At 41.2% G+C, this 72,089-nt stretch overlaps 1 long non-coding RNA gene across 1 annotated transcript; it reads left to right on the top strand.

Annotated features, from left to right (window-relative positions):
- The first annotated feature begins 11,895 nt into the window (after positions 1-11,895).
- Positions 11,896-69,681, top strand: LOC143984403 (uncharacterized). Its single transcript, XR_013274835.1, has 3 exons — positions 11,896-12,121; positions 32,393-32,500; positions 69,583-69,681. It is a non-coding gene; the product is annotated as an uncharacterized LOC143984403 (long non-coding RNA).
- Positions 69,682-72,089: the final 2,408 nt, after the last annotated feature.

The raw sequence follows: 72,089 nt of genomic DNA, 5'->3' as shown, positions 1-72,089 counted from the left end.
TGATCAGTAAATAAATGATCACTGCAATCAGTGACACTGTGACTGGGGGGGGGGGCGATCGGGGGGTGATCGGGGGGTGGTTTGTGTGCCTGTGTGTTAGTTAGTGTCAGTGTAGTGTTTGGTGCACTTACTTTTAGTCTTCTCCTCGTAGTCCGGTCAAAAAGACCGCCCCGAGGCGAATGACATCACTTCCTCCCTGCCTGTGTATACAATACACAGTGGGAGGAAGCTTCTCATTCGCCAGGAGCGATCGAGAGGGGATGGCCAGAAACCAACGGCCATCCCCTCATCCCGGATCGCTCCTGAAGCGAAACGGACCGCCGCATCCAGCGGGAGGGGGTCTGATCGGACCCCCCACCCGCTGGAAGGCAAGCACGTACATGTACGTGCTTGTGCCTGTACATGCCATTGTGATGACGTACAATGGCATGCGGCGGTTGTTAAGTGGTTAATATCCATACCAGGCCTGAAGATCCTGGTGTGTATTTTGAAGGGACCCCCACGCAATTTTTTTTTATTTTGATGCGGGGTTCCCCTTAATATTCATACCATACCCAAAGGGCCTGGTAATGGACTGGGGGGAACTCACACCATTTTTTTTTCAATGAGTTTTATCTATATTGCCAGGATTCGACAATATATTACAGCCGCAAGCAGTTTTAAAAGATTTTTTTTTCCTTTAGAAATGTCATTTTGCTGTGGTACTTTTCTAAACATGGGAAAGATGCGATTCTTTACAGGCATACTAAGGACACCCCCCAGACACGATATTTAAATGAATATTTCATTTTAATTGTTTCATGCATTATTAAAATAACTGCTCCTGAAAAAAATGGCAGTTTTTAAAACTTTTTTTGCATTGATACATGTCAACTGGGGCAGGACCCAGGTCCCCATACACTTTTTATGGCAATAACTTGCATATAAGCCTTTGAAATGAGCACTTTTGATTTTGATATTAACCTCCTCAGGCCCACGCTTTAGCCAAAAGATGGTTACAGCCCGGGCCTAAATTGCTGGGAGGGTGCCCATGTCTGCCCAAGCATGCGCTGCCTGCTCCCCCCCCCCCCCATGCGGGGAGCGCTCTGCACGCTCTGTAATCAGCAAGTTCATGAGACTCAGTTAATCACAGATCAAAATAAGGGGCTGTTCCTGGCCCCTTACCACATGATCAGCTGTCAGCCAATGATGGGCTTTTTTTCCTCACGCTGACAGCGCGAGGAGAAAAAAAAGCCGATTACCGGCTTTTGTCAGAGGGACATCGGTCCCACACACGGGCCCCCACAAGTACCACCTGCCAGTGCCCCCCAGTGCCACCTATCAGTGCATATCAGTGCTGCCTATCCGTGCCCACCAGTGCCACCTATCAATGTCCACCAGTGCCACCTATCACTGCCCATCAGTGCTGCCAAAATAGTTGTTTTTTTTTTCAAAATTTTCAAGGCTTTGTTCATTTTTTTTGTAAACATTTTAAAACCCAGCAGTGATTACATACCACCAAAACAAAGCTCTATTTGTGTGAAAAAAAAATGATAAAAATGTCATATGGGTACAGTGTTGCATTCAAAGAGTGACAGTGCTGAAAGCTGAAAATTGGTCTGGGCAGGAAGGGGATTTAAGTGGTTAAAAAATACATTATCCTGTTATAACTTTTTTTTCCTGTATCTTTAAGTGACTATTACTTGTCACTCTCCACAAAACTGATCATGCGAAGAGTGTTACACTCTGTGTTTTTTTTTTTGTTTTTCTGTGCACCACCTTTTCCTGAGGGACTGTGACAAAACTGAAAAAATCTAAATAGGTGCCTTTTAATGTTAAAGTAATTTTGAGCATTTGTTGTAATGTTTCTTCTAAGTTGTATATCTGTTGCTGTGTTTTGAATTCATGGCCCGAGGCATCATGAACAGCTGTTCCATTCTGTATGATAGTGTTTGTTTTTCCATTGTGTGTTCGCTATGAGATGCAGCACAGGTAGTGTACATTTATATATATATATATATATATATATATATATATATATATATATATATATATATATATATACATGATGTACTTGCATTATATTGCTCAGAAGTAAAATTTGTTGGCAGAAAATTAAAGAGTATCGTTTGATAAGAAATGTTAAAAATATATTTAATTGTGCTGAAGTATGCTGCTTCAGATAACTATCCCAACACTTTTAGAATCACAAATATAACTGTGGACTCTTACACCATCTTGACTAATCCTAAAAGCCTTGTACACACTAATTTTTTTCTTCAACTGAGCGGCCTCAGGTCGGAGCCCCTGTACTAACTATGAAATGTTAGTATATTGATCTCCCCTGCTGTGCTATTGAGTGCTAGAACACTCCAGTCGGTGCTTTCAGCCATTGACTGAGAGCACTGACCGTGAGGCGGTCGGCAGAATGTTTTCGGTCATGCCAGTTCAACAGAAGCCGACCCAATGGCTAGCTTCTGTCTGACCGACTGCAGTACGCACAGGCCAAATGTTAGCTGTGTGTATTTGGCTTAAGATTGATTGGCCTGGGTTTGTCTACATGGGTTGAGAGCTGTCTTGCAACATATTATCATTCCATCTGTTATTAATGGATTTTATTATTACTATTATTATAATACAGGATTTATATAGCGCCAACAGTTTTCAAAGCGCTTTACAACATGAAGGCAGATAGTGCACTTACAACACAAATCAATACAGAAGGGATCAGAGGGTCCTGCATGTTAGAGCTTACAATCTAGAAGGGAGGGTCAAGTGGAAACAAAAGGTAATAACTGTGGGGGATGAGCTGATGGAGAAAATGAAAAAACACTTGATAGGTGTGGGTTGGGTAGACTTCTTTGAAGAGAAGTGTTTTCAGGGATTGTCTAAAAGCTAATAGAGTAGGAGATAAGCAGACAGATTGGGGTAGGGCATTCCATAAGATTGGCGAGGCTTTGGAAAAGTCCTGGAGGCGAGCATGGGAGGAGGTGATGAGGGAGCTAGAGAGAAGAAGGTCTTGAGAGGAACAAAAAGAAGTTGGTATTTAGAGACTAGGCTAGTGATGTAGCTGGGGGCTAAATTGTGGATGGCTTTGTACGTAGTTGTTAGTATTTTGAATTGAATTCTTTGACTTAGTGGAAGCCAGTGGAGGAATTGACAGAGAGGAGTAGTAGAGACAGAGCAATTGGTAAGGTGGATGAGCAGGGGTGTCGGGAGGGGGTGGCTGAGGGGCTGAAGCTCCGTATGTGTCCACCTATAGCCTCAAGTGTCAGCTCTGCAGGGTAGGCGAGAGCGCCGGGACCAATCTGATCCCGAGCGCCACCGAGCGTGGCCGAGCGCGGCTGAGTTCGGCTGAGTGCCAGAGCAGGTCCCGCCTTCTGGAGCCTGCACGTCTATGATGGACGTCCCACTGGTCCAATGCCGGGACCGCGGGACATGTGAGGTCCATCATAGGCGCTGTTGGCTCCAGAAGGCGGGAATTACAAAGAGGCTGCTGCATCACATCCCCGCTTGGCACTCTCCTCTCCTCCTCGGCTCCTCCTCTGAGGACTGGCTGCTGTGACACCACGGCTCAGACAGGTCAGTGATGTTAATGTCAGTGTAGGTAGGTAGGTCAGTGTGTGTTAATGTCAGTGTAGGTAGGTCAGTGTATGTAAATGTCAGTGTAGGTAGGTCAGTGTATGTAAATGTTAATGTCAGTGTAGGTAGGTAGGTCAGTGTGTGTTAATGTCAGTGTAGGTAGGTCAGTGTATGTAAATGTCAGTGTAGGTAGGTCAGTGTATGTAAATGTCAGTGTAGGTAGGTCAGTGTATGTAAATGTCAGTGTGTGTTAAAGTGGTTGTAAACCCTTACTACACACTTTGACCTATAGGTAAGCCTAGATTAAGGCTTACCTGTAGGTCCAAGAAATATCTCCTAAACCTACACGGTTTAGGAGATATGTGCCGAAAGACCGACACCGCTGTTTACGGCGCATGCGCCGTAGACAGCGGTACGCAGGCGCACTGAGCGCACCGCCGTCAATGGCGATATGCCGCACGTGGCAGCTCCCGTGCACATGCGCAGGAGTGACGGCTTCGCCGAATGACAGCGGCGGAGCAGCGAGACCCACCTAGAAGATGGATGCGCCAGACTACGGGGGACAGCGGTGACATCGCTGGCTCCTGTGTCAGGTAAGTGACACATAATGGACTACTATGCGATGCATAGTAGTCCATTATGCTTTACCTTTGCAGGGAATGAAAGAGGAAGTAAACTCATCAGGGTTTACTTCCTCTTTAATGTCAGTGTGTGTTAATGTCAGTGTATGTAAATGTCAGTGTAGGTAGGTCAGTGTGTGTTAATGTCAGTGTAGGTAGGTCAGTGTGTGTTAATGTCACTGTTGGTAGGTCAGTGTAGGTAAATGTCAGTGTATGTAAATGTCAGTGTAGGTAGGTCGGTCAGTGTAGGTAGGTCACTATCCTCAGTGTAGGTAGGTCACTGTATGTAAGTCACTACCGTCAGTGTCACGGCCCAGCCAAAAAAAACCTGTGTGGGGTACAACAACCCCCCCCCCCTCCATTTCCGGCTTGGACTTTGGGCTGAAGCCCCTGGTCCTTTTGCCACCTAGCAATTCCCCTGTGGATGAGTCTGGCAGCTGCAGTCATGATGGATTGAAGAGGTGATAGACTATGTAGAGCCAATGAGAAGGGAATTGCAGTAGTCGAGGTGACAGATGACAGCAGGTGAATTAAGAGCTTTGTTGTGTCATTGGTTAGAAAGGGGCGTATATTGGAGATGTTGCGGAGGTTGAAGTGGCAGGATTTGGACAGTGATTGGATGTGGTGCTTAAAGCGGGATTCCACCCTAAAGTGGAACCTCCGCTGATCGGATCCCTCCCCCCCTCCGGTGTCACAATTGACACTTTTCAGGGGGGAGGGGGGGTGGAGATACCTGTAAAAGACAGGTATTTTCACCCACTCCTGGGCATAGACTCCCGTGGGAGTCTACGCTATTTCCTGCCCTGCCGCGCTGTCTGCTGGGACACACACGGGTCCCAGTGACAGCGCGGAGATTTCCTATTGCGCGGCGCGGCTCGCGCATGCGCAGTAGGGAACTGGGAAGTGAAGCCGATTCACATCACTTCCTGATTCCCTCACCTAGAATGGTGACTGCAGCAGCCGAGAGCCGAGCGATCGATCGGCCTCGGCTGCCGGCATCGCTGGAACCCGGGACAGGTGAGTGTCCATTTATTAAAAGTCAGCAGCTGTAGTATTTATAGCTGCTGGCTTTTAATATTTTTTTTTTGGTGGAATCCCTCTTTAAAGGAGAGTTCAGTGCCAAGGACTACACCTAGAACCTTGGCATGTGGGAATGGGCTTATAGTTGTGCCAGATTTTGATAGAGAGATTAGTGATATGTGAGGAAACAGAGGGAGTGAGCTGAGGGGTAGAGAAATAGTATTGGATGTCATCAGCACAGAGATGGAAGCCATGGGAGGCTAACTGAAGGGGATCAAGAAGGATATTATCAGCGAGGTGGACTCTCAGTTGGTTGAAGAACATGACATCACTGCCCTACCTCTCTACCTTGTCCAATTAGAGAATTATTTTAATTCATTGAGAAAATACAAAGCAAACGCTGAATGGTGCCCATGCTGAGTGGAAGCTAGTGGAATCACTGTAGTAGCAGTGTATGCTACAGTAATTTCCAGCTTCTCGAGGGATCCCACAAGTGTGGTATATACATAGTTACATTGGTCCAAGCTGAGCCAATCAAAATGTAAAAATATCCATACCTGGAATTTTTCTCTAATCTGGTATGAAAATATGAACTAAACTTATTGGTAAAGTGCAGGCCCAGCTTCTACAGTTGTCTCCAGATCAGTTTCCTTGTGCCTGGGGAGAACCTTAGATCAATGCCAACCTAGTGCTTAGCCCCACTCCTGTCAGTTAGCTGTCAAATGCCAGATCCTCTATTGCCCAATATCCTATTGAAACATGGGGAGGTGTGGGGAGTTAGTGCTGTAGGAGAGTACGGCTTGATCTAAACCTGGGGAAAAATCAGGACCCTGTAGACAACCTTTAGGATCCAGGGTCCTCTTAGAATTAGAGCACAAAATGACTAGTTTAAAATTTTTACCTGCCCTTTACCAGTAATGTCAGTTGAGATATACTTTGGTGGACATGATAGTGACTTACCAGGTTCACTTTAAACGGTTTCTGAATCATTTTTGAATCTGCTGATAGCACCGCCTAAATTGATAGGAATTCCCCTAAGGCTTAGCACTAACAGCAATAATTGTGCATCTGTGAGGAATTATCTGGGGCAGTGTCTGCTTAGATGGGGAAAAGTCTAGATCAACAGATACCCTCTCATATCAGATCAGCTGTCTATGCACTCACCGCATAATAGTGACACTGGGGCTTTGAAGACAGAGAGGGATTCAATTAGTGCTGCCCTGCAGCTTGGCCTTTCTTAGAGCCTTGGCTGTCTTTCACTATTGTGCTGTCAGCATTGACAGATGCTATGATATATAGTCAGACCCCTTCCATTACTCTTGCCATTGGCTCTGCTTCCTGTAGAAATCCCACCCCCTCCCAGCACAGCCATTTCTTATACATTAGGGCTTATTGACATCAAAACATCTGCAATTAACCTGCATATTTAGGTATATTGTTATGCTTGTTGAAGCATTGTTTTTTGTTTTGTTTTGTTTTACATACATTTAGCTTATGCATGTTTCATTTACAAACTCAATGCATTAACATGCATGTAAAACACATTATGCTGCACTTTAGATATTGATTTGTTTGAAAGATGTTTTTTTTTCCTGAAAACTGTACCAAGGATGCAGGAAGAAAGATATTTTTAAAGCATTAAGAGTGGGAAATGTGCTATTGAAAATAATAGTACAATATTCTCCTTGTATTTTAGGTGTAGAATGTCTCTTTAAACAAGGGTAAACATTGTGGAGGGATACAACTTCTATACTTCTACAAGCTTCCTACACAATGGGATATATTTATAAAGCAACAGTATGGTCATAACAACGTAAAACAAAAAAAAAAACCCTGCACATTTAAAAAGTACAGAGAGCTGCTTTATAAAAAAAAGCTTAGTATTCTGCTGACTTTGGTACTCCAAAGCCAATGTAATGCGACTATTCTGAATGTAAGAGTAAAAAAATGGCAGGAGGGAGCAGTTACTGTATATAATTGAAGTTAAAGTAAAGTAAAACTGTAATTAAGCCTTGTCTCTGTTCCAGTAGAGGATGTCAAGTCATCTATGCCCAGTCTTGCCATGAACAGTTAACCCAGCACTGAGCAATCCCTTCTCTTTTTTTGCTACAATAAAAGCCGATAAAAGTCGATAAATAAATTTGTGTTGCCAAAACTCCCCCCCTACTGTGATTGACATCTGATGTCTCTCTCATGCATGAGCTTTAGAGCAAAGGGAGTGTATATATGATTCCAGCTCAAGATCACTCCTCCTTTGTCCTCAAAGGAACACCTTTAGGATGAATTAGAGTGAGACTGCGAGCCAGGCCTTCTTGTCCTCATCAGTGCCTGACCTCACGATTGCGCTTCTGGAAGAATGGTCATACATTCCCATAGACACACTCCTAAACCTTGTGGACATCCTTTCCAGAAGAGTTAAAGCTGTTGTAGCTGCAAAGGGTGGGCCAACTCAATATTGAACCCTACGGACTAAGACTGGGATGCCATTAAAGGAGTTGTAAAGGCAGAAGGTTTTTTATCTTAATGCATTCTATGCATTAAGATAAAAAAAAACTTTTGTGTGTAGCAGCCTCCTAATTACTTACCTGAACCCCATCTCTCTCCAGTGATGTCCACGAATGTCTAAGCCATCTGGGACAATCCTGCTGATTGGCTGGGACACAACAGTGGCACCATTAGCTCCCGTGACTGTCAATCAAAGTCAGTGAGCCAATCAGCGAAGAGAGGAGACAGGGCCAGGTCAGGGCTCCCTGTCTGAATGGACATACAGAGCTGTGACTCAGCTCCAGTGCCCCCATAGGAAACTGCTGACTGTGGGGGCACTCAATAGGAGGGAGGGGCCAGGAGCAGAAAAGAAGGACCTGAGAAGAGGAGGATCTGGGCTGCTCTGTGCAAATCCAACTGCACAGAGGAGGTAACTATAACATGTTTTTTTTTATTTTTTATTTTTTTAAACTAGACTTTACACTCACTTTAAAGTTCATGTGTATGTAAAGGCAGACATCCCAATATTTTTGGTAATATAGTTAAAGTAAATCAGCTGGCAATGTGTACCCCTCCAAAACTGCACTGCCCTCACTGCGCCAATCAATAACCAGTGATCCCTAACAGTGAACGGTCTTAATAAAAACCATACAAGGAATATAACAATATCAGTGAAAATGAAAAATAAAAAACAAAAAGCTGCTACTTTAGTGAAACTAATATCCAAAATAAAAAAATTATACCCCTAATCGTGTACTGCAAAAATATTAGAAGATAATTTAAGTAGCGCTCATAATACAACAAGTGTACAAAATGTGAAATAATCCAATCTATCACCTCGTGATGCAGTGATAAAAAGAAGAACTAAAAGTCCATTGAACAGAATCTTGAAAATCGCAGAAGGAAATCAGTTTGCAAAAAAATCCTTCAGACTTCCATCACACCAATGTGCTTGTCACACCTCGCCCAATAGAAACGCACTCACCGACTGATATTGCCTCCCACTTTCGTGTTTGGCAAGAAAGCAGTGTAGATAGATACCCCTTGGGTCTATCTTTCGATCAGTTCAGGCAAGGCTCATTCATATATGAAAAGTGAAAATACAGTCATGTTGACTGAAAATGCCAGCATCAATAAAAAAAGGATGACAGCAAACTTTCACCAAACGAACGGGTGTTGCACTGCGGATATAGCGGGACCCAAAAACGTGCGTTATGAGCTCTCACCACTTCCCAGTCACTATTCCTGATAAACTAGACTCTGTAGCGTTCGTCTCTGTGTGGCCACGCCTCTGACATGTTTCGTCACTCTGACTTCTTCCTGGGATTCGAATTCGATAAGTATCTTCATTTACTCACTCACTGAGCCACATAGCTGACTTGATGAATGGCAACTAGCGATATGGAAGGACTATCAATTTATTGCTTTAGGGTGGAAAACAAGTAAATGGTGCATAGTACCACCAGCATATGTTTAGGATAAAACGTTGTTTTGGGAAGGTATGCAAAGCATTAACTACTGCATAACACTCAAGACACAAATGTGGATTTAACTATCTGTAACCCAGTAAATCCCTCTTGCTTCATGGGAAAATATCCACTCTTTAGCAGATTATGAAGTGATTGCTAAACACCTGTGACACAATTATACTTTTTTTAAATCTTTTTGATTCTCTCAAAAAGATTCTCTTACAGATGCTACTGATTTTCAAAGCAGCCATTGATAGCTCTTCATTAAACAGCATGTTATCTTATTATCACAAGCACTAGGTACTCTAGTTATACTCATATAACCCAAAAGCTGTGTGTAGTACCTAATGGCAAAGCTATTAAGATCGCTAAAGATAGTCTTTACATTTTTGGTATAAGTTTCTGATGCTGACAGGGCTGTGAATACACAAATTAATGGATTCCTAGATTAATTTGTTGTCTGTACCCACTCTACTTTAAAATAATTGGAATTTAGTAGGAGGCATTGTGTATCTTTGCCTTTCTCTAACATCAACAGCTATGACAGGCTACTCCTAATAATTTGTATTCTTCCGTTCTGTCATGAGACCTGTGACTGAATGAAGGGGGGTCAAGCAGTTGCACTTGCATACTGCCTGAGCTGCTAAATGAGTTAACCACTTGCCGACCGGCTCATGCTGATATACATCGTCAAAGTGACATGGGTGCACAAAACGTTGTACCTGTACGTCACTTCGTCTTTAGGGGGTGCGCGCCGTGGGAGCATGCCCGCAAGTCTCACGGACTTAATGTCCGCCTGTGGCCCGCGATCGTGGCACAGAGAGGCAGAACAGGGAGATGTAAACAAGGCATTTCCCTATTCTGCCTAGCAACATGACAGGGATCTACTGCTTCCAGTAACCGGGAGCCTATTCTCCCTACAGTTAGAACACACTGAGGGAAGACACTTAACACCTTGATCCCCCCTTCCCTGCCAGTGACATTTACACAGTAATCAGTGCATTTTTATAGCACTGATCGCTATATAAATGCCAATGGTCCCAGAATAGTGTCAAAAGTGTCTCATCTGTCCGCCGCAATGTCACAGTCATGATAATAATTGCAGATCTCCACCATTACTAATAAACGACTGAAAAAAATAATAATAATAAAAATTTCATAAATCTATCCCCAATCATGTAGACACAATAACTTTTGCGCAAACCAATCAATATACGCTTATTGCGATTTTTCTTTACCAAAAATATATAGAAGAATACTTATTGGCCTAAACTGAGGAAGAAATTCTTTTTTTATATATATTTTTGGGGGATATTTATTATAGCAAAATGTAAAAAAAATTATTTTTTTCAAAATTGTCGCTCTTTTTTTGTTTATAGTGCAAAAAATAAAAACCGCAGAGGAGATCAAATACCACCAAAAGAAAGCTCTATTTGTGGAAAAAAATAATTTTTGTTTGGGTACAACGTCACACGACCACGCAATTGTCAGTTAAAGCGACGCAGTGTCGTATCACAAAAAAAGGCCTGGTCAGGAAGGGAGTAAATCCTTTCTGGGCTGAAGTGGTTAAAAACGCTGTGCAAAGATCTGCTGCCTTGGGCCTCATTCACACAGGTGTACTTGAATGTACGTCCTTGTGAGGGCTATGTTTCCCACAGGAGAATTCACAGGCGTTCTGTGCATCTGGGTCTAGCCAGTCCCATTCATGTTAATTGGGATCCAGTGGCTGCATGGACACAGCCGCTGCTTCGAATTTAGCATCTGTGTGGTTACAGGTGTGTGCGAATGCATGTCCCCAAACTTGCACTGTCTGCATTTGAGGACACGCATCCGCACCCATACGGATGTCAAATTGAAAGCAGTGGATGTGTCCATGACATGAAGGGGACTACCTGAACATAGATACACAGAACACCTGTGCATCCCTGTGTTGTAAAATGAGACCCTCACACGGGTGTACGCTTATATTCGCCCATTTGAATGAGGTCTTATTTTTTTTATTCCCTCACAGATTTCATGACTGAACTTGTGACAAGGTTGAATGACCCAAGAGAAACAAAGCAGCAGTTCCGACACCTTAACTGTCAAATGAATCCAAAGAAGCTATCAGGGAGCTGTGCTTGGAACACACTGATGTCCCAGCAAGGTGGAGAGACCAGAGGGAACTTAAAAACTAAGTCTGGCCACACACATCAAGATTTGTAGGCAAGCTGATTGAACACTATCTGACAGATTTCTCCATCCAAGTTGTGGCCATTGTACAGTATTTTGACAGCCTCATCAGAATAGTTGGTCTGTGGCTGTGTCTGATTGGATGCCCGGCTCCTTTGATATTTCAATCAAAGGATTCAGAGACGGAAGGAGCCAACGGGGGAGCACAGCTTGAATTTCAGCTGGGTCATCAGGAATTCGCTCTGTGACAGTACCAGAAGTGTTTGACGCCTATTATTTTTTCAGCACTCATTGCAATGTAGCACCCTCTGGTACGTGTGCTAGATGTAGATTTTTTGTAGTTAAATCTGTTTTAAGCTCAGCGCTAAGCCTGAGCTGAGAATCTGGGTCAGGGTTCGATGACTCATCTGGCATCTCTCTCTGCCACTGCCCCCTGGTCCGGAACTTTCTAGAAACTTCCAGAGCTGGAGGGCGGGAGTAAGAAGGGGCTGCTATGCATATTTATGAGGCCTCAGCCAATCCCCATCATTGGGCCAGCAGTGTGCAGAGCTTACCTCATGACCCATGCCAGCACGAGCAGTCAGGTGGAAGATGGAAATTACGTGCTCATGAAACTGTCATTGGTCCTTGAGGGTGGCCCCTAGTCTGGGGGGGTGACCTCGGGCCTGGGGCTCGGGTGCTGGAAGATTGCTACCAAAACACATGGAGAAAACCCTTTCTGGAGGCACAAGAGCAAGGAGTGAGGACGCAAGGAGCAGGTCAGCATTACTGGGAGATCTCCTGAGAGTCAGCCGGGTAAGCTAATAAATGTCGGGCTGGAGGACTGTGGGGAGAATTTAGCCTGGAGGGCTGGTGAAAGGGGCAGCTGAAGCCAGATGGGTTGTCAGTGCCTGAAGAGTTGGTGCTAGGATCAGTAGCAACAGGAGTGATGCTAGCTGGACACTGAAATTCTGCTACACAACTAAGAGGCCTTGGGTTTTTGCCTATAATGGGCCATTGCTTCATCTGACTGAGTGACTGTCAGGTATTCACAGTGTTCCAACTAGGTTCTGCAAGCATGTGTGCTGGAGGAAAGAGGAACTATATATAGAGAGACTGTATATAGGAAGAATTGTCCCTAAAGTTATTGTTGAAGTCACATGGGCACCCTATAGTCTCCCATCTCTATTCAAGTTATTACCTGATGTCACAGGGCCAGTCCGGGCTCTGCAAGGATCCTGACTTTGAGGTTGAGATTTATTCAGATGCCTGACCTTCAGCTGCCTCAGCCTCTCAGTGCTCCATGATCTGGAGGGGCAGAGAGGGGAGCAGTAATTGACAGCCACCTCCCTCTGGTCAGTGTAGGCTGAGTGATCAGCAGTTACAGTATGTGATCACTCAGTACTCTGTCTTAGAGCTGGTGGTGAATATGTGTTTGTTTTTGATGGTCCACACTTCTACTTTAACCACTTTGCGCCGGTAGGACGTCCAGGGACGGCCTCGGCTTTCGGTGGTTATATCTGAATGATGCCTGAGGCCACAGACATCATTCAGATATAGGCATTTTCAGTATCAGTTTTATGGAGTCGGTACAGTTGAACCAGATTTTAAAATGAGTGCAAGCATCCTGTGAGAATGGCACTTCTGCCTTACAACTCATCCAGGTGAGTGTGTTTTCTGCAAACTCTTGTCCATCTGGCTTTTATTGGGAAAGATTTAGGCCAGTTTGAAGAGTTGTGCCCATAATACCAAAATTGCATGTATGTACAGGCTTGTATGGAAGAATGAATGATCAACAACTGCAGAGGACACGTGACCATCCCTACAAAGTAATTTTTTTCAATACTGGGAGACACCTAAATTCCTATAGTAAGTGAGCATCAACCATGCCAAATACTATCCTTGCCCTGGGCAGGATTTCTGGCTCACCAGTTTTCCAGCTTTCTCCTGAGCAGGAGTCACATCATCTATTTCCACATATCCACAACATGCTCCAACAATTTTATGCTCCACCAAAGATGTTTCATAGACCTTTGTGTAAACATGTTCAATATGCAGGATATAATATTACCGGTAATTAATTACATAGCTACAACTGTTTAATGAAAACTAAAATTATTGATAAAAATATTACATTTAATATTATATTATCCTTAATGTGGATGTTACAATTACATAAAACTAGCAAGCTTTTAATGTTTTTTTTTTTAACCAACAAAAGTAGCATACAGAACAGCCAAATTACTGAAGAATTTATGGTATACAGCCAAAAAAGGTAGCTGTCAAATTCAGTTGACTTTTCTTGAAGACAACGCAATCTGCAAGTGGGATGTTTAGATTTAATTTCTATTATTTTTACCCCAAATTATCTCAGAAAAATGGACTCCCATACTCAGGTGATTCAAGTAATGCATTTTACATGCATATCTTCTTTAAATCTTTCAAATATGGTACTGTATTTTCAGATTACCCGGAACTTCAGACAGGTTTTTTTCTAGTTTTGAGAATGGAGAAGAGATTAAAAACTATTTCTGGCTTTTTGCTGTCTTTATTCTTGTTTGGAAGATCACTGTCACTTCCTATCCTGGTGACCAGAAAGAAACCAGAAATCTTTTCCTGTGACAACTAAAATGGAACTTTACAGGGGTGTGGCCTAGCGCATGGAGCTGTAGGCAGCTCCCTGTCCTGATGATCCCCACAAGGCTGTAACTCCTCTACAACGATCCACAACATCCCCAAACAGTGCAGATGAGCAAAAGAAAGCCCCAGAAACAACCTAAGCCCACCAACGACAGGACTCGGAGAAATTTGGGCAGGTTGGTGACACGGCTTCTGCGGCCTAAAGCACACAAGGAAAATCCAAGATGGTGCCGGCGTCTCCCTCCCAGGCCCGCTTAGAGCCATCAGACGCCAGGTAGAGTACGCTCCAGAGGCCGCTCTGCCTCTCTGGCTGACTTAGAGCCCTCACTTCATAGCCCCACAGCCACTCTCAGGCTTCCCTGAATTCAGGTGACGAATGTACTTGGATTTCTTACGGGTCCGCTGGCACATACATGTATGAATCCGGAAGACTGTGCTGTCATTTGCTGCAGCACAAGCCGATCAGCGGGTCGCCGCCAGATTGCTTAGTAAAATATCACATATTACGCACAATAAACATTGTTAGGCACACATTTAACCCTTTGATAGCCCTAGATGTTAACCCCTTCCCAGCCAGTGTCATTAGTACAGCGATGGTGTACATTCTTAGCACCGATCACTGTGTTAGTGTCACTGGAAATGTCAGTGGCAGTTAGTCAGTTTCCACCCAGTGTCAGTGTGAGACTGCCCGACGCACTATCACAGTCCCACTATAAGTCGCTGATCACTGCCATTACTTGTATATATTTTTTTAAAAGATCAGTATATACAGTATCTCACAAAAGTGAGTACACCTCACATTTTTGAAAGTATTTTATATCTTTTGATGTGACAACACTAAAGAAATTACTCTTGCTACAATTTAAAATAATGATAGTGAGTGTACAGCTTGTATGACAGAGTAAATTTGCTGTCCCCTCAAAATAACTCAACACACAGCGTGTTACAAGATCTCAGGTGTGAATGAGGAACAGATGTGTTAAATCTGGGTTTATCGCTCTCACTCTCTCATACTGGTCACTGAAAGTTCAACATGGCTTCTCATGGCAAGGAACTCTCTGAGGATCTGAAAAAAAAGATTTGTTTTCCTACATAAAAATGGCCTAGGCTATAAGAAGATTGTCAAGACCCTGAAACTGAGCTGCAGCACTGTGGCCAAGACCATACAGCGGTTTAACAGGACAGGTTTCACTCAGAACAGGCCTCACCATGTTCCACCAAAAAAGTTGAGTGCATGTACTGACCATCATATCCAGAGGTTATCTTTGTGAAATAGACATGAGTTCTGCCACCATTGCTGCAGAAGTTGAAGGGGTGGAAGGTCAGCTTGACGGTGCTCAGACCATACGCTTCTGGCTGCATCAAACTGGTCTCCATGGCTGTCGTCCAAGAAGGAAGCCTCTTCTAAAGATGATGCATAAGAAAGCCCGCAAACTGTTTGCTGAAGACAAGCAAAATATTGATACTTTGGGCCCAATTAGGACATTTTCAATTAGGGGGTGTACTCATTTTTGTTGCCAACGGTTTAGACATTAATGGCTATGTTGAGCTATTTTGAGGGGACAGCAAATTTACACTGTTATACAAGCTGTACACTCACTACTTTACATTGTAGCAAAGTGGAATTTCTTCAGTGTTGTCACATGAAAAGATAGAATTAAATATTTACAAAAATGTGAGGGGTGTACTCACTTTTGTGAGATACTGTACGGTATACCATTGTTTGTAGACACTAGTCTATAATTTTCACGCAAACCAATGAATACTCACTTTTGGGGTTTTTGTTTTTACCAAAGACATTGTAATAAAATACATTATGGTGAAAATGTATGAAGAAATCTGATTTTTTTTTACATTTTTATAGGATTTGTTTTATAGCAGAAAGTAAAAAAATATTGTTTTTTTTTTAAATCTTTTGGGTCTTTTTTAGTTTATATCGCAAAAAATAAAAAGCCCAGTGGTGATCAAATACCACCAAAAGAAAGCTCTATTTGTGTGAAAAAAAATTATCTAAAATTTGTTTGCATACCGCATTTCATGACCATGCAATTACCAGTTAAATTAGCGCAAAATGGGCTGGTTATGAAGGGTAAAACCTTCTGGAGTTCAAGCTATTAATGATAAAGTTGCTTCATAGCAGAATTTTTTTTTTTTTTAATATTGGATTCTTGGATGCTTGTTAGGCCTTCCCATTGGACAGTATGTATGCTGATTCTCAACTCTAGATTCTTTTTCTAAGTGATGCCCCCATGTTGTGGAGTGCAGTGGTACTGAAGCCACACTGGCGTGAAAAGTTCAGTAACTCTAAGCCCCCATACACACCATCTGACTTTTTCCGTCGGAATGTCCGACCAACAAAATTTGAGAGCTGGATATAAAATTTTCAGACAACATGATCCGATCGGACTTTGTCGGATCATTTGTAGAGAATTCCGATCAGACAAAGTGCTACGCATGCTCAGATCAAATTAGGAGGTCAAAGCTATTGGCTACTAGCCCAACTGTAGTCCCGCCGTAACGAACTAACATCATTGTGTTCCTAACGATCGGATTTTCAGACAACTTTTTCGACCGTGTGTATGCAACACCAGTTTCAGACAAAATCCATCTGAAAAAATCAGTCCGATTTTGTGGTCGGAATTTCCGACTGCGTGTACAGTGGCTAAGGCAGCCCATAGAGCTTGCGAATATCTTTCCTGCAATCAAGGGTTGCAGAAAAGAAATTTGCACGATTCTCCCATTAACACAGACAGTGCTGACAGGGGAATACCTCCTTCCAAGCAATTGTCTTCTCCCGGCGGGGTGGGCAGAGGAAGCTGTTCCTTCCAGGAGAACACAGTGATTAACGCTAGCTGCTATACCAGCCAATTGCAATAATTGGAAGCAAATTTGGCAGGCTGGTTGTACCCAAGTTGATCGATCAATCAACTCGGTACGGTACGTTCAGCCTGCCCTTTAATGGTTTGAATCTCAAGCCGGTTCCTGCTGAACCTACCAAGATTTGAACAGTGTATGGGTGGCCTTAGGAAATCTGAATCTAGCACCCTGTTTGTATTTGTGCTTGGAATACAATAGCTGGCAGGGGAAATTCCTCCATCCATGCTGTTTAAAGTTAGTGGGAAAATCAATAGAAAATCTTAGAGTATTGCCAGCTTTACTTTCAGAATAATTATTTTCCTATTTTTTTCTTCCACTTTCTGCTATGTCTCCTGGATTGGAAGTGTAGTATCTCTTCCCAATGGAGACACCAACAGCTATTAAAAATGAACAGAGGTTCTAACCCTACCTTATTATATCCAAAATCCAAGCTATAATGTAGTAGCCTGTTAAGTTGCAGGTACACAAAAGCTATACGAAAATCTGTATCAACCTATGTTTCGTGTTCTTTGAACTCATTGGAATTTCCACACAACCCCCCCCAGAAAATAAACATTACATTTGGTTCAATTTACAAAGATAAAAATTACCTTTAGTTTCCTAAAAGTGATAGTTATCTTCAATTGAGTCCAACAAAATTTGAAAATGACAGTCACATGGCTGAAAATAGAGTCCCTTAGGCTGGTATTAAAGCTTTGTGAATTGACCTTATTGTGTATGCCTAAGATGCATGCTGAGTGTACTGTTTTCCTGTCTTTATTGTTTTTCACACAACACAACCAAAGTTTTTTTTTTGTCCCTTTTTCTGACATGGAAAAGGAAATGACTTAACCTGATCAGGATATTTCACAAAAGATGTTTAAGGGTATTTGTTATACTTCCTCAAGTTAGAAAAATATCCCTTTTATTGGACAGTACCTGTTTTAAGCTTCTCAAAGAACGCTACGGAAATGCTGCTTTTACACTAATACAACTGAATGAATGACAAACATATTCATGGTAGCTTTGGAGAGAAGAGTCTGTTTTTGTGGGGCATTACTACAAAACATATCTTTTATGTGTTGCATAACTTCTCTAGGATAATACCTTTAATGGATTTCAGATGCTGTGTATTTCTGCTCTGCCAGATGACTACATTGCTCTCTTGTCAAATACTGGTTAATGCCATCATTTGAAAAGAAAATAGACTGAACATAAAACCCAGTTTTTGATTCACAAAGCCTAAAATCCAATCAATTATTAATTTACTCTCTGTGAAATTCCTGCTTGCCAAGCTGCGTTCAGACATTGAAGAGGTTTGTAGTATATTGCTGTCCTCTGAGACAATACGGAGAGTAACTATCTTGGGAACACAGCTTCAGCATCAGGGTCCCTCCCTAGAAATGATCTTCAACTGTCAGCAACTGTTCTGCAAGCAGCTTGCTGAATATGTTCCTTTCGCTATGTTCCTATTACTTTGTTCAATATTTAATCTACAGTTTTTAACTCATTAGGAAGTAGATTCTACTGTCAACACTTTGCACCTAAACATGTGATTTTAGTTTATTTTTAGTTTGATCACATTCAACAGGAAACAAAAAAATGTCTTTCTGCTTCCTGAATTCACTCATAAAGCACTTGAGATGTCAGCAAAGAAATTATTTATAGCAGTACTTCTCAGCTTTATCAAAATATGTTCCCCTTTAATAATGGTATCAATGTAAACAGGTCAAGGGGCATATAAGATAAAGGGACTGCATTACTTAATAACAACTGCTTTTTCTAAAGTGAAATGTATTTTAGAAGTTTAGAAGCATTGTTAAAGGGACCTCTACACCGAAATATCAAGTGTTTTTTGGTAAATTAAAATTGTTACTAAGTACTGTTTTATATAGGCCTCTTTATATTACATATCCCTTGACTTGTATACATTTGGTACCCAATACTCCATATGCAGTATGTTTATACATGGTCTCAGAATAGGTTTTGGAGATGTTAACAGATATAGTTTTTAAACAAACAAAAGAACCTTATAGACCTCTTATGCCGCTTACACAAGACCGGAATTCTCTTATGGTTTTCCCGAAGGAATTCCAACAGAATTCTGCTCAAGCTGTCTTGCCTACACATGGTCACACCAAATTCTGATCGTTTAGAATGCAGTAACGTACAACACGTACAACGGGACTAGAAAAAGAAAGTTCAATAGCCAATAGCCAATAGCTTCTCTCTCGTAGTTGAATCTGAGCATGCGTGATTTTTGGCGTATTGGAATTGCATACACACGATTGAAAGTTCTTCCATCGGGAAAATTGAGAACATGCTATAAATTTTTGGCTGCCGGAAATTCCGACAGCTAAATTCCGATGGAGCATACACACGGTCACATTTTCCAATGAAAAGCTCTCATCGGTCTTTTTCTGGCCGGAATTCCGATCGTGTGTACGCGGCATAAGAAATTCCCCCTAGGTTATTCGTAGCACTCTAGTTGTGAACCCATTAGCCTATTGGTGAACCCATGACTCATGACCAACATGTTTAGCAATATTAATATTTCCCACATAAACTGTGTCAGATAACAGTCCAGTCCTTCTAAATTAATCAGTTTTTTTTGGATATCTAAAAGGCCTTCCACCACAAGTCAAGTCAATGTAAGAAAGAGCTAGGTTTTGAAATGCGCCTTTTATTTACTAATGACTGAGAGTGGAGATAGGCTGTGATAGCCAGCACCTGGGTCAACCGTGTGGATTGAAAGGAGCAACTCTGGAACAGAGCTATTGGTTTGGGTATGTTTCTATCCAAAAAGCCTTACTATGTCTTTTGATGAGAGATATAGGGAGGCCTCAGTTGCTGATCAGCCCTTCTGAAAATGTTAGTTGCCTGACTGTCATGCTAATTTAGTGGTTTCAATAGCTTCTGAGTCACTGATCTGGAATACATTTGCAGATAAGGATTTATGACTTCATTCTGACCTTATTGGCTTTATGCTAGTTCTAGGTCAGTGATTTAGAAAATATTTAAGCCAGAAACAGCAAGGCAACTAACAATATCAGTATAGGTTTTCTTTAATACCATATTGTAGCCTAGTCATTTACATTCCATTCAATGAGAATATGGGGTAATATTACGAAATTACCACTAGAATTTGGCAAAACAGAACAGTCACAATAATTAAAAACAGCTTTTGAAATACTTGCACAGTTGCATCAAATGTTTTATCTTATGTGAAACTTTTTCGCAAAATGGAAAGATAAAAATGTGAAAATAAGTTATTAGTTAGTTCAGTTAACACACATTCATCCAATTAACACACATTTTTGTATTTGTCAATTTACGTAAGTGGTTTAAAGCCCAACTCCAGACATTATTACAAGAGGTTAAAGGCAATATAACTGAAGTTAAATCTCTTAATTTATAATGTCACCTGTACTGTAGCTGTACATAAAAAAGGGGGTCATGTCCACTGTTTTATGCTTTAAGTTGCGCTGCTGCCCATTTAAAATAAATGGACTGTCTTAATGTTATGTGCATTAATGCAATGCATAGTATGATTGGGCCTTATATTTTCCAGTTAAAACAGCCTTATTGAGTAGGGTAGACTGAGAGACATAAGAGCTAGCTAACATGACAAGGACCGTATATGTCACAAGTACATTAAAATAATAATAATTAAAACAACGGTTTCACATTCTTCTGAATAGAGTGTCCCTGATTGTTAAAATATTGTTTTAAAAATACATTTAAATCATGACTTAAACTCTAACAATACATTTTTATTATGTGCTCCCTTATGGTCTGTTAACTATGCCAGTAAACAATTGTTATTTTGGTTGTCATATTGTACTTGAAAGAAAAAAATAGATGTTCATCTAGCCAGAAATCTTGTAAGCAGATAACTTCCTATATTCTCCGCCTCTGCGGACAGTTATCAGTTAGGAATGCTCTCAGCTATCTCATTTGGCTACAAAATCCCTCCTCCTCTTATCTTTTATAGAGGGGGAAGGTATTATATAGTCCTAACACTCTCCCTTCCTAGGGTGGCAATGCTGCTTCTCCTAGATACAGTACAGCTGTTACCCTATATTGAAAATGTGCTGCTTTAGGCAGGATCACCAATTGAAAATAAAGTAAAAAAAAAAAATAATAATTATGCACAACATCTAAGGTAAGGTAAGCTGTCGTATATTTAATTTTTGTTCTTGGGTTTAGATATGGTTCAGCCAACTGATTACTCCAACATTGTAAAAACTATTCTGGTATTTCTAACTGATAAATGGTATGTAATCTTTTAATGAATAAATGTAGCCTATTCCGTGAACTGGCCAGCTGACCATGTGCTCATACTAGAGAGTAATTGTCTGATTGAGTCACTTACAAGGCTGATGCATATACTGGATCTCATTAGTTCAATATGACATCTCAGTGACCACATTTTTATGGCTTTCCCTGGGGGAATACTGCCATTGATTTTAGGAGACCTTCTGTCTGTTTTTGTGCAACACACATAATTGACGTAAAGGCAGCAGGTGGTGTATCTCTTTAAATCCTTTTAAAAAAAGGCAACAGCTGTACTGTTATGTATATAAATTGTGACTGCAGGAAAAGAAGGCACAAAAAAAAGTGTCGTCCCTCGGAAGGAAACACCCATTTACTAATGGCTTATAAGACTTCCTGTTTGTGTCCTTTAGATCTTACATTAGGCTAATCCTGTGAGGCAGACACTGTTCCTAGATTTTTTTCTGCTTCTTTTTATTGTTGCAAGGAGATCATAGGCAAAAATGAATAAAAGGATGTGTAAAATGTGTGAAATGTGTGTGTGCTCAGAAAGTTTGAAATATATAGAGTGCTGTGTTTGTTTGACATGTATTTGAGATTATTTGCAGAAACAAACTAAATGCTAAAGAAATAACTTGAATCAAATAACCCAATAAAAGATACATTAGGAACTATGCTTTTGTATTTTTCCTTCTTGCTCTATAATTCAAAAGACATTACAAAAAATATTCTATACATGTCAGGAGTCTTAGGGCACTGAGGTGTAGCTAAAGAGACAGCATAGAATAATAATATAATAGTTTTTAGGTAGGCTGATTCTCCTTAAAATCTTAGACTAAGCAATCTAATAAGAGATGATAAAATATGATGAGTGATTTTATCTTCAGCTACTGATTTCTGTAAACAACAAGCTTTTTTTATGAGAGGGATAAATACACAAAGATGAGAAAAGGAACCTAAAACTCCATCTGCTAGCTCAAAATGAGAAATGCAAAAATTTCCATCACCCAACAGAGGCCCAATGCAGACTGTCCCAGATGGAATAATCTCCTTCCCAACAGTGCCTGCATAGCTTTAACACTAGTGTCACCTAAGACTTGGTGTTGGGGCACCAAACATCTCCTTAGGTAAGTAACCATTGACATCAATGCTTGAACCTTCTTCTGCACACTGATATAAAGGCTGGTACACTCTTCCTCCCATTGCCCACAAATTTTTTGGGTGTGTTTTTTTTTCACTGACCACCAATACTGGACATTTTGTCCCACACTAACCACCAAAAATTGGTAATTTTGTCCTGCCACTGACTATGAAAGCTAGGGCATTTTTGTCCCCAGTAACAACCAAAATGTTGTTTTTACTATCGCTGACAACCAAAGTTGGTGCATTTTCCCCCCCACTGACTTCGGGGCATTGTTTTCTCCTGCTGACACTGGGGCACATTTTCTTAACACTAACCAATGGCTCTGGGACATTTTTTTCTCCCATTAACCACAGATGCTGTTGCATTTTCGTCCTCTCTGTCTATTGACATTGGAGCATTCTTACTGCTACTACTGAGGCAACTTCATCCTTATTTGCACGTGATGTGTAAGGACCATGGGAGTTACTGGCGGTGGCAGCTTTTACCTTTCTACTTTAAACAACAGTAATGGAAGAAATAGCTCAATGTGTAAGTATTAGGTTATTTAACATATTTTTATTTCTCATATTTTAGTTGTGCTGTGCTTCACATGATACACACAGTAGAGCAGTTCATTTTAGTCCCAGCCCTTAAATAGCTGAATGTTCCTAACACATATAAACACCTAGCCAGTTACTCTTGTTAAAAAAAAAAAAAAAACACCTAGCCAGTTTGGTAAAACACCAATTATCCTGCAAGTATGTGTTTAGATTGTTAGAGGAAAACAGACGAGACTGAAAGAAACTCATGCAAACAATGGAAGAACATAAAAAACGTCATGCAGATCATGTACTATTTTATCTGTAGGCCTTAAATAGTGGACTGCTTGTGATGTTAAGGCCCGTACACACGGTCTGACCTTTTGACAACAAACATGCAAATTAGCTGTTTTGGAGCAACATCCGACCGTGTGTACGCTCCATCGGACAAACTTTTTCTGTTTTCATCTGACTTTTGTTGTCTGTGCGAACTGACAAACTTTTTGACAACATAAGTCCGATGGAGCAAAGTCTGATCGTGTGTACGCAAAAGCATCGGACTTTTGTACAAGGTACAAACACGCATGCTCAGAACCAATGCAAAAGATCAGACTACAATACAGAAGTTGACCAAAGGTGGCGCTGGAGTCATTGAACGTCCTCTTTTGAAGTGTCATCAGTACGTTGAAACGTCACTACGTTCGTGTTTGTTGCCTAAAAAGTCCTGCCGTGTGTATGGAATACAAACTTGTGGACTACGCCCTTTGTACAAAAGTCCACGTGAAAGTTTGTACAAAGTCCGATCGTGTGTATGAGGCTTTAGAAGTTTTCCATTTAACTATGGCCTTTGGATTCATTGTGCAGTGGTGAAACTTCATTGTTTATTCAACTAACTATGTTAATTACCAGTAAAGCCCCGTACACACTATCAGATTGTCTGCTGAGTTTTTCCTTCAGATTTACCAAAACCATGTAGTAGAAGGGCCTGCCTGATTGCATACACATTGAAACTCCTAAGGTTTGACCTCATATTATATGGTTTTGGTAAATCTAAAGGAAAAACTCAGCAGACAATCTGATAGTGTGTACGGGGCTTAAGCTTCACAATGAGTGCAGATTGAATTTCCTGTATGTATTACTTGGGTAAAATATTTATAGTTTCTGTAAATGAGGTAACATGGGTGAATCCTATCTAAGCTAAAAACCTAAAGCAGTGGTAGCTTCTGGATCCTCTGATGAGAACTTGTAGAAGGCAACCTGGCTAGCCAGCTCCTTCAGTACTTTTCTCATTTGCTAGTGTAGACTTGTTCTCCTTATATCTTGTGGATTCAGTGCTTGCAGGACTAAAAGTCATAGTTTTAATACAGAACATGTCTCAATGTATCTACATAAGGAAATGTGTCAGGTGAAGAGGGAAAAGAAATGAGCCGCAATGTTTTCCATTGCTGGTTAAAAAGTCATCCTTGGTATCTCTTTTAGACGATAATGCTTCTTTCTCTTCTCTGCAAGCAAATTGTGTACTAGCTTTGAGAGTAAGAAAATTTAAAGTGTATGTCCAGCCCAAAAAATATTTTTTGAGTTTTGAATGGAGTAGGGAAGGGATATAAGCTCTGTTGGTTTCAATTCCTGCTTTCTTGCACCCCAATTTTTCCTTACATCATGTCTCCCTAACCATGTAGAAAGTGAGAGGATATATGTCACCAGCACACCTTGGATCAGGTCCAGGTTTTATTAGAAAGCTTGCATTATTGTACAAATAGTGCAATGTTCTTAAGTCACGCAGGGCCACTTTGTCCTGCATGTGATAGGTATAGGGTGCATAAATACAGCTATTTTAAGAAACATCCAACGATCAAAAGTACAGAAGAAACTTCCTCCCCATGCTCCCCAATGTCCTAATGACATCATACAACCTCCAAAATGGACACTACTGACTTTTATCATATGCTACACACATAATTAGTATTAAATGCTCATAGTAAATTGTGTAATAGTGACAACAGATTCACCAGAGAGAGGAATTAGGGGAAGGTTAAAACCCCAGTCAGAATGTATAACTGTCTGTGTACAAGTTGCATATTTTCTATATTTCTAGTCTTAGTCTTAGTTCTAGTGCCTCTCCTCACTACCTAAAAACAAAATTTTTATTACGATATGCACTTTGCTGAATTCTGGGCTGGAGAAAAATGTAACTCTTACAGCTCATTTTGTCTAGGGAGTTTGGAATAGGGTGAAATGTCTACCTTACTCCTTGTACTTGCCCATTCCTCGACTTCATAAAGCTGGATCCCCAAAAACAACTCTTCCTGGCTGGATGAGCGATTGCTGTTCTCCAACATCATGGTATACAATGCAGGACCAGTGGTCCTACGTTGTACTGAGGATGCCAAGGGCCTGCTCACATACTGTGAGCTTTGGAGAGCAGAGGAGATATCAGGCTGCCGGGGGAGGGAAGAATAAGATAAGTGATTCACCTAATTTACTATGCTCTATAAAAAAAAAAGAGCATTTAACTGTTGAATTTCAAAGGGTAGCTTTTTTTCTTTAGCCTGGATTTCAGCTTTAAATATTCTTGCTCTCTTGGCTAGTTAACAGCTGTCTTGCAGAGAAGAGCAAAGATAATCTAAACAGATACCAAGTTTTGGCTGGACATAAACGTTAATGGAATGCTGGAATGCTTTCTCTGACATAATTTATTATGATAAAAATCCTGTATCTTCAGTTTGTCATTGGGAAATAGAGGAGAATTTAACTGTCAGGATCATTGCTTAGGGCCATATTTCAGCATAGTCAACATAGGCTCTGGCCTAGGGCATCAGGGCAGCCAAGGGGTGCCAACACATCAGGTTTCTGGCTTTCAGTAACACCTTCCTGCATATAATAAAATGCTCAGTTATGCCAACCGGCCTGTTAGCGCTATCTGGCCCTCATTGTCTGCTGGTGGAAAAGTGCACTGTACTTAGAACTCATCCACCTTGGGTCCATACACCTAGTAACAAACTGCCATCTGCGCTCAATTGGGAAGATTTTCCTTCACTTCGTGTCCCATAGCCACAACAAGCAGTGAGAGGAAATCTTTCAAAAGTGAGTTTTTTTTCCCCTTTTAGACAGTAAGTGTTCCCATTGGAAGAATTTTTTTAACTCAAATTTTGTTCTGGTAGCAACTAGACTTGTGCACAAAGGAAAATTTTGTTTAGTTTCGGTTCGTTTTCATTCGTAAAATACATCATTTTGTTCTGTTATATTCGTTATGTTACGGAAATACGTTTTCGGATAATTCATTATTATTCGTAGAGTATCGAATTCATTCATTCGTATTCGTTGAAATTCGCTATTTATGAATGTATAGACATTCATGATAATGATTCGTAGTTTGGAAAGTTGTTTGTTTATTGAATCTTTTAACACACACAATGACAACATCTCTTCTCCTCGTCCTCGGCTCAAATACAATACAACACCCTTCAAACTCAGTTCTCAGGAATGCACTTCGCCAGTAATCCAACCTCCGGCACAAAATTAATTAGCTGATTGGACTATAAGATTTACTTTGAGCTGACCTTTTTGTTTCATTAGATCTTTAAAGAATTACCGAATCATGTCAAATTCATTCGAATTCATTCGTTATATTTCTTTCGTATTCGTTGTTATTCGTTATTTTTTTATTCGGACATTCGGATGCATCCGAATGTTCAAAAGATGCAAAATTCGGCCAAATTTCGATTCGTTACGAAACGAATCGCACAAGCCTAGTAGCAACTAAAAATTTTGGATTTTCCTTCACTCGGTTCAAATTAAGAGGGCAATGTTCCCTAACAGGGACACAAACAGCAATAAAAACCAGTGTTCTAATCCCGCATGGCTCTTTTCAAAAAAATGGCTTCTATACACTTTAAAAGTTAGATGCTTTAATGTTAACATTTTGGGTATAAACTTCAAGAAATACCATTAACCCTGAGAATTTATTTTGTATAGTTAATTTTCATTGAAATATGCACAGTCACTGGCCTGAGGCTCCCCCCCTTTCCCCTCCTCTTTTATTCTATTCCCCTTCCCCCATCACCCAACCCCCCCACATTTTTTCGCTAATCTTTTCTTTCTGTGCCTTTTCTTTATGTCTTATTATGTCTTTTTTTTTACTAGAGATATTTTGAACTATAATGCCCTGGTAGTTGTATAGTTTTCACTGAGAATCTGCCACTGCTATGGCTGTCTCAAAATGTCATCACTTCATTATGAGTGTTCTTTATTTGTCTTGAACATAGTGCTAATATCGTTGAATGTTTTTTTTCCTTCGTTCTTGGGGGGGAAAATATTAATAAAAATTGTTATTTAAAAAAAAAAAAAAAATATGCACAGTCAGATGCCTGTATAGGCACACTCATCCTAACCATACTTCCTGCTGATAACATCACTTTATATATGGGCTGTCCTATATTAAAGTGACTGACAATTTGTTGCACTGCAGTAGAATGACAGTTCAAATGGTATTCTGTACACCTTTCAGTGCCTAATAATTAAAGGTCAAAGCAGAATGATTACTGATCCATTGCACTTTAAAAGAAGCTTAAATCCAGCAATCTATTTATATGTAGTAACTTGTCTGTTGCATTTGCAAGAACATATAATGCAAGCAGCAACTGTTAAAATTGAGACATTTCCTATAATTACACCTTCCTTCTGTCTACCACTGTGGACGGAAACAAAATCAGCACTTTAGCAAACACTATTTATATCTCAGTTCTGCTGCTTTCTGTCCTAAAACTAGCATTTAGTGTTCCTTCAACAATTAGTAACGCATTCCTTAGCCTCCCACTTCTGACAGTTATAAAACTGAACTTAATTTCTACTTGCATCGAATAATGGTGAATTATATGCAAATAATGTATTATTTAATGAACACAGAAACCTTAATTTAGGGTTAGTAGCTTATGACCTGCTTATAAAACAATAGGTCTTATTTAAAGTATAACAAAGGGCAAAACTTTTTTATAGTTTTGGAGAGAGTGGAGAGGGATAAGAACCCCTGTAAGTTTTTATTGCTGTCTGTGCCCAGTTAAGCCGCGTACACACGGGCGGACTAGTCCGTCGAAACACATTTCAGCGGACAGTCCGCTCGTGTGTGGGCTTCAGCGGACTTTTTCAGCGTGCAGTCTGGCATACTAAGTATTTCGGATTTTTCGAAATTCTGTCCGTCATACTTTGGTTTCAGCGGACAATCCGCTCGTCAGTAGGCTAGTTCGACGGACTAAGAATGGCGCATGCTCAGAAAGGATTTACACGGCGGAAGGGTGCATTGCTGTGTATTGGACTTCCTATTTCTAGTCCCGCCGTACGTGCTGTACACGTCATCGCGCAAGCTTTCGACGGACTGTTTGTGCATCCGTGTGTGGTCAAGTCCGTCCATTCGAAAGTATGACGGACTGTCCGTCAGGTTGTATGACGGACTAAGTAGGCCATACAGTCTGCTCGTGTGTACGTGGCCTATGGCCTACTTAGTCCGTCATACAATCCGACGGACAGTCCGTCATACTTACGAATGAACGGACTTGACCACACACGGATGCACAAACAGTCCGTCGAAAGCTTGCGCGATGACGTGTACAGCACGTACGATGGGACTAGAAATAGGAAGTCCAATACACAGCAATGCACTCTTCCGCCGTGTAAATCCTTTCTGAGCATGCGCCATTCTTAGTCCGTCGAACTAGCCTACTGACGAGCGGATTGTCCGCTGAAACCAAAGTATGACGGACAGAATTTCGAAAAATCCGAAATACTTAGTACGCCAGACTGCACGCTGAAAAAGTCCGCTGAAGCCCACACACGAGCGGACTGTCCGCTGAAATGTGTTTCGACGGACTAAGTAGGCCATACAGTACGCCCGTGTGTACGCGGCATTAGGGAAATTCACCCATTCTATTTCTCCTGTTTACCATTATCATTGAAAGTGAAAGTAAAGAAAAACCCAAATTTTGTCTTGTCCCCAGAAAATTAATAGGCAGGGGCAGCCCATCCATTAAGGGAGCACAGGTGCTGCACCCTCTATTCAGTTGCCCCCTCTATGAATAATGGATAGATTCATGCATAGCATATACATAACGTCCGCTGCCATCCCCTATACAGGCGTCCAGCCCCTTTCTGGACAGCGGGCACCTGAATTACAGTGGCAGGGGTGTATTTTTGAAGCACCTGATTAGAGCCATGGGCTCTAATAGGCTTCAATAAAGGTGGACTCAGAGTGCAAAACATTGCCCTCGTAGTCCACTCAGGTGTGGTAAAAAAGCAAATGAATATTCGCTTTTCTAACACTGAACCATCTCTCCGCCAATCAGAAAGTGTGGGTCTGTTACCTGTCACTCGATTAGCTGATAGGACAGGCGCTTCTATTGGACGCCTACCAGGAGGAGTGAAGGAGACGCATAGGGGGCACAGCTCGCCGCTGTCTGACCCACTGCAAGATCGCACAGCTCGCTGCCATCACCGGTTGCCTGACCTGCCACCAAGATAAGTAAGTGCTGGTCAGATGGTGAGCGAACGGGGGGTCACAGTGGCAACTTTTGATGGGCACAGTGGCAGCATTTGATGGGCACAGTGGCTGCATTTGATGGGCATAGTTTTTGCAATTGATGCCACAGTGGCTGCATTTGATGGGCGCAGTGGCTGCATTTGATGGGCATAGTGGCTGCTATTGATGGCACAGTGGCTGCATTTGATGGGCATAGTGGCTGCTATTGATGGCACAGTGGCTGCATTTGATGGGCATAGTGGCTGCTATTGATGGCACAGTGGCTGCATTTGATGGGCACAGTGGCTTCTATTGATGGCACAGTGGCTGCATTTGATGGGCACAGTGGCTACAATTGATGGCACAGTGGCTGCATTTGATGAGCATAGTGGCTGCAATTGATGGTAGAGTGAGGCTGCAACTGATGTTTTTTGGTGTTTTTCATAATTATTCAGTTTGTTTGCGCCGCCCCCAAAACTTTTTTTAGCACCAGCCGCCACTGGTCATAGGGGAAAAATCTTTCAATGGGGACATTGGTTCTGGTGACCTGGGGGTCCCCAAGGAATTCCCTTAATTTGTAGGGATTTCTTTTCACTTCCTGTTTGACTACGGGACAGGAAGTGACGGAAAACCCCCGAAATGGGACACAGATGACGCAAAAAAATCTGATAGGGGGTTATAACTCTCCTTTACTCTATGCCTACAGTTATACTTTGAAAGAGTTAGACTTGAAGCTAACCTGTTAAAGTGGAACTAAAGTAAAACCATTAAGAAATTGCGAGCAAGCAGGATATGTCTATTCTGCAATAAAACAAATGTACTTGTCTGTTCAAAATCTACTTTCGAATGTACACAGAGTACATTCTCGGCACACTTGGTGCCGGAATAAATGAACACCTGTGTGCATGAGTTACATCATTACCGGCCAGATAATCGAGATGGATGAAGATCCGGCAGCCAGAAAAACCTTGAGAGAAGATATCAGTGCTAGCAAAGCAGTTTGCAGATGTTGTAAATCTGGAGTGGAGGAGAGTATTTGCAGACTTTAGTTCTGCTTTAATACAATATAAGAAATAAAGCACCCAAAGCATCCTGCGCATACTCTATACACCCAAAGCTTCCTGCGCATACTCTATACACCCAAAGCTTCCTGCGCATACTCTATACACCCAAAGCTTCCTGCGCATACTCTATACACCCAAAGCTTCCTGCGCATTCTCTATACACCCAAAGCTTCCTGCGCATTCTCTATACACCCAAAGCTTCCTGCGCATTCTCTATACACCCAAAGCTTCCTGCGCATTCTCTATACACCCAAAGCTTCCTGCGCATTCTCTATACACCCAAAGCTTCCTGCGCATTCTCTATACACCCAAAGCTTCCTGCGCATACTCTATACACCCAAAGCTTCCTGCGCATTCTCTATACACCCAAAGCTTCCTGCGCATACTCTATACACCCAAAGCTTCCTGCGCATACTCTATACACACAAAGCATCCTGCGCATACTCTATACACCCAAAGCATCCTGCGCATACTCTATACCCCCAAAGCATCCTGCGCATACTCTATACACCCAAAGCTTCCTGCGCATACTCTATACACACAAAGCATCCTGCGCATACTCTATGCACCCAAAGCATCCTGCGCATACTCTATACACGCAAAGCATCCTGCGCATACTCTATACACCCAAAGCATCCTGCGCATACTCTATACACCCAAAGCTTCCTGCGCATACTCTATACACCCAAAGCATCCTGCGCATACTCTATACACCCAAAGCATCCTGCGCATACTCTATACACCCAAAGCATCCTGCGCATACTCTATACACCCAAAGCTTCCTGCGCATACTCTATACACCCAAAGCTTCCTGCGCATACTCTATACACCCAAAGCTTCCTGCGCATACTCTATACACCCAAAGCATCCTGCGCATACTCTAGATACCCAAAGCTTCCTGCGCATACTCTATACACCCAAAGCTTCCTGCGCATACTCTATACACCCAAAGCATCCTGCGCATACTCTATATACCCAAAGCTTCCTGCGCATACTCTATACACCCAAAGCTTCCTGCGCATACTCTATACACCCAAAGCATCCTGCGCATACTCTATACACCCAAAGCTTCCTGCGCATACTCTATACACCCAAAGCATCCTGCGCATACTCTATACACCCAAAGCATCCTGCGCATACTCTATACACCCAAAGCTTCCTGCGCATACTCTATACACCCAAAGCTTCCTGCGCATTCTCTATACAACCAAAGCTTCCTGCGCATACTCTATACACCCAAAGCATCCTGCGCATACTCTATACACCCAAAGCATCCTGCGCATACTCTATACACCCAAAGCTTCCTGCGCATACTCTATACACCCAAAGCTTCCTGCGCATACTCTATACACCCAAAGCTTCCTGCGCATACTCTATACACCCAAAGCTTCCTGTGCATACTCTATATTCAGTTAACTTTAAAGTGTAACTCTTAGCACATATACAAGCATACCTCCCAACTTTCTGAGATGGGAATGTTGGACTCCAATTGGTAAAAGAATGTAGGCATAGTCCCTTACCATGCCCCCTTAAGGGAAAATGATACAAAAATGATTGGTTAAAAAAATGATACAAAAAAATTATTGTTAAACCCATAAGTGGCTTTTTTTTACCACTACTATTGCTTTTATATTGGCTTTTTGAAATTCACAAATGCAGCAAAATTGAAATCTAGAAATTGGATGAAAGGTTTTGCACTGTAAAATACCATTTGATAAATAGTGCATTTTATATACAACTATATAGATTATACCAAAACGAGAGACAAATAAGGAGGAAGCAGGGACAGAGGGACTTTGTTCCAAATGAGGGATAGTCCCTTGAAATCAGGGACAGTTGGGAGTCATGATAAAAAGCACACATTAATACAGCTCTGTATTCAATAATGTATCATTAAATGTGAGTGCAAGTACCTGAATTTGACATGTTATCAGCCTCTTGCAGTCCATGTGCAACAGGGCTGGAATAAAAACAAAGAAACAGTACATAGTAGTTCATGCGCTGAAAAGAAGCATGTTGATTGGAGGAGGAAGCAGAGTGACAGAGAGAAGCTCACCACTGTGTTTCTTCTCCTTTTACCAGAATGACCTGCACTCAGAGAAAGTTTGATCAATGTTGCTGATCATCAGACTGGACAGAGGACATCTACAGGCATAACAAAATACTGCTGGAGAAATCTCTGGATCAAAGGTAAATGAAGCAGCAAAATTCCTCTTTAAATCTAGGTGCTTCCCACAGCTTGAGACCTGTCGTATATAAACTAAAGTACACCCCTCTTTTCCCACAATAGTACAGAAAAGCATATAACAGATTTTTGCTACACCCAAGGAAATACAGACACAACAGATAAGGCCCCAGTGGGAATCAAATAAAAGCCATTAAGGCAGAATTACAAGCCAGTAAGCACATCATAAGCAATCACATAGACCATGATGTCATACTGTTTATATATGAGAATGGTAAGGGAGCTATTTTAAAAATGTTCTCAGACTAGATGTCACGCCAAGATCAATACAAAGCATTCACTCTGTCTTGTTGGCTTAGGACTGACTGTGAAACATACTCACTGTGAAGGTTTTCACTTATACAGGTCATGGTATAGCTAGCAGTAGCAGTAGTAAGTCACGTGACTGGTGTATGCTGATGTATGGTTTTCTAACCTGTTAACCACCCCACTTTTGTATTACTTACCCTTACCTTCCCAATAAAACACACCACACCTTCTGGCCCCTTTATTAACAACCATAACAAAATTCCATAAATGAACTTCCATTTAATTATATATATATATATATATATATATATATATATATATATATATATATATAAAAGCTTTTTAACATATATATGTATATATATATACTGACTGTTATGTCTGAGGTTCATGAAGGAAGGTATTCTATCACATTGGCTGTGCCGCCACCATTTCCGCATCCTGGCCCCTAGCCACGATCACACCAGCACAACTATTGCTACCTTCTTGCCCAATACAGCCCAATGACCGATAGCCCATGATTACCATATAGAGAAGGTACCCATACCAAGATTGGCCCAACACGTTCCACACCATATACTGTATACCTTCCACCATTCTGATCTTGACGAACCAGAGACCCTTGCATACCACCTGAAACAGAAAACATGTCATCAAAATTATCAGGATCAACTACAGGGACGGAGGGAGCAAAACATTTCTATGGTGTTATCTCTTCTCCTGTTCACCCCCAACTGACTAATCCCCACCCCCACTGACCATATTACCTATGTAAACCACACCTCTTATCTCTCTCATTATACCAAACCCATTCTAAAACCGTTTTAACCACCCATCTTCCAGGATACAACCTGTTCAACCACTAACAGCAACCCCCAGTCATGTGGGCCCTCCACCCAGGTTCCCTTTGCTCCAGGCCTGTTCTTTAAAATGGACCTGTACTGTAATGGTAAATATGTTTTGTAGCTTTCCTAAACCATGAACTGAAGATGTAGCTTGGGGAAACTACAAACATTTTCATCATTTCAGAACATGACCAGTTGAGACTAAACTAGCCATAATTTATACCCCTATGAAACCCCCACTAGTAAAAAAAAAAAGAAAAAAAAGAGCATGACAACAATTATGAACATGTTGTTCTTGTGAGGGTTTATGAAATCTTAGAAAGTATAATTTGACAATTCTTTCACAGCATAACAGGTTAATGAGCTTTATGAGTATTAGTCTACTAGTTTTAAACACTCATCAAAATTATGTTGAGCTCATCTGTTAACATAGAGTGAAATGCTATATGCAACCTCAGTTTAGCTAAGGTCAGGTCTTTTTCAAGTCAGAACTACATTCCCTACTGTTTGTCGCATTAACGTTTTATGCTGTACTTGTGATGAGCAAATCCACAGGTGGGATTATCCAGCACGAATTGCTGGCATTAAGTGGAATGAATTTCCCCAGTTTACAATCTGTCTAGATCTTTGAACCTGCTTTATTACATGTTCCCTGTGAAGCTGCAGTGTATACCTGTTCTGGGTTGACCCTAAAATGTCATCTAGGTAGGGGCCTTCATAGGGCTGGCTTTGAGACTATAAAGGATTTAGTAATTTTTGATAGGGATGTGTAAAGTCAAATGACAAGATCTAGTGGTTAACTGCTTGCTCAGAATGCAATACCAAAAAAACAGAAGTAAACAAAATGTTTTGAGACTCAATTGCTTATGATAGTCTATAGTAATTTCATCCTGAAAAATGTTATACCGATAAAGGAAACTTAAGCTGGCCATACATTGATTGAAATCCAACAGTCCAGCAGGGACCAATGTGAGGGTTCTCCCACTATTTAATTGACTTTTGTCAAGGAACATGTTAGAACATTTTCTGTCAATCAGTGGCTGCAGCCAATCTTTGACAGTGGCTGAACAGCAAGACAAGGTCCCACCAAGGGGATACCTCCAGTCACCTCATTTGTGTGGACAGTGAAATCTGTTTATTTTTTTCTTTTAGTCCACTGGCAGAACAAAACAAAAAAAAGCTATGTATGGCCAATTTAAGAATGGTCTCTACCAATTGTAATTGATCACAGAAATTGTTGACTACTGTAGCAAAATTATTCTTTATGTTCAGAAGTAGGCACATTCTCCTCTAACTCCTTTTCCTACATTCTTCTGAGATTTCACAAGTCCTTGGACTCCTGGACACACCAGAGATATATTTGCCCCTGCTTCCTGCTCCTGGGCATGTGATCTGCCATTAGGTATATGGTCCTACACTGTTAATCCCGACAGGGTGGTCAGCCAAGCTGGAGAGCAATAGAATGTAGCTTTCAAGAAAGATGCAGCCAATGCAGAGAACACTGCAGCAATTGTTTACAGAGTGTTGTGCCTCATGTGGGGTGGTCCTGTGCCTACAGCTGTTTGTCTGTGTTTCCAACTCAGAGACTCCTGCAGTCACTCATCTGTGGAACCGGTCCTTGTCTCTCTCCAGCTGCTCACTTGGGCTATCAGACCCAGCCTACCTCACTGTTAGAGAAAGATTGTCAAGGGCCAAGTGAAATAGCTTTTCTTAAGGGGTTGTATGGTGTTGCGTGGTTTACAGAAGTAGGAATTCCTCTTTATATGAGTAACAAAGCCATTGCTCTTAGGATCTCATGTTGGAATACTGTAATCTGTTTAACACTTGTTCTATAACAGATGCATAGCCTTTGCTTTCCGACCTTGTTTGTAGTGAACCCCACTCAGCACCTCTTTAGTAAAGTCAATTCTAAAGCTACCTTCTGGTAGCTCGTTTGGTCAATCCCCCTAGCAATTACACTAGATTGTTAGTCCTAGTGCATTTGCTTGCTTTCTGCAGCATTTACTGCCCAATTTTTATGACTTTTGCTTGGTGTAGAAAATGAAAAATCTCGAGGCTGTCATGTCCTGAACCCAAACACCTAGTGTATTGTTATAACCTATTAGTTAACACATTTTTCAGTCTTCCAGCATCTGTGCCCTGAGCAGCTTGATGACCTAGGAAAGTCTTATCCTTAGCATTTTTAAGTTTCAGCTTAATTTCAAATGAACAAGGATATTGTTTAGCAGAAATTTTAAATCTGTCTATGTACAGTACATGTCCTACCTGGGTCTTCAAAACTTAGAGGAATGTGCTCTTGCTTCCAATCTTCAGGATAATAAATTCAAATAGAAGCTCGTCTTGCCAGGCATATTTCTGGTTGTTTGTGATCTATCTGACATTGGCTCACCCTAATAATCTTCTGGCAATTTCATAAGTTTGATCATAATTCTTCGCAAGAATTAGTAGCTAATTCTTAGCTGCTTACCAAAGTAGCCTCACCCAGAAAATAATTTTCATTGCATTAGGTTTGACAAATCCTGCATCTCTCTCTATAATAAGCCCACAGTTCTGTTAGAAGTAAGAACAATACATTATTTATTTTAGTCAGTAGAGGAAGAAAACTATTCTGTGAATCTTCTGTCAGTGCTTTTTTTTCCTTAAATAGTGGTCATTCTTTATCATTCATCGTAAAGCCTTTTTCTTATCTGTGCATACAGCTGTAATGACTACTACTTTACCTTCTCCTCGAACATGGTCATTTGTTTTTGGTAAAGTCTTCTAGCATTTCTGCCATTCCCCATCCTTATGTGAAATAGGAGCTTTTTTTCTCTGCATGCCTACAGTTCTCCCAACACATCCAAACAAGTTCTATTCTCATTGGAATAATAAAAGGCCAGTCCTTTCTATATCAGGATGTGAGCATTCAAGAGACGATTTGGTATTCTTTGGCATAGGTAGAATTATTTCTTCAAACTTTCTGCAGTACTGCCAGACTATAAAATATGCTAGGATTGAGCTTTAACTCATTTATATGGCTAGCTAGAGCAAGATTTTGTCATTTCCGGAAATGGCAATTTGTAATTGGAAGGATTAGAGGAACTGAATTCATTCCCTCTTGAGAAGAAGAGATTAAGGGGGATCTGATCAACATGTATAAATACATAAGTGGTCCATATAGTGAACTTGGTGATGAGTTATTCACTTTAAGGTCATCCCAGAGGACAAGAGGGCACTTTTTATGTCTGGAGGAAAAGATATTTAGGGTCCTTCCACATGGGTCAGATTCATGATGATCCGCCCCGTGAACATCCGCTTGCAGAGTGGGCATCGCTCCGTCAATCCCCGCTGAGCAGGAAGATGATAGGTTCGTCTCTGCACACTGTGCAGGGACAGACCTGTCAAAGCGCCGCTCTCCCCTATGGGGGATCGGATGAGGACAGACCGCAGAGTCCGTCGTCACCCAATCCGATCCTCAGACGGATGAAAAAATAGGTTTTTTCCTCCATCACATTTTTTTGGATCGGAGAGGGTCGGATGTCAGCAGACGTGTCGCCGCTGACATCCGATGCTCCATGGAGGTCTATGGAGCGTCCGTTAAGGTCTGCCTAAAAAAACTGACAGGCAGACCTAAATAAATCATTCGTGTGAAAGAGGCCTTAATTTTCAAATACAGAAATGCTTCTTCACAGTAAGGGCTCCTTCACATGGACGTGTCCGTGTACGGAGCCTGCTCTGCTCAGCGGGGATCGCTTTGTTGATCCCCACTGAGCAGGAAGATGACAGGTCTGTCTCTGCACACTGTGCAGAGACGGACCTGTCAGAGTGTTGCTCTTCCCTATGGGGAATCGGATGAGGACGGACAGTAGAGTCCGTGGTCACCCGATCCGATCCTCAGATGGATGGAAAAGTAGGTTTTTCCTTGTCACACTTTTTCGGATCGGAGTGGGTCGGATGTCAGCGGATATGTCACCGCTGACATCCGACGCTCCATAGAGGTCTATGGAGCGTCCGTTCAGGTCCGCCTAAAAAACTGACAGGCGAACCTGAACAAAGGACAGTCCATGTGAAAGAGGAGATTTGAGAAAATAGGGAATAGAATTCCTCAAGAGCTGGTTCTGGCCAGCTTCGTAGATTGCTTTAAAAAAATACATGGATTTTTTCCTAAGGCTCTGTTTCCACTACTGTGAGTTGTGCAACATGACACATTTGAAGTCGCATGACAAGTCAAAATCCATGTATTTCAATGGTCCCCATTCTAATTGGTGCCACTCAAGTCACAGAGACTCCAAAAAAGGTTTTTGTACTACTTTTTTCTGACTTCAGTGCGACTTGTTCTCTGATGGTTCTCAACAGTTGCATAACATCGGTTAAAAAATCGAAATTGCAAAGTCGCACTGTAAATCATGCGACTTTGGGGTTGCAATAGTGGAAACCTAGCCTAAATGTCCAAAATATAACTGGATAAGATTGCCTCTTGGGTTTTTTGCCTTCCTCTGTTTTGATGGACTTAGTAATATGGGGCTTTTTTTTATAAAGTATTGAGTAAAGGAAAATGTAAAAATGTAAGAGAAAAAAAGAAAAAAAGTAAAGCTTCTGCCAATACTGACCAGTCAGAAACCTTGTTTCATTTTCACAAAGAATAAAAGAAGAAATGTAATGGCGGCAAATCAGCTTTTGTTAAATTGTTCATTTTTTTCAGTCTTATTTTTATTTATTTTTTTACAACTCTTACAGTTCTAACAGCCCCCAAATGTGCTTTTATATGACAAGGCATTATTTCTTTAGCAATGTTTATAAAGAGTCACATGTTTCTCTGCTTGGTTGCAAGCTGACAATAGGTTAGCTTTTACTGTGCAAACTAAACATTAATCTTTCTTTCCAAGGGTACATAAAATATTGTCCCACCTTGAAATACATTTATGTTCTGGCTTCTTTATATTTTAACCCTTCCCTATGTATTTGATACGTGATTGTGCTAGGTAAATATTTTCCAGTGTTTAATTAGAGAGCTTGCAGGCGTTTTGAAACCTTAAATGCAGACATTCTTCAGAGGGGTGTACTGTGCAAGTAGCCACTAGTTGTGATTGTAGTGTGTGCGGAGAGACATGCCGTGGTCGAGCTCCAACAAGCTCATTCACATTATTGACATTGTGCGATATACATACCCTCAGGGTGAGGAGTTGGATTTTGATGAAGAGGAATCATTTCATTACCATTGGAAGTTAAACAAATGTCTTCTTGTATTTGATTGGCAGACAATATTACAGTACATATTTTAACAGCGGGGGCACAAATGTCAAGAGGTAAAGTCGGTATTTGGCCTCGGTAAAATGACAGGTGAGACAGCAAATATTTTACATAAGTTTACCATGAGGGCATTTTTTCATGTGAAGCAGCCCTTTCTCTCAATTATGACTCATATCTCAGTGGAATCCATGGGAACTTCAATGCAGAGAAGCAGAAGACATCAGGCATTATCCTGACTGCTCTGATTCACTATCCTGTAGTTAGTGGGGGGAGCAAAATACTTATCTGTTCCTGTAGGCTGCTCAGTAGATAGACATGAAATATAGTCTCCATGTATATGCCTAGATATATTCTTTCTGGTCTTCCTTACAGACGTAACGTTCACCATAGTAAACATGGAACTCCAACAGCCAGCTAGATATTTAATTGTTACTATACATAACAAGTACAGTAATTGTGTTTCTTTTATAAGAAATGTAGGCAAAAATAAGCTATTTAATATAAAAGGAAATATTTTTAACAAGTATGTGTTTGGGCTTCTTTCTCTTGGGATTTATGTTGCATTATTGGGCTCTGGTTAAGGACATCTCTGCCCTCTCTCAGCATGGCGTTCCCTATGATGGAAGTATGTATGCAAATTGGTTGCACTCCGCCTCCTTGTCTCCTGCACGCACACGTCCAGGAGGACTTGGTCCATCTACACCACGCTGAGGAGGGTGGAACCTAGTTACTCCCCCTCTCAGTCCCAGCATATCAGGCTGCCATTTAGTGAGCAATGCCTGTCACATACGACATGCGATTATGTCATCCGGCGTGCATGCACCGATACACCCGAAGCTCCTGCGGCCATCTTGCATGAAGGCAAATGGCAGAATATTCCGCCTGGCCCCAGCTGTCACTGATTGGAGGCAATCAATGTCACATATATGGCTTGGGGAGTCTCAGGGCCCTTGTCTCCCTCCTTGATAGCCTGAGAACAGGCTGGCTGACTGTGTCTGGCATGATAAAACCATTACAGGCATAAAAAACCCATGAGAGCTTTGCTATCTCAATATTTATATAAATTCTACATTGGGAAAGAAGCGCTAATTAAGTTATTGATGGCTAGTGTATCCCTTGTTCATCTTGCAGACTATGTCAGTTTCTGCTTGAAAGAAACAGCATGATGATACTTTTGGAGTTTGCTGAATATAAAAATCTGTAACTGGTAGTGTCCTCTCTTTGTTTTGCGGTAGGTCCTGAATTTTAATATAACAAACTTGCCATGATTAAATAAATAATTCAACTTTATGTTTAAATGGATTGAATTATAAATTAATATTTATTATTATTATGACTATTATCACCATTATTATTATTATTATTATTATCATTACTATAACCATCATTGTTTTATAGAATCCATTTGAGGAAGCCAAATTAAATTTATGAAGAGGGCTTATTAACCATTTGCCCCAGGGACTTTTGCCACTACTCTAGCAGTGAGGACATAAATGTTTCACCACATATTATAAGCTGCAACGTAGAAGATAAATATGACATTAATAACAACACAGGTTTAGCTATGCAAAAGTGGTATTTACATTGCAGGATATAATATATATGCCCCTGCATTACCCTATTGGGCTCTTACAAAAATAAAATTAAAAGTATGATTAATCATTACCAGCCTTGATATAGAGAAATACTGTAGCACCTCTCTAAAATTGCCACATCATTATTATTATAATTTCATCAACTAGTTCTTAATTTTATTATTTTATTATGACTAGGATATAAAATGATTAGGGTTGAGCCGAACACCCCCCCCCCCCCCCAGTTTGGTTTGCAGCAGAACATGCGAACACCATTAGCAAACATCATTTGTAAAAAATAAAAAATCCAGCAGTGATTAAATACCACCAAAGCTTTATTTTTGTAAAGAGAATTAGAAAAAAAAATGTGTTTGGGTACAGTGTAGCACGGCCGTGCATTTGTCATTCAGAGTGTGATAGCGTTGAATGCTGAAAAAATGGCTTGGGCAGGAAGGGGGTGCAAGTGCCCGGTAGACAAGTGGTTAAAGGCATTGGTTATCCAGCCCCCTTCTCCACTGCTCTTCCTCTGACTGAATGAAGCCTCAGTAACATGTTGTTCAGCACCAGGAAATGGTAACCTCCCAGGGGCTGTAAATGCATTACACAGACCTTTCTTCAAGGCCTCCTGAAGATGTTTCATCCTCTGCTCCCTCTGCGAAGGCAGGATGAGTTCTGCAACTTTACCCTTGTAACATGGATCAAGAAGGGTTGCCAGCCAGTAATGATCCCTCTCCTTGATACCACAAATCCTAGGGTCCTTTCGCAAGCTTTGCAGAATCAGAGAGGCCATGCAGTGTAAGTTTGCAGAGGCATTCGATTCTGAGTCACTAAGGATCACATTATCTGTAACTACCTCCTCCCAGCCACATACAACTCCTTGGGTTTCTGGGGACTCAAAACCATCCCTTGAAGACTGCTGGTGAGTGTTATCCTCTACATCCATGCTGACACAATCCTCCTCCTCCTCTTCATCCTGTGTTTGGCAGGCCCACAGGAATGCTATCTGGATAAAGGGGGACTTGAGAGGAAAGGAAGACCTCCACTTCCCCCATTGTTTTGCTTCATGTGCCCTGTCCATGATTCCATGAAGCGTGTGCTCCAGCAGGAAGCCTAGAGGGACAGTGTCACTGATGCATGCATTGTCGCTGCTCACCATCCTTGTGGCCTCCTCAAATGGTGACAGGACAGTGCATGCATCCTTCATCAGTAACTACTGGCATGGCAAAAAGAAGCCAAGCTCCCCTAACCCTGTCCTGGTGCCATATTTACACAGGTACTCATTGATGGCCCTCTGCCGTGTGTGCAGCTGCTGCAGAATTGCCAACGTTTAGTTCCACCTGGTGGGCATGTCACAAATGGGGCGGTTGGTGGCCAGGTTGCATTCCCTTTAAATGTTAGCCAGCCAGCCACTGGCATTGCATGACCGGCAGGAATGACCACAGACTTTTCTGGCTTGCCTCAGGAGATCTTGTAAACCTGGGTACCTGGTCAAGAACCGTGGCACCACCAAATTCAGGACGTGTGCCAAACACGAAACATGGGACAAGTATCCCTGTGGGAGGGCAGAGAGTAGGTTGGTGCCATTGTCGCATACAACCATTCCTGGCTGAAGCTGGCGTCAACCACCTCTGAGCCTGCCCCTGCAGAGCTGACAGAGTATCTGCCCCAGACGAAAAGCAAGCACTACAGCTAGTGCAAAACATCAGCAAGTTTTCCTTGTTTGCTGTGTTTGTTGAGCTGGGATGTGATTTTCCAATACATGAAAGTGGTCTTCTGAAGAGTGCGGCAGTCCAGAGCTTGTTTTTCGTCTGTTGCTAGTGGTAATAGCCAGCGCCTGTGGCTTCCCATCCGAAGAGACAGTTTACAGCCTGCATGTGTGCTCCTGGAGCGGTGAGATCCCTTCTCCTTCATATTAGAGTATCTGCCCCAGTGTAGCTCCTGTCCCCTAGGCTGACCAACTCAAGCACCGCATGGTATCTTTTAGCCTAACTGCTTGCGTAGCCCCTGGAACACTTACGGAGCACTGCTGGTTCAGAGGACAAATCTGCAGAAGAGACCATATAGGGAGAACTGCGGCAAAATCACCACTAGCATTTTGGAGGTGTGGTGGTGGAACATGCTCCAACAACACTGAACCCTGTCCTGCATCATTCCCAGCTGCCAGTAGAGTTATTCAGTGCGCTGTGAAGGAATGGTAACATCCCTGCCCATGACTGCTGGGCCATGGGTCAGTGGTAATATGAACCTTACTGCTGACCACCATGTCCCACAAGGCCAAAACATTGCCTTCCACATGCCAGTAGAGAGCCGGAATGGCCTTCAATGAAAAGAAATGGCTTTTGGAACCTACCACTGAGGTACAGCACATTTCACAAATTCACAAAAGGAGGCAGAGTCTGCCAGCTGAAAAGGCAGCAGTTGTAGTGCTAGCAATTTGGCCAAGCTAGCATTTAGACGCTGAGCTTGTGAAATGGCTGGGACCAAATTTATTTTTATGGTTCAGCAAATGGAAAGGGAAATTTACCTGCTAAAATCAGATGGGGGTGTACTGCTAGCAGATTGGCTGCAAGTACTTGGGACACCTATTGCTATACCTTCATTCCTCCCAGTGCAGGTTTTTGAGAGAACTGGAGGTATAGTAGGGTTGGAGATCCCAGATGAGTAGAAAGGAGAAGTCTACCTTCTTCTTTAATGTGGGTCTTTCAAGTGCTGTTGCCAATGGACTGCATGTCAGGTCGTCATATGTCTGGTCAAGCATGTGGTGCTCAAGCGGCTGCTGATATATATATATATATATATATATATATATATATATATATATACACTAGACTGTATATATATATATATATATATATATATATATATATATATATATATATATATATACTGCCTGAAGTGTATTAGAAACTGTAAACACTGTATTAGAAACCGTACAATGGTTGCACTGTATTGTATACTGTGTACACCACCAGACGTATAGTAGAAACTGTACACACCACATTAGATACTGTATACACAGCCTGCACTTTATCAGAAACTGTACAATGGCTGCACTGTATTGTATACTGTGTACGCCACCAGAAGTGTAGTAGAAACTGTACACACTGTAATAGATACTGTGTACACCACCTGAAGTGTATTAGAACAAATACGCCACCGAATGTACTATATATATATATATATATATATATATATATATATATATATATATATTTATATATATATTAATACACTGCCTGAACTAAATTCTAAGTATATATATATATATATATATATATATATATATATATATATATATATATATATATGTATTTGCCAATCATAATACAGCAATGTACTGCAATCTCACAATGCATTATGGGGCGTTCCGTGGCCCTCAAATTTCCCGCGAAACGCCCCATAGTGGTCACTGTTCTGCGAATGGGCGAACACCCGATGTTCGAGTCGAACTTATGTTCAACCCAAACATTGAGCTCATCCCTAAAAATGATAACAGCCTTTGATAAATTTCTTCTATACTGAGATAAATTTAACAAACTTCCACATTCTTTTGACCCAAATGGAATTGTTACACTAAAGTATAAGGTAATCCCTATAATATATGAAAACTATTCAGAAGAGAATTAAGTAAAACTATATTGGAGGTTGGAGGTTGAAGGAGGAGGGAGAAGGAGGAGAGAGGGGCTCTCGAGGCCCCTAGAGAGATATGTGTGAGCCTGTGAGTAGGGACTGCCCAGATGCATATGTTGAAATCCCTTGGGAAATGCTAATACATATAGGGGGTTATTTACGAAAGGCAAATCCACTTTGCACTGCAAGTGCGCTCTAAATCTAATGGGTAGATCTGAAATGAGGGGAAGCTCTGATGATTTTATCATCCAATCATGTGCAAGCTAAAATGCTGTTTCTTATTTTCCTTGCATATCCCTCTCGGATCTACAGCGACTTTACTTCCATGTGCGCTTGCAGTGCAAAGTGGAGTTTCCTTTAGTAAATAACCCCCATAGTGTGTGAAAGATTGTTATATTTTCATAATTATTAAAAGTTTGTCGTTTCATTTAGATGGCACAAATAAAGATCTTTATTGATAGCTCCTGATGAAGAGGACCATGTCCAAGAAACACATTGAGCTTGAATGACTATCATATGCAATTACCACAGGATTTGGGATTGATTGTTTTACAATTGTATTTTACTATAGGCTGTTAATGTATGGAACAATTTTGTCTAATTTTAATTGAACCAAATAAATGTTATTATTTACTAAATGCTATGCCTCAAAATCCCCACAATTATACTATAAATATAGTTTTGATAAATCAAATATAGGGACGCGGCCTAGAAATTAAATTATCTTTCTGATCGGATTACTAATGTTAGGTAACACAGAAACCTATACAACCTTATCCTATAATAATAATAATAATAATAATAAGGTTATACAGGTTAGAGGTCGACCGATATATCGGCCGGCCGATATATCGGCCGATATTTGCCGTTTTTTAAATAATCGTCATCGGCCGATTGTGCTGATAAAAAGCCGATTTAGAACTACAGCGGGACTTTGAAATGACTTCTGTATAGAAGTCAGTGTAAGTTGCCTGAGTCGTCATAGAAACCCTTTCCTCCTCTCTGGGCAGGCTGCCAAGAAAAGAACAGAAAGATACAATGTTTACACTTCAATGAATGAAATCATCTCCCTGTATAGAAGTTCTCAGTTTAACCATTTAAAGACTAAATCTTTTCTGACACTTGTTGCTTACAAGTAAAAATCCTGTATTTTCTGCCAGAAAATCACTTAGACCCCCCAAAAATTATATATATTTTTTTAGCAGAGATCCTAGGGAATAAAATAGCGGTTGTTGCAATATTTTATGTCACACGGCATTTGCACAGAGGTCTTTCAAATGCATTTTTTGGGGAAAAAAATACACTATTTAAAAAATAAAAATAAAATAAAAACAGTAAAGTTAGCCCATTTTTTTTTTCATCCAAAAGTTTTGACTACCTGTTTTTATTTAATATACAGGTTTTTTGTTTTTTTTTTAATCTAAATCATACATACAAGTAAACTGATTGGAGTTTTTGTTTTTTTAATAAATGTTTAAATATAAGAAATTTTCTGTATCACTTATGAAGACTGCTTTCACACTGGAGCGGGCAGGCGTTGATGGTAAAACGCAAGTTTTAGCGGCTCTTTACCCGCATTTTAGCGGTGCTATTTGGCTGCTAGTGGGGCACATATAACCCAGCTAGCGGCCAAGGAAGAGGTTAAATGGGCCCATGAAGCACTGCTGCCAAATCGCATTGCATGCGCTTCGGCAGTGGTGCCCATTCATATCTATGGGCAGGAGTGGTGGAGGAGCGGTATACACCACTCCAAACGTGCTGCTTGCAGGACTTTTTTTTTAAGATCCTGCCAGCGCATCGCCTCAGTGTGAAAGCACTCTGTCTTTCACACAGACTGCAGGGGAGCCATTTTGCAGGCACTTTACAGGTGCTATTTTTAGCCCAAAAGCGCCTGAAAAACACCCCAGTGGGAAAGGTGTGTTAGGGGGGATTAAAAAAAATAAAAATAAAATAAAATCGGCCTAACATATCGGCCCAAAAAAATCGGCATCATATATCGGCTATCGGCCGCCATGATTTCTAAATATCGGCATCGGCCAGAGAAAAACCCATATCGGTCGACCTCTAATACAGGTGTATGGCTAAATCTCTTTCAGTTAGTGGATTTTTATGTGTAATAGATTTCCTAGCCACAACAACAACAAAAAAAAGATACACAGTTTGCAATTTGTATCTAACTATTAAAGTACAATTTCAGGAATAAAAAAAAGCGACACTGGCAGCACCTACCCACCATGCTGTAAGTTCCAGTTCACACGGTGCAAATTCTCTGCAGATTCTGCACTTCATCCAATTCATGCAAACTACTGTATGTGTGTATGTTAAGTTAATGACACCCCAAAATTGATTTGCAAAACACAGTGTGATTTGCAGAAATGGACCTGATTCTGGTGCGCACTGCATAGTGTGAAACTGTACTAGCTAAATGCTCATTATGTCTGGGGGTGCTGTGACTGCCCACAGACTGGAAGTTCGGGGAGAAGAGGAGAGTGCCGGAGGCAGCTGAAGCAGGGGTGTACAGTAAGTAATATTGCCTATTACTGTACATCCTAAAAACAATGAGCATTTAACCCTCAAAGTGAAAAAAGTCTACCCTTGCAGTGGCCACACTTTTTTTAATTCTTGGAATTGGGCTTTAATTCAGACATGTCTCTGTGAAGTCTAGCAAGTCTGAGTCTTACTATGATAATTATAGTATCTAAATTTATAAACACGTCTTAAAAATGCAACATGCTCATTCAATGGCATATGTTTCCTTTATTGATTCAGTGCCCATAGCCTGTAGTTCCTAGCAGAATATATGTTGCCAATCCAAAGTGCCCCATGAAGCATAGATTTTCCTGTTATCTAGACATCAGATGATTTTTCTTCTGAAACTATATTGCACTAAAAAACATACAGAGGTTCAAATTTTTACCTACTCTATCCAAAAACTACAATAATGTTTTGGCTTGGTATACACTTCAAATCTCCAAGAAATGACTGCACAGCAGTGATATACTTGGTGCTATTTCGTACCTACCAAGCACCTAAGAATGAGTGTAACAGTAATCTACAAAGTATAAACCGGTCAGCACCAAGGTCTTCTTGCTTGCTGATAAAAGTTATTGTTTGTTCCATTACACAGAATAAAAACTGGCTGTGATACATTGGAACATACAATCACTGTGGAAGAAAAAGCAACATTTCATATTGCACATGAATCCTTTATGAAGCCTGGCATTTACTGTAAAAATGATATAGCTACAAATATCTAATATACAACAACACCCCATCACAAAATAAAAGAAAATTTCAAGCAATCAGTGCGAAATTATTAAAAGAGTAGATCTGAAATTTAATTGTGATGCATGATCTAGTCAAGATTCTGTTCTGTTTACAGTTGCTCAGGATATATATAGTAGATGAATACATGGTCCGGGCTCACTGCACCCAATGTGGGGACACAGAAAGAGTGCTCGCTAGTGCCTCCAAAGGCAGGCTGAGGCTGCCATTCAACGCAAGGCTGGCATTAAGGGAGACCGCCAACTTAATTGTATTCTTTTGCAGAGTAATTTCTTTTAACTCCTTAATCTGTGTGAGAGTTCTTTAACTCATTCCACACTGTAAACAAGAGGTAGGCAACCTTAAAGAGGTGTAGATCAATCTGAACAACATGGTAGAAGTCAAAGATCACCTGGCACAGTGTCGCCTCCTCACACCTGATTTAAACTGTACTATCATGTTGCAATTGCGTGAGTTGAGTTTCAATCAGGTGGTGAGAAGGCAGCATATCGGATAGCTTTTTAGAGGAGAGCAGTGCCTTCTGCACTTGTGAATAAGCCCTTAGTTGCATTTGACAGTGGCAGCCTTAGGGCTCATTCACACGTAAAGTTGGGGTGGTGGTAAAACCCTACGGTTGAATCGTGGTTTTACGATTCAGCCCTAAGGCTGTTTTTGGCAGCCTTAGGGCTCGTTCACACGTAAAGTTGGGGTGGTGGTAAAACCCTACAGTTGAATTGTGGTTTTATAACCCAGAATCCCTACCTCCTTTAGCTGCTGAGGCAGTAGCCAAATGTGTACACATGCCACAGCAGGAATTAAACCCACCTGTTGCTTTTGGTGGGTACTACGGCCTCCCAATCGGGACTCATTCAAATACATGGGGCCACTCTGAAAGCGCCCCGCAACTGCAGGCTTCTGCGGAGTCCAAGGGGTTAAAGCAGGTGGTGAGAAAGCAACACAATGCTGCCTGTTTTAATCCCTTGTTTGCTGTATTGTGCAAGGTTGCAGGGCACTTGCAGAGTGGCCTTATTCACTTGAATGGTTATTATGCTTGCCAGGTGCTACACCCGCCAACCATGGCAGGGCATGTAAATTCTGCTGCGACTGTGACATGTGTGCACCCCTGGCCACTGTAGCTAAAGGGGGTGCAGTTAGGGTTGGAGTGGCAAAAACACATCCTAACTATGGGGTTTTGCCACCTCCAATATTCAAATGTAAATTAACCTTTACTGTCCTGAGCCCCCTATAAGTCTGCTTTCACTCTGATGTGCTACGGTTTACCTGCACCGCTGATGCAGCGCAGTGCATCTGCGATATTTCTGGGTTAGCTGTGCTTTGTTATTGGCTTCTATTATATCCTGCATGTGTGGTGCACTTTCTGAAAGAACACCAAAACTCCTGCATTCAGAAAGAGCACTAAACCTGCAGGATATAATAGAAATCTATGACTAAGTGCAGCAAACCCACAGGAAAGCTGCAAGTACACTGCACTGGGGATAAACAGAAGCACATCAGTGTAAAAGCAGCCCTATACTATTAGTCCCAGTGTACTGCTTCACACTGACCTGAAGATCTCGTCTTTCTTGCTGCTGGCACCATTCTGAAAACTGTTAGCCAGTATAAGAGGTAGAGTGCAGTTGATATCACTCCACATGGGACAGGAGTCAGCACTATAGAGGAGACATCAGCTTATGTGACTCTTGCCCTCTACTACAGCTCTATTATTACAAGTAGTCCCTCTGCATTGAACTCTGTTTGATGCTCTGGAATTGCAAGTCAGCAAGCCCAGACCACGATCTACCTGTCATCTGCTTGCGATCTACTGGTAGATCGTAATCTATGGGTTGCCAACCCCCGTCCTAGGGTGACTTCAGACCAGGCCAACATGTATGTAACAATAAAATTTCTTTACTGAGTTTGGGTAAAAATAACATATGAACAGTTCAACACGGATGTCTTCAATATCATTCCTGTGGATATGGTTCTAACACCCCCTTTTTGACCTTTGAGATAGTTATTCCTTGAATAGATGTGAAATTCCTTTTAGTCCATTGTCCACATCGCAAAGCCATACTCTTGGAACCCTGACTGGGCTTCCACAGGCCGTGGTTGAGTGTAAAATAGTGAATCACATCTTAACAGCGTTCTTCAACCTTGGGTGGGGAGAGATGGAACCAAACCTCTGGCTGTCTTACTAACTGTTGCACCCTAGAGAGGTGAGGCAGGTACTTCCCCAAAAAACCTGGCCTGCAGAGTTAACCCTTATCTCGCATAGAGTGCCACCTCAGCTGGGCAAGCACAACTAAACAGAACTACATGGTTACTCAAAATTCTAACCACATACATCAACTTGAAAATAGTAGAACATTTCAAGAAACATCAAACATTTGACGCTCACAAAAATAAAAAATAAACAAATAATAAATAAAGATAAAATAGCTAGATCAGGTTTCGATCTAGATCAGAGTTATGGTAAAGCTCAGGGTCAAATGTCAAGGTTAAAGATTGGAGTCAAAGGTCGGGGTCAATGTATTTTAGGTAGGATTTAAAAAAAAAAAGGCATTTATTTAAAATTAGTATCAGTGTCATGAATGTCAGTGTCAAAGTGTTTTAGGTACAATACAAAATAGCAAAATCCACTCCATTGTTTCTGGGCCTTACTACAAGTACAAACAACAAGGAATATACACATATATTGCTGCGATTGTCAGGATCAGGATAATTTATTTTGGGTTGTGCTTCGGCATTAGTTGATGGTAATAGCAAGAAGTACACAGCTAAATAAAAAATTTTTTTTTTTAAATATTTTGGGCCAGTTTTCCTTTGATACTAAGAACCAAATCAGGAGATATCTGACCATTTACCATCAAATAAAAGCCCAATTTGTCCTAAAAAAATCAAGGTATAATACGCCTGGATACATTAACTGGTTCCCGACCAGCGCACGCCGATGTACGTCCACAGAATGGCACGGGCAGGCATATTGGCGTACAGGTACGTCCAATCTTCAATGCCGCCCTGCCATCGGGAACGCGCCGGCGGCGGCACGCTCCCGCGCTGGTCGGGACCCCCGTGAGTCCGGTCGCGGGTCCCGCGGACTCGATCGCCGCGGGCATACCCACGATCGTCTCACGGGACGGCTGAATGGAGGAAATGCCATGTAAACAGCATTTCTCCATTCTGCCTAGCAACTAGTGACGCTGATCTCTGCTCCATGTGATTGGAGCAGAGATCAGTGTTCACTAAATGAAAGCCCAACCCCCCCACAGTTAGTAACACACCCCTAGGAACACTTAACCCCTACACTGCCACCCACTGGTTAACCCCTTCACTGCCAGTGTCATTTACACAGGAATCACTGCATTTATATAGCAGTGATTACTGTATAAATGACAATGGTCCCAAAAATGTGTCAAAAATGCCCGATGGGTCCCCCACAATGCCGCAGTCACAATAAAAAATCGCTGATCGCCGCCATTACTAGTAAAAAAAAAAATAATAAAAAATTATTAATAAAAATGCTATAAAACTATCCCTATTTTGTAAATGCTATAACTTGCGCAAACCAATCAATAATCGCTTATTGCGATTTTTTTACCAAAAATATGTAGAATACGTATCGGCCTAAACTGAGGGGAAAAAAAAGTTTTTTTATATATTTTTGGGGGATATTTATTATAACAATAATGTGTTTTTTTCAAAATTGTCGCTCTATTTTTGTTTATAGCGCAAAAAATAAAAACCGCAGGGGTGATCAAATACCACCAAAAGAAAGCTCTATTTGTGGGAAAAAAAGGACGTCAATTTTGTTTGGGAGCCACGTCGCACGACCGCGCAATTGTCAGTTAAAGCGATGCAGTGCCGAATCGCAAAAAGTGGCCTGGTCTTTGACCAGCAAAATGGTCCGGTCTGCAAGTGGTTAAGCAGTTGCAATGATATTTAAAGTTTTATTAACACAAAATTGCAAAACCGTGTTCAGGCATTAGGATTTGTTTTATCCTAGTCCTGATGGACTAATGATGATGCCCTGATTTACTGCCTGCTTGCAGTTTTTGTTATGGAATATTTTTTTTTTTTTTTTTTTTTATTTCAGCAAGCATGCATTCATTGGTGCAGACTGTGGATAAACATTCCAAATATGTTCATGTAAAAATAAACGCACTAGCTTAAAATAGTATCAGCATATCTAAATCAAAAGTAAAGACTGGAGGGGTTGGTTGACTTACAAGTTATCAGAAAATGTTGTCGTATATAGGGAAACATCTGCAATTTGTGCTATCTGGTGTTTCTTAAGGGCCTTTCTGGGAAATAATTCAGTCATACTTCATCGTTATGTTTTGGGTTAAATAATTATTATACCATTCAAGTAAACTGAGAGCACAAACTAATCAGCAAATTCAAATTTTCTGTTATGATGCAGTGTTTGATAAGATCACTTCTCTGTAAATCCCCTATTATTTTGTCCTTTGTTGTAACAGTCTCAGTTCAGCTCCATTTCGTGATTGGGGCTTTTTCACAAAAGCAACGTCCAGTTAACCTTCACCTATGGTACTAACAGTTAAAGACAGTCCTGCATAAAAGGGTACTGAATATTCTATTCAATCCAGGGTGCCTTCCTACTACTTAAAATCACCTCTAAATTTTAGAATGAATGTAATGTTTTTTCGAAATTTTTTAAAATACATTTGTATGAAGTTTTTAATTATCTTCAAGTATGTTCAGCATTGTTGATATCATTTTTAATAAACACAGATGTTCAATGACTTTCCCCTTATGACTTTAAAGACAAACATTACCCTTAAAGTGCTACTAAACCCTGGGCCCTGTATTCACTATATCTGGTCACCCACAGTACACAAAACATGGAAATGCAATTATTTTAGTAAATATAAACTGCTAAATACTTTTTCTCATCAGCAGCTAGAGCAGTCTTGTGGTTTCTATCAGTGTCCAGCAGAGCATGGGTTAAAGCTTGTAGGAGGAGTTTTCTTCCCACCCTGATTGTTCTATGAGGCCACAGGATCCCCGACCCTCTGTCTGGGCAGTTTTGTTTGGCCCTGTGCTGATCACATGCACCCTCCCAAGAAAAGAAAAAAAACTCTAGCAATAAACACCAAACTGAGCATGTGCAGAGTGACCCCAAGGCTCTGTCTTATCGGGAGATGGATTGGGGACTGTGGAAGAAAACGCGGATCAGAGAAGACAGGATCAAAAAGCCATTTTACACAATGTGGAGGATTAACCCCTTAGGTTCCAGAGTGAGTATAACATGCATGTTTTACTGCATTTACAGACTCATTTTACCGTTGTGGGTTTAGTAACACTTTAAATTATATTTTAGCCATGGTCATTCATTGAGGTGTTTATTCACTGGCCTACTTCATTAGAAATATAATATTACAGTATAGTTAAAGACAAAAGTCATTTTGGGGGATTTGGATGGAGTGCTGGGGGATAGAAACATTGTCAGGTTTTTATTCCTGCCTGGTGTTTCATGTGGCCTTTCTGGGAATTGATTCAATCATAATGCAGTCATATGTTTTTATCTGAGCTGTGTGTTAAAGAATTATGCCATGCAAGGATAGATACGGTAAGCTGAGAGCACAAACTAATGAGCAACTCTACCAAAGTTTTCCGTTATTATGCATTATTTAATAAGAGATTACTTACCTGTAAAGCCCCAAATATTCTGACTCAAGATGTTGTAATAGTATGAGTTCATTTCCATATCTTGATTGGGGCTTTTGCAAACAATGTTGGGTCATATTTGGTCTATGGTGCTAACAGTTAACCACTTTCAGACCGGACCAATTTGCTGGTCAAAGACCAGACCACTTTTTGCGATTCGGCACTGCGTCGCTTTAACTGACAATTGCGCGGTCGTGCGACGTGGCTCCCAAACAAAATTAACGTCCTTTTTTTCCCACAAATAGAGCTTTCTTTTGGTGGTATTTGATCACCCCTGCGGTTTTTATTTTTTGCGCTATAAACAAAAATAGAGCGATAATTTTGAAAAAAACGCATTATTTTTAACTTTTTGTAATAATAAATATCCCCCAAAAATATATAAAAAAAAATATTTTTCCCTCAGTTTAGGCCGATACGTATTCTTCTACATATTTTTGGTAAAAAAAATCACAATAAGCGATTATTGATTGGTTTGCGCAAAAGTTATAGCGTTTACAAAATAGGGATAGTTTTATAGCATTTTTATTAATAATTTTTTATTATTTTTTTTTTACTAGTAATGGCAGCGATCTGCGATTTTTATTGTGACTGCGACATTGTGGGGGACCCATCGGACATTTTTGACACATTTTTGGGACCATTGTCATTTATACAGTAATCACTGCTATATAAATGCAGTGATTCCTGTGTAAATGACACTGGCAGTGAAAGGGTTAACCAGTGGGTGGCAGTGTAGGGGTTAAGTGTTCCTAGGGGTGTGTTACTAACTGTGGGGGGGTTGGGCTTTCATTTAGTGTACACTGATCTCTGCTCCAATCACATGGAGCAGAGATCAGCGTCACTAGTTGCTAGGCAGAATGGAAAAATGTTGTTTATACAGCATTTCCTCCATTCGGCCACTCCGTGAGACGATCGCGGGGATGCCCGCGGCGATCGAGTCCGTGGGTCCCGCGACCGGACTCACGGGGGTCCCGACCAGCGCTCCCGATGGCACGGCGGCAACGAATATTGGACGTACATGTACGCCAATATGCCTGCCCGTGCCATTCTGTTGACGTACATCGTCGTGCGCTGGTCGGGAAGTGGTTAAAAGTAAAAGTAAACTGTCTACAATAATAGACCATCTCCAATCCAAAAAGGTAGAAAATGTTCTGTTTAAGTTGAGAGCACATTTCTATTACTCTAATTAAAATCACCTTTCAAGTTTAAAATGAAAGTAATGAACTGATTTAAAAAAATAAAGAACAACTTTAACTGTAAGTTGTTGGTATATTTGTAATTTCAAGCCTGTAAAGCTGTTTTTTTGTTTCCAATCATAAGCAAAACCCTTCACAACAGTTCAATGATAATGTGCAGGTGACTTAAGTGTTATTAAACCCACAATAGTAAAATCAGTCTGTATATGCAGTAAAGCATGATTGTTATACTCACTGTGGAACCCGAGGGGTTAATCCTTTTCATTGTTTATAAATATATACAGAGGAATTCAGCGCATATCAGGGCTCTATAAAACATAACAAATGTGATAAAAAGTCCAAATAAATCCAAAAGAAGAGCAGAAGGTGGACTAACAGTCCCAGCAGGCAGAGATTCCATGTGAGAAAATTTCATTGCAAGTGTGACTTTCCCTCCACCTCCAGAGCACACGCTATGCTCACCTCTAAGCCCTTGTATACACGGTCGGAAAATCCGTCGAAATGTGTCCTATCGGACCGTGTTGTCGGAATAATCTGACTGTGTGTGGTATGCATCGGACTGATTCCGTCAGAATATCCGTCGGACCCAATTTTCCAACTTGTTGGAAATATTTCCCGACCAACTGGTTCGATCGGACATACTCCGATCATGTGTAGAGAATTTTGATCGGACCAAGTGGCACGCATGCTCAGATCAAATTCCTACATCAAAGCTATTGGCTACAGAGATGGCTATTGGCTACAGAGATGGGTAACAAAAATGGTGAAAGGTTTTGGGGGATAAAACATATCAGGAGGGACTTCAGGAAATGAATATATACAGCCTGGAGGAAAGAAGGGAAAGGGGAGACACGATTGAAACCTTTAAATACATAAATACATAAGGTACAGGAGGGCATTATTTTCAATATGAAGCCAAGATCAAGAACATGGGGACATGACCTTGAACTAACTGGAGGAAAGCTCAAAACTAATCTTAGAAAGTGTTAGGCCACGTACACACGAGAGGATTGTCTGCCCAACTAAGTTCGTCAGACAATCCGACAGACAGTCCGTCCTACTTTTGAATGAACGGACTTGACCACACACGATGAGCAGACAGTCCGCTGAAAGCGTGCGCGATGACGTGTACAGCACGTACGACGGGACTAGAAATACGACGTCCAATACACTGCAATGCAACCTTTCGCTGTGTAAATCCTTTCTGAGCATGCGCCATACTTAGTCCGTCAAACTAGCCTACTCACGAGCGGACTGTCCGCTGAAACCAAGTTTGGACGGACTGTATTACGGAAATTCCGAAAGACTTAGTCCGCCAGACTGTCCGCTGAAAAAGTCCGCTGAAGCCCACACACGAGCGGATTGTCCGCTGAAACACGTTTCAGCGGACTAAGTTGGACAGTGTGTACGCGGCCTTATTATACTAAAAGGGTAGTTGATGCTTGGAAGCGACTTCTAGCAGAGGTAATGATTCAGTCAATAATGAATGGTTTCAAACATGCTTGGCTCAAACATAGATCTATACTCAGATGAAAAAGTTAATGAAAAAAATAATAATAATAAAAAAAAAAACACGTATTAAAATGCAAAAGTCCATATTTGGTGAACTACTTGGTCTTTTTTCTATGTTTTTAAATACTTTGACTATGGTTTTGTCCTTACACTGTATATGTAATTGGCATGTATTTGTGGACATATTTGACCTATATGTAAATCTGTAAGCTTTAAAATTTAATTTCCAGGAATGCATTTTGGCTTATCACCAAGACAGGACTTCAATTACTGAGAATTTTCATTTCCTGCTTGTCCAGATACCTGCACTTAAGTTTCATTGAGGGAATAACAGAACGGTTGTTTTACAAGTGTTCTAACATGCATTCAGTTCATACACCCTGATTTGGGTCATTGTAAAAATAATGAGCTCTATTTAAAGACATTAGCTATTGTTTGTATTTGCAATGTGTACACTGGAAGCAAGTGCTTCTGAAAGTATAAAGCTGCAAAAAGGTCCTTAAAATGTAAAAGTGAATATTCCAGGAACAAAATAGTTTTTGTCTGTGATTTGTATCTTAAGTTGTATGTCTGATTGGTTGGTATAAGAAGTGCATATGATTCTACAAAATTGTATGCTGCAAAAGGAGATTTTTATTTTTTAGTACCTTATTATATTAATCGGTATTGTACAACAGCCAAACAGAGAATGAATAGTTTAGACCTGTCTTACCTCTTGCTCACTACAAGCAGGGCTTTGTGCAACTCATGTCTGTAATAGCCTCCAAGTATTACATGCCTCCCAGCTTTCTAAAAGGAAGAGAAGCTTTATGAAATAACAAATGCAATAATATAGAGGTTTAATGAAAGGGGTAGTGTAGTACTACACTTTTGGTAGTTAGATAGTGTTTTTCCTATGGAGGCCCATACATCAGACAAAAAAGTGAGACAACTGAAAAGGGAAGGGGGAAGCTCCTACAGATAGATCTGCAACCTTTTGTAGCAGATATACTTCCTATGCAGTCTGTGCTGTTTAACAGGCACCTCAAACGAAATAATATGACCCACCAGGATCACTATGAAAAACAAAGGACAGCTCAGTGGCTTAGTGGGTGACACTCCTGCCTTGCATTACTAGGTCCCTTGGTTTGGATTCCAACCAGTACCCTACCTACCTGGAGTTAGCATGTTCTCCTGTGTAGGTTTCCTCCAATACTCAGAAGTCATACTAGTAAATGACCTTAGTTGTATGTACACATATAAAGTAGGGATCCTAGATTGCATAAAGGCAGGAACTTATATGAATGTAAAAAATAAAATACTGTAAATATGTTAAGTTTGGTGGTGCAAGCACACGTTGTGGAAGGAAAGACAGGGGGGCATTGGAAGGCCAATAAATCAAACTGTTTAAAAGTTGTTGTTTTTTTCAAACCCTTCAACTACTTACATATGTATGCATTTCCTATAACAACTGTAATATAATTATCTAGGGGGAAGTAAAGCAATATTTACCCATGTTCTGCTGACAAGTGTCTGATGGGGATTTTCACCTTACTTTGTAAAGAATGGTTTTACTTCCTGTTGTGTCTCTGGGAAAGGAAATCAAGAAAAAACTCCCCAAAAGAACAAGGACAGTTAAGAATAAACTAATGGGGTTTAACTGTAGTTACTGTAGTTCTGGCACATTCTGGAGTAGTGTAAAGGGAACCATTTACATCAACTACTGCCCTGCACAAATGAGAATTTAATATACTTACCAAAATCTATATTCTGATGAGCTGTACAAAAAAAAAAGAATCGGACCAATCACATAATACATAATTTAGCTAATATATGCCTGCAGTCAAAGGTTTTTGCCAGTCAAAAAAAAAATTATATTGTTAATTTTATTGAATAATATACTTCATGTTTTTGAGACAAATTCCTAAGCACATAAGAGATATGCAGTTACTATGTGCGATTCTACCTGAGCAATAACAGACTTGAATGCCCTCACCAGCTACAGGCTACTATTGTTAATATTCGTTTTGCTCTATGATCTGTATTGATTCTAAAACCCCTCACAACAATGCATGCTCAAGAAAGTTTAAGTACTAATTCAAATTTATGTCACTTCTACAACCAAGAACTCCTTTTCAACTCAATTGTCTTACCCTCTTCAAATATTATTGTCTACATACAGTACCTTGCGAAAGTATTCGGCCCCCTTGAACTTTTCAACCTTTTGCCACATTTCAGGCTTCAAACATAAAGATATACAATTAAATTTTTTTGTGAAGAATCACCAACAAGTGGGACACAATTGTGAAGTGGAACGAAATCTATTGGATAATTTAAACTTTTTTAGCAAATAAAAAACTGAAAAGTGGTGCGTGCAAAATTATTCGGCCCCTTTACTTTCAGTGCAGCAAACTCACTCCAGAAGTTCAGCGAGGATCTCTGAATGATCCAATGTTGTCCTAAATGACTGATGGCGATGAATAGAATCCACCTGTGTGTAATCAAGTCTCTGCATAAATGCACCTGCTCTGTGATAGTCTCAGGGTTCTGTTGAAAGCGCAGAGAGCATCATGAAGACCAAGGAACACACCAGGCAGGTCCGTAATACTGTTGTGGAGAATTTTAAAGCCGGATTTGGATACAAAAAGATTTCCCAAGCTTTAAACATCCCAAGGAGCACTGTGCAAGCGTTTATTTTGAAATCTAAGGAGTATCAGACCACTGCAAATCTACCAAGACCTGGCCGTCCCTCTAAACTTTCAGCTCAGACAAGGAAAAGACTGATCAGAGATGCTGCCAAGAGGCCCATGATCACTCTGGATGAACTGCAGAGAACTACAGCTGAGGTGGGAGAGTCTGTCCATAGGACAACAATCAGTCATACACTGCACAAATCTGGCCTTTATGGAAGAGTGGCAAGAAGAAAGCCATTTCTCAAAGATATCCATAAAAAGTCTCGTCTAAAGTTTGCCACAAGCCACCTGGGAGACACACCAAACATGTGGAAGAAGGTGCTCTGGTCAGATGAAACCAAAATCTAACTTTTTGCCCACAATGCAAAACGATATGTTTGGTGTAAAAGCAACACAGCTCATCACCCTCAACACACCATCCCCACTGTCAAACATGATGGTGGCAGCATCATGGTTTGGGCCTGCTTTTCTTCAGCAGGGACAGAGAAGATGGTTAAAATTGAGGGGAAGATGGATGCAGCCAAATACAGGACCATTCTGGATGAAAACCTGTTGGAGTCTGCAAAAGACCTGAAACTGGGACGGAGATCTATCTTCCAAAAAGACAATGATCCCAAACATACAGCAAAATCTACAAAGGAATGGTTCACAAATAAACGTATCCAGGTGTTAGAATGGCCAAGTCAAAGTCCAGACCTGAATCCAATCTAGAATCTGTGGAAAGAGCTGAAAACTGCTGTTCACAAACGCTCTCCATCCAACCTCACTGAGCTCGAGCTGTTTTGCAAGGAAGAATGGGCAAGAATTTCAGTCTCTCGATGTGCAAAACTGATAGAGATATACGGCAAGCGACTTGCAGCTGTAACCGCAGCAAAAGGTGGCTCTACAAAGTATTAACGCAAGGGGGCCGAATAATTTTGCACGCCCCACTTTTTATTTTTTTATTAGTTAAAAAAATTTCAAAAATCCAATAGATTTCGTTCCACTTCACAATTGTGTCCCACTTGTTGGTGATTCTTCACAAAAAATAAAAATTTTTTATCTTTATGTTTGAAGCCTGAAATATGGCAAAAGGTTGAAAAGTTCAAGGGGGCCGAATACTTTTCCAAGGCACTGTAACTATTGAGGAAAAATGCATTCGCCCTGCTATATACCAGTCTGGAGGGTCAGGGCCCAGTTCTCCAAACTAATATGTTACACTGGGAATGACATCTTAACAAACACTTTGATTCTTAATAATTGAGCCAGATCTTGGATACTAAAGTCTATTGAATCAATGGTCGTTAAAGCCAATGATGAGGTGTTAATGCACTGGTATATGGTGTCCTAAAGACTAGCCAAACTTATTGCTGGGGTTTTGCCTTGTTGTTTTATGGGATGTGCTGACATTAGCACATTCCTTCATGTTTGGAGGGAGTGCCCTAAAATTAGACATTACAGGATAGGCGTCTAATAACTGATATATACAATATTAAGGAATAGTATCCGAAAGATTAAATGGGAGGCTCAAGTTGAGCCTAAAATTATTTTAAACTGCTGAGCAAACCTTAGCAAAAGCATGGAAATTGGCTACCCCAACAATCATACAAGTCAAGCAAAAGATGTCCTGATACTTAATAAATGAGAAACTTTCTGCGATACTACATAATTCTATGCATATATTTTCAAAAGGTCTGAACACCATTGGTAGTGCTTTACACGTCTCCTATGACCAAACACTGCTCACCGTATGAAGAGCTTTGAAGTTTGTGTTTAGTGGGACCATGCCACCCTGGGCATTATATTGTACTGCTACGTGTGGTATGAGATATGTTGGGACCTGCTAGAAGTGGAGTGTAATTTTGCATGTCTGGTGCTGCCTTCTCCAAGCCTGACCAGAATCAACATATTTAAGAAACTCTTCAAGGCTTGTATTGAGATACTGCACTATTTGGAGAAAGGCTGCAAATCTGTCTGAACTTTTTTTGTACACAAATTATAGGAAATTGAGTTGCTACCAGCAACTAATAGGATAAAAAAATCTCAATAAAGCTGGATGACTTGAGTTTGGCAGCTCTCCACCAGGTATCCCCCAAACTGAGTAGTGTATATGTATTTGAATCAGATGAAGCACCACACAGATATTTTTGGAGTCCAAAAGCATCTCTGCCACTGACACAGACTTTCACTTACTGACTGTTGGTCTAGATTGATGAATCCAGGAGCTTTGCTCTAAGACCTATAAACATTCTAAAGCCCTGATGAAGGTTTTTTTTTGGACCCCAAACATGTGTTGGTTGCCTTTTTTCTTCTCCTGTTGTTAATTGCAAATTTAATAAAATACTTTTGGACTCCAAGAATGTTTGTTTGACACTTATTTTGGTTCAGAAACACATAGAAGCTGGTTGGGTCAGAAACATGTTTCAGCTTCAGTGGTTCCATTATTTCCCTTTGTCCTAGTTGACCAGAAACTACATATTCTAGAGTCTCTATAATGCCTTTACTGGGGTATTACAAATTGCCTTAATGAAAATACTGGAATACTATTGCCAGAGCAAATAAAGATAAGGTTGTCTGACATTAACAAGCAATCATTTAATCTGAGATAAATAGCAGTACAATTCCTTACTCGTAGAACATTTACCTTTGCCTGCCTAAAACCCTCAAAGGTTTAAAAGAAAATGGGAAATCTAAAAGGTGGTTATAAAAACCCTTACAAAATGGATCAAGATTAGTTTAAATCTCCTGCACAATTAAACAGGAAGTTTCTGAAATATTTCTACATTGTATTATTTTTCTACGGGCACAGCTACTTAGGTCATACATTATACCAAGCACAGATCATGTTCATACTCAGTAAAGGCCAGTAAAGGAAATGTTTCCTCATAGACATTGCGCAACTTCAATGTCACAACAGAAACCATGACCCCTATATGTATATTAACTGTGTAAGGATTTTCTTGTCAATGGCTTTTAGAAAGTGGATTCTGGATTAGGAGTTTGTACCTTAGTAGCTAAGCAGACATATCATTCAGCACTGAAAAGTCTACCAATAATATAAAAGGTTGAGTGAAAGCTGAACTGTGCTGTATTTTATGACAAATGTTAGCTATAGAACTCTTTTGTGTGTGAAATGTCAGAACAAGAATTTTTAAAATTGCACTTGATAAGTAAAGATCAATCAACAATTACTTTAGTCAAGCAAGCATGTATTGCATACTCCATATTATTAATATAAAGTATATCGTATATAGAGAAAGTGAGGCTTGGAGCGATAGGAATAGTGATTTGCCGGCATGACATAATGAGAAAGGGAGGCAATGAATGGGTTAAGTTCTAGTAGCAGGAAGGAGAGAGGATTGGCTGAGAAAAGTAGGAAAAGGAGGGGTACGGTAGTTTACTTAAGCGGGAAGCATTAGTGGAGGGTCAGCAGGCGAAGAAGCAGGCAGTTTTACACGCTGCTAAAAAATCAACAGCTCCCTGTAAAGGGAGACGATCAGCCATGGCTGCCGGGCCATCAGCAGATGCTGCCGGCAGCTCCAACACCAGGCCAGTTCCCCCTGTAGAAGGCGGAAGGGGTAGAAGCTATAGGAGAGCGCCGGTGCTTTTCGGGGGCAACAGAAGGGCGGAAGGAGTGGATCCAATGCTGTGAGGAGGGGCCAACACCAGCATGGGTCCTCGGCATTTAGGCCCTTCATGCCTGGAGTGCTAAGAGTGGAAGAGCAGCAGCTTCCAGGAGAGTGGTCCGAGGAAGAGCTGTCACGCTCTGAGGATGAAGTCACAGAATCAGCTGGAACTGGTGTATTCAGGAGCAGCGGCTGTTGGGGTCTCCCCTGGTCAGCCTGGTCATGCAGCGTTTTGCGGGAGGGAACAGGGTTACAGTCCCCGCAGGTGTCGCTTTGAGTCCAGCCAGGTGAAGGGGCAGTGTTAGATGGGGTTAGTCTGGTGGCGCCCACTTCTCCCCCTATGGTCTCGGTAGTAGTTTGGTGCCTGAGAAGACGGGAGCATTGCAGGAGGTCTCAAGAAAAACAGATGCAATGCGGTTAGCTGAAGCGGCAAAATGCAAAGTTTATGTATGCTTTGAGGGTCCGTTGGGCGTGCATTTAAAAGAAGATGTCCAAGAGAAGATTTGCAAGGGTAAGTAAGTGGAGATTTTTTTCCTTACTGCTGTTAGAGAAGTTTAACCTGGACAGGCTTAAGCCTGATGACACTAAAAAAGAGCACGAGGAGAAGCTGCAGTATTTATTGATTCGCCAACTGGTTGCAAGCGTTTGCCATTATGGCAAACGTCATGGGGATAAGAATCCAGAACATTGTTCTGCTCTCTTATGCTACATGGATGCCATCTGCGAAGCTCACAGAGTCTATGGTGGAATTGCTTGGCTACGTTATAATGAGCAGTTTCGGCAGCGTCGGGCTATCCGGCCATCCCTTCGCTAGGACCACAAGGACATTAGCCTCTGGATGCGGCTCATGCCCTCGGCACTGGCCCCGAATCTGGAAACTGGACAACCGGCCAGTAAAAGATTGGGGCATATGCTGTCAATACAACAAGGGACTATTTAAGTTTGGAGGACCATGCCATTTTAAATATGAGTGCTCGGGTTGTGAAGGTTCTCACCCCATGTCCCGCTGCTTTGAAAAAGGTAAGGACCGTGGAGGAGATTTTGCAAACAAGGAGAATGACTTCAGTGAGGGGGGAAAGGATGAATCCCTTTCTAAGTAGATATCCCGACCAGGATGCTGCGTGCCTTTTAAGGGAGGGATTCTTGGAAGGTTTTCGCATCCCGTGTTCCTTGGCGGCTGTGCCACCTATGGCGCAGAGTTTGCATTCAGCGTTGCAGTATCCGGGGGTGGTATCTGAAAAAATTGACTAAGGAGGTCTCAAGGCTGGGCCTTTTGCAGTGAAGCCGCTGCCAGACCTAGTGGTCTCGCCACTTGGGGTGGTGCCTAAGAAGGAACCAAACAATTTCTGACTGATCCATAACAGAACCTCCCTTCGGGAAGGATAGGTGAACGATAAAAATCGATCCAGAATTGTGTACGGTGTCATATTATTCTTTTGACGCAGCAGTGAGCTGAGTTCGCCACTACGGCAAAAGGACTCTAATGGCAAAATCTGACGTCGAGTCTGCTTTTCATCTGCTCCCAGTTCATCCTGACAGTTTTCGATTGTTGGGGTGCTGGTGGCAGGATGAATTTTATGACAATCGCTGTTTGCCCATGGGCTGTTCCATTTCCTGCGCTCTGTTTGAAACATTTAGTTCTCTTGTTGAATGGGTGGTTTGAGATCTGTCGGGGGTGAATTCTGTCATTTATTATTTGGATGACTTTCTTTTCATGGGACGCTGGCTTCTAATGTGTGTGCGATCCTTTTATCTACGTTGCGACACATTGCGGGGAGTTTTGGTATTCCTTTGGCGAAGGACAAGACGGAGGGTCTGACGACCATGCTCAGTTTTCTGGGCATAGTACTGGACTTGGACGTCATGGAGTGTCGCTTGCCAGAGGATAAATTGTTGGCACTCAAGACAGAGATTCGGGATAGTGGGGATGCACAAGGTCCAGCTTCGGAGGCTTCAATCGCTGCTTGGTAAGTTTAAAGCCCCATACACACTATCAGATTTTTTCTTTCAAATTTATCAAAACCATATTGTGACGGATCCAATCCCACACTCCCATTGAGTGCTTCCGTCAGCATATCGCTTCCTAAGTCTGAATATAGATATTCCAACCGCTCACAAGCACAAAACAAGACAACACTTGCTTAGCTGCTCAACATGGACTGATTTATTAGAACCAAAAAGACAAGTATTTATAATACAGTAGAAGTCTAAAACCTAACCTAATTAGCATGAGCTAATTATCTAATCATTGACCCAGACTAGTTGTCTGTGAGATAAGACTTTTCAGGGTAAGACTTTGTCTCCTAGCTCACTGATTGACTATTCAATACACATTACCATAAACATAAACACAGGGTTAATTAGCACAAACAACAATGTGTGGAATATTCTTACAAGCCAGAATAGACTCATTTACACAACAGACAGGTGGCTGGAGTTGATGACATTAGCATCTAACAGTTTGTGTCCCAACAGTGTGATTCAGTCTATTGCTAATATGGTAAATACATATCCAGAGTCTGTGTGTCTTGGGGGGGGGCATGGATCTGAATCCAAGTAACACCACCTCAGGGGTCCCTAGGCATACAGCTCACAAAGAGCACCATTCCCCCAAATGCCAGGGCCCATAATCGCAAGGCAAGAGGCTCGCATTCTATCCCCTCCAACAGCCTCTGTCCCGGCTAGGTCTGTCACACATATAATATGAGGTTAAACCTTAGGAGTTTCAATTTGTATGCAATAAGGAAGGCCCTTGCACTACATGGTTTTGGGTAAATCTCAGCAGAAAAACTGATAGTGTGTATGGGACTCAACTTTGCATGTTGCATTTTTCCTATGGGTAGGGTGTTTTGCTGAAGGCTATCAGCGGCGACGGCATTGTGTAGGTCTCCTACCCATTTTATTCATCTCACTAGGGAACATTGGGAAGATTTGCGGGTGTGGCACACATTTTTGGAAAGCTGTAAAAGGTAGATCAATTTGGATGTCCGGACTAGTGAGTAATTTTGATTTGGAGCTGTTTACGGATGCTGCAGAGTCAACAGGTTATGGGGCATTCTACCAGGGTCACTGAAGTGTGGAACTTTGGCTGAGTTCCTGGTCAGACGCAGGGTGACTTTGTAACCTGGTTCTCCTGGAGCTTTTTCCGGTAGTGTTGGAGATGGAAATTTGGGGTGAGTCATTTAGGAATTTGAAACTTCAGTTGAATTGCGACAACCTGGGTGTTAACCACATCTCAGCGTCGTCGCAATTTGTGATACGACTGCTGCGCCACATGGTGCTCTGCTGCCTGCACATGAATATTTTTCTATATGCTGTACACCTCCCGGGGATTGACAATACCGTGGCTGACTCATTGTCTCGGTTTCAGTGGGACCGATTACGAGAGCTTGCACCAGCGGCGGAACAACGGGGGGGGGGGGGGGGTTCCTTGTCCGGGTTGGCTGTGGGAGATTGCCTTGGAGCCATCCCTGGATGGATCAGAAGGTCAGTGAGTGAGGCCACATGGGCAGCATATACCAAGGTATAGCAGGAATGGTTGGAGTTGGTGCGGAATGCAGAAGGGGTTGGGGAGGATTCAGAGGTAAGGCTGCTTGTTGGTCCTTTACTTTGTTTCCAGGAACCTGGAGCGGGGCGTGTCGGAGTTGGGTTGATTTTTTGGGTTGATTTTACAAAAGATTTTTGTGTCCGTCAAGCTCTAAAGGGGTATAGGAAGTTGCATGGATGGAGCAAAGGACACGGGCTAGGTGGCCCGTGTCCTTTGCTATCTTGCAGGCCATTTTTGTGCAATTGGGCACTTCACTTCCATCAGTACTTCCAGATATGAGGTATCCTTTTTTAAAGTGGCTTTTTCTATGGCATTTTTTGGGGCGTGCCAGTTCAGCGAGTTGGTCAGTCCTTCTAAGAAAGTTTCGGGGGGAATTTTGGAGAGGGATGTGATTTGGGAGGACAGGGTGCAGGTTTTACTATGCAGGTCAAAGACAGACCAGATGGGCAAGGGCACATGGGTACAGCTGTTTCAACTGCCGGGTTCAATGGTGTGTCCGGTGGGGGTTGTATGGGAATTTTTGAATGTGCGCCCGGGTGTGGCAGGGTCCTTTCTGTTACACGAGGATGGGTCGCTGTTGTCCAAGATTCAGTTCACTGCCATATTCAGGAAGAGGCTTCGGGTGGCGGGTTTGGAAGAAAAACAGTAAGCCCCACACTGCTTCCGTATCAGGGGAGCCCCGGAGGCTGTTCTCTGAGGGCTGGACAAGTGTCTGTAAGGAGGATTGGTAGGTGGGACTTAAGGAGATTTCGTACCTACTGCATTTGTTAGCCGATTAGCCGATCATGGGGGGAGGGGGGTACCCAATAGACATAGGGTCGCGGTGGTTCTTGCTTGTGGGTGAGTATTTATGGTGTTTTTGTATTATCCTGTGGTTCTCGTTCTTTTCCTTCAGATGGTGTGCAGACATGCCTTGTCTGGATTTTGGGCCACTTTTGGGGGGCCAGGTGAGATAATGTTAGGCTGGATAGCAGACAGCTAGGTATTTCTAGGACAGAGGCATGTGTTCCATGGCTAGGCATACCAGGGATGATGTGGAATAGGGTGGTGTCAGAGGTACATAGTTTTGCGTGCCTGGACAGGTCACCCAACATTATAGTGCTCCAGCAGTGGAACATGTTTTGGAATGTTGGAGTTGCCGTCACAGACCAACAGGCCTGAGGACTCTTTATTTTGATTTCAGATGTTGATGTAAAGAATGTTATTTGAATAAGTGTTTTGGTTAATAAAAAGGCTGCTATGGCCATTTATACTCCATTTCATGTCTAGTCTCATTTATCTAGGTAATGAGAAGGGGTGGGTGTGAGTACTAACAGCCAGGCAGGTAAAAGGAAAGTTGGGGAAATCTGATCTACACTAGTCAAGGAAATTAAATACAATGCAGTTACCACAGAGGTCACAGCTGTTAGAGAGTGTCACCAGTTCTGTGAGAGATCTTCATTGTCAGGCCGTGAATGACAGCTGACATCACACATTTTTTTTTTTTCGATTCAGGGTTCCCCTTAATATTCATAGCAGACCCAAAGGGACTGGTAATGGATGAAGGGTGGGGATTCAATGCGCTTTTTTAACTTATCTGCATCTATATTGCCGAGACCTGACAACCTTTACAACCTTTACAGGCATACTACTGACAGCCCCAGGCACGATATTTAAAGGAATATTTAATTTTTTTTTGTTTCAGTTTAAGCATTAAAAAAAATCACTGCTCCCGAAAAAATTTGTTAAAAAAAAAAAAATTGCATTGATACATGTCCCCGGGGCAGGAACAGGTCCCCAAACACTTTTTATGACAATAACTTGCATATAAGCCTTTAAAATGAGCACTTTTGATTTTCCATGTTAGTGTCCCATAGGCTTTAACGGTGTTGCGGCAGCTTTCGAATTTTAGCTATAGTGTCTGACCACCTGTGTTGGGATAGACATGACAGTTGCTTGGCTGTTATTCTGCAGATTGGAAAGTCATGAAAAAAAGTCAAGAATCCTTGCATCCTGCTTGTTTAGTGTAAGTGACTCAAAGTATTAAAACAAGAGCATCAACACGACATACAGGAAATTAATATATTCAGCAATGACAGCCTCCATGTTTCTTTTAGTTAAAGTGGTTGTAAAGATATATAAAGTTTTTTTTTCAATTAAAATAATAAACATGTTAATTTTACCTGCTCTGCGCAATTGTATCGCACAGAGAAGCCCCTTACCTCCTCTTTTGGGGTCTTGAACCAGTGCTGTCCACGCCGCCTCTTCTCTGAGTGCCCCCAGAACAAGCTGCTTACTTTGGGGGCACTCAATTGGAAGAGGTCCTGATCCAGGCTGTGTGCATCCATAGACACAAAGTGGCTTGACCCCACCCCCTGCTCCCTCCTGCCAGGATTTGATTGGCAGCAGCAGGAACCAATCCAATGTATTATTAAGACAAAGTGAAAGTTCCTATTTTCAGTGGAGAATTCCAACACTAAATGAAGCTGGAGTATATTCCCGTTGAATTCCTAATGCTTAGCACAACCCGCACATTAAAAACCAGACCTGGCCAGTTGCTCACAGCACATTGGAGTCTCAATTCACTCTGCAGAGTAGTGCTCTATTCTGACTTCCTTGCATTTGGAAAATGGATCATTGGCAGTGTGAAAATGAACTACTGACAACTGTAAACACTTGGAGAATTACATGCATTTGGGCAAATATCCGGACAAATTTTTCCTTATTCAGAGATTCGTATATATCCAAATACATGAATTCAAATATAAACAAATTTTACCAAATTCTCCGAATAATGTAACAAAATTCATCCGAATTTCTGTAAATTCGAACTGAAATTCAAATCAAATTTTACATTGAACTCCAGTCGAATTCTCACTACACGTATTGCTGAAATCAAAGACTGTGTGTGTTATTAGAAAAACATTACGAAATAATGCTGTTTTTATTAAGCCAAAGGTGATTTAAGGATACATTGTAATCATTTGATGAAGATTTTTCTTTTGTTTGTTCACTTTGCTGCATTCGAATCAAAAACAATATAACATTGTCGTTTCGACCGATTAGAAAATTGATCGATTTGTTTGTTTCGAATCGAAAAAAAACAGTAAATCCAAAGAAAATTCAAAAATTTCCTAATACGAATTCAGAAAATGAATTGAATGAATCAACCAAATTTAACTAAAATGAAAAAAATAGATTAACTAATCAAAATAACAAAACTTATTTCTGAGACCACATTATGGAGATTTTAATTATCACCTCCTTTTGCCTATTTTCTGCTCACACCCATTCCAGTCCATGACCTACTCTTTCCCTACTTGCTGCATGGTATGTCTACCACCTTTTTTCTTTCCTACAGCTCACAATTAACTACCATTCTACTCCCACTTCCACTTCTTTTCTCCCCATGGTTCACAATTATCCCCACCTTGCTAATAAACTATGAAACTACCCCCCCCCCCCCCAATCCCTATCTGCGTTCAGGTCCCAGTCTTCCTCCTCTCACCCTCCTACTCCTTTATCAGCATGTTTAATGTCTCCCCTCCATGATCAGTCTTTGCATTGCCATCCAGTGAAATTGTTATGCACCCTCACAAGCTATACAGTATATATCAATGGATCATTGGCATGACACTGTTGACCAAGTAATACCTGTCCAGCTAATATATTGCCTAGTTAGGCAGTATTGCCAAATCAGTATTCTATGAATCATTCAGAGACCCAAAAGCCACTACTTCCAAATTAACCCATTTACGATGAACAGAAACCCACTTGATAATTTCAGTTTAAAACCAATTGGATTACTGACGGTTTGTTCTCTTTGTGGTGGTGGTTGAAATATCTGCTATATTTATCTATTTTAGGATGAGAGCCAGTAAACAGCTGGATGTACATGAGAAAATGTTTTCTTCTCTATTTTTGGCCACAGACAGATGGATTGGGAAACATAGCAATTTGCCAAATTTTGTAATGGGAAATGAAAAAAAATATTTATAGGCATTAGAGTTTAATGAATGAGTGATTATGTATTTCAGATCTCAACAGTCCAGACTACACAAAGCGGGGATGCGGAGTCTTTATAGTAAGTTGTGGAACATACCTGTGAAAACGTAACACAACTACAACATATGTGTACTGTTGAATTTAATGTTTTAATCTCAGTATACTATACAACACTCTTCAAAGGTACTTATCAACCACTTATCAACATGGAGCCACTATTAAGGCATGTTGCTGATAGTCATTGTTTCTAAAGTTCTTACATCACTTTTCAGATGTCAATAGCATTTCACAAAGCATACAGAAATATTTTTGTGGGCACCCTATTTTAAAGGAGAAAGATTATAAGTAGTAGGCACGAGTTTATTTTATATTGTATGATTTAGGGAGCACTAAGAAAAATTATCCAATGCATGGAAAATTTTTAAAACCTTTAGCAAATACTTCTATTGTTTCCCATAAATTGTTCTGTTTGTTGGCTGGTAAAAGTGTTTATGAGAAGTTGATGACCATTATTTGCTGCTGGCAACATCTAATGTAATATAGCCGGGTGAGATGAAATTTAAAATCTCTCACTACTTGCATCTGAGAACTAGGCCATTTATTTGAAACAGAAATACAACACCTTCTTTTTGTAAAGAGTAACAGATGATATTGACTAGTATCCCTAATTGTGTGTTATCTTTTAGGTAAAATTATTAAAAATGTTTCAAATAAGATATAGCAAATACACAGAGGGTTGCCCTGGGACTTTGAGTGAGGTGGTCACGGTAGGCCAAAATAACAGCAGTAGGGATGAGCTTGATATTTGGATCGAACATAAGTTCGACTCGAACATCGGGAAGTTTGCCCGTTCGCTGAAGAGCGAACATTATGGGGTGCAATTTCAAACGCCACAATATTTGCTCCATAATGCATGGCGAGATCGCCATGCATTGCTGTATGATGATTGGCCAAAGCATGCACCTGTCCTGCATACTTTGGCCAATCATGGCACCCTTTGCTAAGAGAGCCATAATTGGCCAAAGGCAGGGTGCCTTTGGCCAATCATGGCTCAAGGGGACTAAGTCCACGCCCTACCCTATCCCTATATAAGGCTGCTTACACAGCGCAGTGTGTAGTGTTGTTAGTGTGGACAGATAGATAGCTTCATTTAGATTAAGTAGGCAGGTTATTCAGTTAGTGGCAGTGTATTTGATATATATACAGTCAGTCTAGTGTATATATATATATATATATATACTCTGCATTTAGCATAGACTATATATTCAGTGTTTACTTGATATTCAGTCAGTGCAGGCAGTGTATTAATATATATATGTATTAATATATAAATATATATATATATATATATATATATATATATATGCAATGTTTATGCAGAATCACCGTGACCCTTAATCCCTTTCTCCTGATGCATGCTGGGGGAGGGGCTGTACCAGGAAGTCATGCACAGTGTGTGTGGGACGGGAAGCAGCAGCTTGATACTTAGAGGGAGATCTTTTGTATATGACTCCTCCATGTAAGAATGTACATATCTTTCTGAGTGAGTGATAAACCCTTCCCTGGTTAAGAAGTGCATCCAGCCTTGTGTAACTTGCTGAGCAGACACTGGCAGCATTGCTAGCAACACCCTGAGTCAAAGGGACATAACAATATATATATATATATATATATATATATATATATATATATATACACTACATACAGTGTATTCTGTGGTACACTGTTTCTAACATACTTCAGGCGGTGCATTAATATATATATATATATATATATATATATATATATATACAGTATATATACAAAAATGGTGAGCAGCGACAATGCAGGAGGAGAAGGATTGTGTCAGCATGGATGTAGAGGATAACACTCAGCAGCAGTCTTCAAGGGATGGTTTTGAGTCCCCAGAAACCCAAGGAGTTGTACGTGGCTGGGAGGAGTTAGTTACAGATAATGTGATCCTTAGTGACCCAGAGGACTCAGAATCGAATGCCTCTGCAAACGTACGCTGCATGGCCTCCCTGATTCTGCAAAGCCTGTGAAAGGACCCTAGGATTCGTTGTTTCAAGGAGACGGATCATTACTGGCTGGCAACCCTTCTTGTTCCACGTAAGGTTGCAGGACCTTCGCAGAGGGAGCAGAGGATGAAACATCTTCAGGAGGCCTTCAAGAAAGGTTTGTGCAATGCATTTCCAGACCCTGGGAGGTTACAGTTTCCTGATGCTGAACAATGTGTTGCTGAAACTTGATGCAGTCAGAGGAAGAGTGGTGGAGAAGGTGGCCGATGCCTTTAAACAATCTTTCAGTCCTCATTGCCAAGGTCTGATCGGTTCAAGCAACCATCGCCAATGTCTGCATTACATGGTGCAGGAATATCTAGGGGCAAGTGCGGACTTGGAGACCTTTCCAACAGAGGATCCACTGGGTTACTGTGTCTTAAGGATGGACCACTGGTCAGAACTTGCTCAATATGCAATTGAGCTACTGGCCTGTCCTGCATCCAGCATGCTTTCTGAATGCACATTCAGTGCTACTGGAG

This window comes from Lithobates pipiens, unplaced genomic scaffold (genome assembly GCF_037356315.1).
Source record: "Lithobates pipiens isolate NorthernLeopardFrog02 unplaced genomic scaffold, aLitPip1_a1.2 Scaffold_16, whole genome shotgun sequence".
Taxonomy (NCBI): Eukaryota; Metazoa; Chordata; class Amphibia; order Anura; family Ranidae; genus Lithobates; species Lithobates pipiens.
This window is presented reverse-complemented; position numbering and strand designations above follow the sequence as displayed.